Consider the following 72089-nt stretch of genomic DNA (forward strand, 5'->3'; position numbering starts at 1 on the left):
TGAAAATTACGTTTGTTAACAGTTAGTGTGATGGTAAAGTTATTTCAAGTAGTGTTTCTCATTGGAGAAACGTATGGGACACTATTTAATTCAAAGTGAAAAATTTAGTAAAGTACCTTTGCTGGGGTGTGAAAACAGACATATAGTATTGACATACCATTACGTGGAGGAGAACGTGAACCGCGTTGACTGATGCAGGACCTCTGACAAATATCACTATCTCCTCATTTCCGTAACAAGTTTTGTATTGGTTCTTTTCTGTTGAAATATGAAAAGGCTGTCACTTAGCAGTGCTTTCAATAGGTGTTTTGAAGTTGTATATCGATGGCGACAGTATGAACAGGCTTAGACATAGTGTAACCAAACAAAGCTTGTGTTGTGGCATTAGGTTATCATCATCCTGTTATTGGTAAGTCAGACGATACTTACTATCTAGTGGCGTCTTGCTCAGTGTTGCAACTAGATTCTTACAGGTGAGTGTCTGGTCAAAACTGCGGGGGCAGAGTACTTTGCGTCTTCGAGAATCACAATACGAAAATAAAAACTCTCCAAGCCAGCAATGCCAGGAGCACTACTACCTGTTCTTACAACAGCAACAGTAACACTAAACCAACCGCTACCATGACTGAAGGTATCATTATTAACAATACCAAATTTAAAATTACAGTCTAAAAACACACAAGAGCCATAAAGAGCCGGTTTTTCGGTGTGGTCAATAGTGTCCTGTCAGTTGGAATTACTTTCCGTCACGTAGACTCCATGAATTCTGATGAGCATCATTTGTAGCTCTGCATGTTTGTTATAACGGATGTAGGCCACCCTTATTGAAGAAGATTAGGTCTCAACAATATATCAAATTTTACCTCTGTTGAAATGTTGTTGTGTATTGTAAGGCTTGATCAGGTTTCAGAAACGGGGGAGCAGCGTATAAGTGACTGCTTAACTGATAAGGGCAGGTAACGTTAACAGATCGAGTATGTACTCTTCGAGTGTAAGGCGAACAAAGACATGCCTGCATTGTCATCCAGTCATGCACTCCTGTTAGCCTTCCACCTACTTTACAGTTTGTTCTGTCCTACATTGCAACAGAGTTTTCTACTTTTAACGTTCTGTATGGATAAATCGATGTATTCACACACACACACACACACACACACACACACTCTGTCTTCAGTCCACAAGTGGCCCAGCGGCACCATCCGACCACCGTGTCATCCTCAGCTGAGGATGCGGAGAGGAGGGTCGTGTGGTCAGCACACTGTTCTCCCGGTCGTTGTGATGGTTTTCTTTGACCGGAGCCGCTACTGTTCGGTCGAGTAGCTCCTTAGTTGGCATCACGAGGCTGAGTGCGCCCCGAAAAATGGCAACAGCACATTCGGTACAGATGGTCAAGCATCCAAGTGACGGCCAGGTTCCCCAGCGCTTAACTTCAGTGATCTGAGGGGAACCGGTGTATCCACTGCGGCAAGGCCGTTGCCCCAAATCGATGTATTAATGCTATTAAATTCACGAGAGGAAGTTTAAAATGATCCACATTGATGTATCGGTTGGAAAATGGTATGGTATTCAGTGTAACAAGTCAAATTTGAGCCGATTGTACTCGAGCTGAGTGATTCTGTACATGTGAGTTTTTATGAAATGTAGTGACAGGCTCAGCAGAAATGCAGTTGTCTCCAGACGTTCAGCAAAATGTTTTACTGTTATCATTAATCGAGAAGTTAAGTCCCAATAACAAAAGGACAATGACAATGTAAATGCTAATATTGATAAGGTAAATTCTACTGTAAAAAAAGAGACAGTGAAAAGAGAGGCAGATAGTGCGCAATCTCGTATTTCAACAAAAAAAATGGCTCTGAGCACTATGGGACTTAACTGCTGAGGTCATTAGTCCGCTAGAACTTAGAACTAGTGAAACCTAACTAACCTAAGGACATCACAAACATCCATGCCCGAGGCAGGATTCGAACCTGCGACCGTAGCGGTCTTGCGGTTCCAGACTGCAGCGCCTTTAACCGCACGGCCACTTCGGCCGGCGTATTTCAACAGAAACGTCGATGTTGAATCAGGAAGTAAGCATGACATTGAGTACCAGCATGCCCAGTACAGAGTAAAAATGGAGGATTACGTTCATTTGCAACTAAAAAAGATTTTTTTCAAAAATAGAGCACTGAGTACAATTGCTGTGAATCACGTGTGAAGGATTCTGAGCTACTTATCGCGAATATGTTGAAAGTTAATAAAGCCATCTATCGTGTTTTTAAGCAACAAGTAGAGCTAAAGCAATCAGCACTTGAAGTGGGTGCTGGAAAAGAACTGAATAATATAAGTGATAATATTATGTGTGGTCAGCGTGCCAATTTTAGTAATCATATGCTGGAAGCTAAATGAAAAGTGTGCTAGTCGTTTCAAAAAATAGTGGCTTCTTCTTAATCATGTGGTTGATAAGAAAATAGTCAATAAATTCTAAAGCTGTCTAAAATTTTAGTACAGCATTCACATGGTACCTTAGTGGAAGTGGCCTTCATTTGATGTTACAAATTTGATTATTTTGATCTTCAAGGTAATATGCATCCAAAGTTATTCACTCAGGAAATTACGGACGTATTACCAGTATCTTTGTGAGCACAGAGAGAAATTTCTTTCTTCGTAGATCATCTAAAAAGTGATGCAGCTCACTGGGCAAATAATATGGCAAATGCTTGTAATAATCTGAAAGAATTTCATGAAAAATTCCATAAGATATATTGTTCTTAATAAATTCAACGGGTACTAGCAAGATCGATGAAATATGAAAGGTTTCTGTGAATATTATTGGAAACACGTTAAGTATATTGGCACAGAGTTAGCTATATAAGTGTTCGCTGTGGGTATCGAGCTGGTGTTCCCATTCCATATTCTAAGGAAGTTGGTTGGAGTTACACGCATAATTAAGAGAATTACGTCAGGATCCCAGAAATGGTGGAATGATTGCATGGACAAGATGGCAGGAATAAGAACGTGCAGTAAATGACACTGTAGCAAATCAAGATTAAGACCGCTTGCTCTGAATGCTCGGAATATATCTTATTTATATATGAATATATGTAATACTAGATATAATATATTATATATTGTAATATAACATTTTTTTCGTCAATGGAAGTATCGTCATCTTCTCGCAGTCTCTTATAACTACGAGTAGGTAACGTAGCTTTACATTTTGGTTTGGCGTTTCGTAGCTACAGGGAAAATTGTATTCTTCCTGTATAAGGTATGCATACATCTTGCAGGATGTAAGTGAACTTGAAACCAGTTATTAAAAGAAAAATCATTATGTGTACTACACCAATAATGAATAATTATTTTACAGGCATGCCATAGATCCCCTAACACAACCACAGCACAATCACAACCGTGGCCATGAAATAGAAGAATCCTAAGAATAATGTGTAGACGTATAGGAATTGGTCAAAAATATGGAAAAAAACTGCGACAAATGTATGCATGTACATAAATGCAGTTTCTAGACAAGCCTGCAGCTTGCGCGATTGTATTTGACCACGAGCGGCACATGTGTACTGCCCTACAAACATAGCCAGTCGTGCTCAGAAGACTGTGTGTGTAATTGTGAGTGTATTATTCCGGTGGTAACTGAGTTCGAACGTGCACAGGGTGTTGACCCTCGTATGGTGGGTTCAGCCCTAAGCTATGACTCCGAAGTGTTTAGCGTTTCGAAAGGTAGCGTATACGGGGAATGCGGAAAGACATCGTCGGCTAAGTTATAACGGGAACGAAAGTGTGTTGACTGATCGGAAGGACAGTCATTGAAGAGGATTGTGACGAAAAGTAAGAGGACGACACCTGAAAAAGTGTTGCAGTGATGCAAATTTCCATAACAGGAACTCGTAGTGCCGAAACCATAAAACCTGGACTATGGAGCAAAGGAAGAATATCACTTGGTGTGATGAATCTTGTTTCATATTGTTTCCAACTTATGGCCGAGTTTGCCGGCCGCTGTGGCCGAGCAGTTCTAGGCGCTTCAGTCCGGAACCACGCCACTGCTACGGTCGCAGGTTCGAAACCTGCCTCGAACATGGATGTGTGTGATATCTTTAGGTTAGTTAGGTTTAAGTAATTCTGAATTCTAGGAGACTGATGACCTCAGATGTTAAGTCCCATAGTGCTCACAGCCATTTTTATGTCCGATTTTACGTCCCAATAGTGAAACCTGGCGTGTGTTCTGTGATTATTTGAGCCATATCGAGGTACCCCACAGGCCTCCTGGTTACTCTGCAACGAAACAGTAATAGTGTAACGTCCCTTTAGAAAAATTAATGAATTACTGTGCTGGTAAGCCCCTACGTTATTTGATTTTCAAACAGCTGAGCAGAACTAAACGTACTCAGACATTTCGCATTTCGCTCTTTACCTATTCTGATCAACACTAAAATGACACACAATATTTTTAGCGCAACGCTATCTGATTTACAATAATCCCTACAAAAGAATGGCCCTGACTAACATTAACCTACACCATTCACAAATCACTTACCTCACAAAAATCTTCGTTACTCGAACTACTGCAATACAGCGAGCGCCAATACTGCCAGCTAAATAAAAGATTCTAACTACTGAAGGCACTTACTACTGATAGGCATAGTTAGCAAATGAAAGATTTTGATAGAGAAAAAACAATATATTTACCTTAATATTGTTCAAAAGTCATATTATATATATATATATATATATATATATATATATATATATATATATATATATATATATATCAGTTCATCCTATCCATTCTTACAAATTTACTGTCTCTGTCCAGATCATCTGCTCTCGAAACTCAGCCATCTCACTCCCAACATCCACCACTGCTGCCGGCTAACATCCAACTGTGCAACGCTATGCGCTGTACACATTCAGCTGCCCAACACTATAATGGCAGACAACAATGCAAACTAGCCACAGACTGCACACAGCACAGCCAGTGATTTTCATACAGAGTGCTACGTGGCGTTACCAATAAGAAAACCTACATAGCCCCCATGCTCCCCACAAAAAATTTTACAAATTGTTTTGGGCACTGGCCAATACATACTCGTTAAAATTTTTTCACATTTACAATAACAAAGAAATCAAATGCACACACTTATTGATACAATGTTGGTCAAAAGCTAAAATTTTCTCACAGTTCATAAAGACAGTCCTGATCGTTCATCACAGTAAAATAGCAGTTTTTTTCCAAAGTCTGAGCAATAAAAGAAAATTCACACGAAAGTAGTGGATTTCCATGCAGTCTTGAAGATGTAGTGTTGTCCTTCCAAAGGAAAGACAGTGCTGACTCTTGACATGCAGACAGGTAATGGGCCACAACAGAGCAAACCCACCGCAGAGTCAGTCGAAGTTTTAAAGAATATTGGCAGGTAGGTCATGACAGAGTAGACTCACTGTAGTCCTGGTAGAGATTACGGTATTGGTGGGCCACCATAGGTGCAGACCCATTGCAGTCCTTTTAGAAATAATGGTATTGGTGTGCCATCAAAGATGCAGACCCACTGTAGTCCTTGTAGAGACGGCCAGCAGCCATCTGTTGCGACTGTGCAGGTGCACAATCACCATCGAAGAGTCTTACGGAGAATATAGCAAGTCTATAAACCACCACTTGTGCACTCAAAAAGTTTTTGGAATTGTTCTTAGAACCAGCAATGCTGTTACTCAGTCCCTTACTGAATTATTAACACACGTCCAAACACCAACAGTCCTCTTTTTCTTTCACATATTGTGCATATACTATGATCAACAGAAATATGTGCAGTGAAATGAATGCTTACAAGTTACTTAATTTGATGAACTGGTTTCAATTACAATTTTATAACATGAGAATACAATTACAAAGGTACAAAATACAGTATTAAAGAACATAACAATACGGATAACATTTGTAGTAATACAGGCTTTACAAAAGAATCGAAATAAACATACACATGAGTGTTACAGGAATTATGATATAAGTAAATACATAAAAGATGAGAATAACTTTTGAAACATCAACTTCACACATGAGCAACAAAATAGAACAGATAAATAATGTCTAAACATCTTTACAAAGTAAATAACATAGTATTAGAAAAGTTTTACAACATAACTCTCATCAGGTAAACACATAAAGACAGGAAAAACACAAATACACAAGGGAACACAAACACATAGCAGAATAACACAAGAGGAAAGGGCAGGGTTTGTTTTAAGTGTAACATTTGGTACTGCAGTCCAACCCAAAACTTCATTCCATAGATCTTTCGTCTTATTTCAACATTTGTATCCACCAAAAGAATCCAATCCAAGCATGCTTTCTGTATTTATATGTTCACATATTTCCTACCTCATTATTTATTTTCCATTATCTTACCTCATCATTTATTTCCAAAAAAATCCTACCTAAACCTGTTGTCCCTAAACCCTACTTTTTTGTTCATATCCTCTTTCAAAATACTTTCCTGGCCAAACTATTTTCTTATAGCTTCTCAATGCATTTCTTCCAATTCATCACAACTCGTTCTCTCATATAGCCTACCCCATCTTAAGCTAACTTAAATCTACTGAGCTCAGATGCTAAACCAAGGGACGAGGCAATGCAGCAGCACAAAACAATTAACACAAACAGCAATGACAAAAAATTGAAATTGGCAAATCAAGCAGCAATATATATAAGTTAGCAAAGCAAATGCAACATTACCACTAATATGAGCCAATGTGCAGCAAAAAGAAAAATAAATCAGTAGTAAAACTGGCTTAACAGAGTAATACAAAGTGAAATTCAGTAGCACTACGCCTGGCAAACAGCAGCAGTAAATGCAATAACTTATATCTAAACATGACAAAGCTCAAGCAGAAAAAATATTACACTATAGATGGCCCTGTCTAATACCTATGTCACATCTTAACACTAGAGTGATGCATTACCTTGACTTACACTACAAAAAAGTTACCAAATCTTTGAACAAATTATATATGCAATTCCCATGAAGTGGAAATGTCTTCTTGTGCTCCCTCGTTTTTTGGAAGATCATAAAATTATTATTTACTGGATTTGTAGGCATAAAATATCTATATTAGTACATCTATTAAATTTTATTTTAACCAATGCTGCAGTGCAGCTAGAAACTAGATATTAAATGAACTGAGCAAATATATACAAAGCAGTGTGTGAAAAGTCATTTACTAGGCAAATGGTGTTTCCAAAGGCAGTAAAAAATCTTTCAACTAGAAAGACAACAAATGTATGTTTCTCATCATTTCATTAGACAAATAGTAAATATCATAAATTAAGAGCTCCACAGTGTAATCATATGTTTTCAAGTTTGGGCATGTCGTATTTGCGATGCTTTCTACAAAGAAATGTCAATAGCGAGGATACTGGCCCTTTTTTTTTACCTAATGGCTTTTTCTCCAGGCGACTGGCACACCTGGGCGCCACCTGGGTCACTTAGCTTCCTTACCGAAATACTTATGACAGCAGTTTCCTCTACAGTGACCGTTTGATACAAATAAAATTTCACAGGTCGAAATATTTGCGTTACAAATCTGTCGAAACAAAATCCTATAAATATAACAGTGTCCAAAAAATTTTCGCCAGCATTGTGATACATTCACACATATACACACATTTCATAAATCTTAAAGTACGATTGTTGGTTTCCAACATCCTTTTTCACAAGTCAGAGTCCCTAACCACTACTCATTATTCCTTACCTTATTACCCATATACATATTCGTCGACACTTCTTCAATATTTCATCATAATAAATACGTAGCATAATCAAATTCCTCATACAGCATCAGCTCATTGATAATGAACATACCTCAACAGCGTAATACACATGTCATCGTAATAATAACATCATAAAAACTCAGCCAAATCTCAAAAACGTCGTAGCTTTCTGCAATAATTTTAAAAGCTAAAAAAATTCTCTGCTCATTTCAATAGTGTCATCTACCTCAATCGTACTTTAAAAATCGTGATCCCATACCAAATACATCATTCAAAGCTCTCATAGTATCACAATGGTACCAAAAAAAAATGAACAGTTCACAAAGTACTGACAAAATACAATTTCATAAGTGTGAAGTTATCCAACTGTGTAATTGCGTAAACATGTGTCACTGACGTAGTAAAAAGAATGTTTCTTTCTCTGTTAAATAATCAGATAGCTGTGCAATTCTATGTTAGAGAAATATGGTACCGATGTGTAAAGTTGTATAAGCAAATACCATATCAGCTAGGGCTCCTTGTGCTTGCCAAACACATGGTACACAAAGTAAGCGTGTACGCCCCCTGAGGATTAATGTAACTATACCATCAAGTGTTACAAATTACAGCAATGGAATGAAATGTATCACGGAATATTTTTGTATCTTCGTAATTCAAAAATCTCTAAAAATAAATGTTTTAAGTACAAAATTAATCACCAAATACGTGTATTGTAGCGCTAAGCTGTGCGTCTTGTTGTAAGATAATCTCTGTCATTACTTAAGGGTAAAAAATGTGCCAAGTGTCGTAATTATCGTCGTCCGTAAGCAAAGTTCTGTGAAAGTCAATGTACTTACCTCGTAATAAACAAAAGCGAAATGCTATGCGTATAGATATCGTAGTTATTACATACAGTACCGTGATCAAGAAAGTACTACACTGTAATGTATTGTTGTGCTACAAAAAAGGCTGTCTCATTGCAGCTATACCACAAAAGTTTCAAGAAAAATTCAGTAAAACTGTGCAGATATAAAGCAGATACAGCACAAAATCAACAATGCAAATTGTGTCACAGATTAGTAGCGTCGTGATATAATCGTGTAGCTGTCAAAGAAACCAAATACTAAGTCATGTTTAATGTCACAGAAAGTACTTCAAATAAAGAATGTCTTTTCAAGTAAACCAAAATGTTGCATTAAAATCTCATTAGCAGTATATGTTCTAAGTATGTAAGCCTTATAGTCGTTACATAATCGTGCCACTAACAAGCAAGAATGTACACACACAGTAACACTATGACCTCTGTTCACTATCACAATGCAGTGGTAATTACTCTCTAAACATGTTCCCTAGGTTCTAGATTGGATAGTTAGCTTCAAAACATTGTTGAATGATAACAGTTTCTAAGTGTGTCAACGCGTACTAGTAGCGTGAAGCGAAACATTTTATGGCAAAGACTAAGTTAAAAAGCAGATTATCATTCAATAAACGGTTTTACATGGGAAATGTGGTGTAAACCTTTACTCTTCCTAGTACGCAGAGTTACAACTTCAACGGAATTATCATGTTGTATACGTCAGTAAAGAATGCTGGAATTTTTCTCAAGGTTAGCGTCTATGTCATTTTTCCCTGAGCCAGCCAGCGCACGTGGCTGCCTGCGGTGCGAGTCATTCTCTGCCTCTATGTTGGCGCGCGTCGTTATTGGGATTAGGAGACCTAACTTCTACATATTCACCTTGTCGAGAGGGCCCTGCCCAGGGTGAATGCCGCCAGTTCTGATCAAATTCAGGTCTGTCGTTACAATTATATCGTCTGTCGCCATGTCGGTAGATTCCATATTTTCTTTCTTGTCGGTCACGTGGTAGAGAATTTCTCCCTGAATCGTAACTGCGCGCTGAATTGTTGCGTCTGAAGTTATTCTGTCTCCCTTGATAATAACTGTTTTGGTTCCCATATTGTCTGTTTGTATGGTTAACTCTGTCATATTCATTACTACAGAAATGAGATCTTTCTCTGTGATTATTGTTTCTCTCCCAGTGGTTGTCATATGGGTGGTGTCTGTTTTGGTCACGATTTGCGTTGTAGGAATAGCCTTGTCGTGTCCAGTTATTATTTCTTTCATAGCGTAATTGTAACGGATGTGACCTGTAATTGTTGTGTTCCTGTTTTCGAGTTCTGCGATTGTCAGTGTCAATTTCCAATTCTTGTAACAATCCCTGAAAAGCTTGAATGTCGTCTTTGCAACGTCCTGCCAAAACAATGTGTCGTAAATGTTCAGGCAATTTGATTAAGCAAATGCGGATGAGTTCAGAGTGGCTGTATGGGTTTGAAAGATACTGATTCTTATGTAACATGTCTTCGAAATATTTGACAAGACTGGAAAATTCAGATTGTTCGAAATGTTTCATCATTATGACGCTATGTTTTACTCGGTCTTGTGTGGCTTGAGACCAATATGCTGAGAGGAAGGAATGATAAAATTCTCCTTCACGGTGACGATCGTGAATGACCGATCGCATTCTTACAGCTGGTTCATTCTCTAAGTAGCCACACATAAATTCTAACCTGTGATCCAATGATCAGTTGAGAGGAAAACAATGAGAGAATTGATGGAGCCATGCTTGTGGATGAATGTCGTTGCCTGAATTCTTAAATGTTTTGAATTTACGTGTAGTAATGAACATCTTATAACCAAAATCATCGTGTCGGCGAGTCGCATATCGGTCATTGTTACGTCGTATCGGCGGTTCCATCTCAAAATTCGGTGCACCTTTCCAATTTCTTTCATAATTTCCGAAATGCCCTGTGTTATTATTTTGTGGCTTTTCCGTATTTCTAAGTCCCTCTTCCCGTGTTGGAGCGCGAGTGTCCTCTGAAATATGTAATTCTTGTATTACTTGTGCCAACTGATCTTGCACTTCCCGGATTTCTCTTTTTTACTGTGTATTGATTTGATTTTGATGTTGTTTGAATTTTCTAATTTGTTCATACTCTTCTGTGTCAGTGAAGGCTACGGATCTTGTGTCATTCATATCATCATCTACCTTTGTGGTTAAGTTAGTGAACTGATCCGAAAGTTCGGCTACTTTCTCCGATAGAGAACTTATTTCCTCAGTGTGTTTTTCTGAACCAAGTTTCAGAGTGTCCATTTGTGTTGAAATCGTATCTACTGTGTCCTTTAAGTTTTCCTGAGTTTTTGCAAGTTGCGTAACCGAATCGGTAGATGCAACTGAGTCAATTTTAGCTTGCAAGGTGTCGTGATTTTTACGAACAATAGTTTTCAGTTCTTTTATGGCTGCTTCATGATCATGTAATCCATTTTCATGACGCGAAAAAATAGGTTGAAAATGCTCACAAATTTCTATTTTTACGTCATTACAGACTTTTTGAGATTTCGATTCGATGTTATGTAAGTCAGCAGTTAAACCTTCAAGTGTCTGTTCAAGCATGGTGTCTAGATAATCGGTAGATGCAACTGAGTCAATTTTAGCTTGCAAGGTGTCGTGATTTTTACGAACAATAGTTTTCAGTTCTTTTATGGCTGCTTCATGATCATGTAATCCATTTTCATGACGCGAAAAAATAGGTTGAAAATGCTCACAAATTTCTATTTTTACGTCATTACAGACTTTTTGAGATTTCGATTCGATGTTATGTAAGTCAGCAGTTAAACCTTCAAGTGTCTGTTCAAGCATGGTGTCTAACTTTTGAAGCTGTTGTTGTATTTGTCTCTGATTTTGTTTCATTTGTTGCATTAATTGCTATAATAATGTATTAGTGTCTGGAATCTGTTCCTCTACGCTTTTTGGGAGTACATTTGCACCAGCAACATTCACATTTTGACGAGCAAAAAATTTGTCTTGACTTATTTGAGGAAACGGTGAGGACGCAAAACCTGAATCTACAGTATTTGCAAGATTGTGTCCTGTCATTTCGGATTCCTGAGGCGAGCTGTTGCCGACCGATCGATCGATAAAGCTTCCCTGTTCACTAATTGTTTCACTGTCTACACCATTATTTGCAGCCCGCTCCATTTCCCTATGCACAGTTATCAAATTACTACTTTGAATATCTGTAAATTCATTACACAGTGGTGCTGATAAGCTACGCTCGCCGTCACTATTATTTCTCAGTTTACTTTGGAGCTTTGTGTTACGTTTTTCACACGCCATTATTCTCACAATGTTTCACACGATAACACAGAAAAGCACAATTTGAAGAGCAAAATAAGAAAACACATTAACATAGCTCTGAAAATAATATCTCATTAATTCCAAGCGCAGCTGCGTAATACTTGGTGCAAATCTACATGCTTGCCACAACTGTTTTATTGTACGACAGTGAAAAACTAAAACTGTCTATAATTACGCGCTAGCAATAAACAATAGCTGCACTAATTACACAAACTACAAGAAAAAATCAGAAGATTTCACTGAGGTATCCTCGGCTAAGGGTCGGCATATGTAACGTCTCCTTAGAAAAATTAATGAATTACTGTGCTGGTAAGCCCCTACGTTATTTGATTTTGAAACAGCTGAGCAGGACTGAACGTACTCAGACATTTCGCATTTCGCTCTTTACCTATTCTGATCAACACTAAAATGACACACAATATTTTTAGCGCAACGCTATCTGACTTTCAATAATCCCTACAAAAGAATGGCCCTGACTAACATTAACCTACACCATTCACAAATCACTTACCTCACAAAATTCTTCGTTACTCGAACTACTGCAATACAGCGAGCGCCAATACTACCAGCTAAATAAAAGATTCTAACTACTGAAGGCACTAACTACTGATAGGCATAGTTAGCAAATGAAAGATTTTGATAGAGAAAAAACAATATATTTACCTTAATATTGTTCAGAAGTCATATTTTATATATATATATATATATATATATATATATATATATATATATATATCAGTTCATCCTATCCATTCTTACAAATTTACTGTCTCTGTCCAGATCATCTGCTCTCGAAACTCAGCCATCTCACTCCCAACATCCACCACTGCTGGCGGCTAACATCCAACTGTGCAACGCTATGCGCTGTACACATTCAGCTGCCCAACACTATAATGGCAGACAACAATGCAAACTAGCCACAGACTGCACACAGCACAGCCAGTGATTTTCATACAGAGTGCTACGTGGCGTTACCAATAAGAAAACCTACATAGCCCCCATGCTCCCCACAAAAAATTTTACAAATTGTTTTGGGCACTGGCCAATACATACTCGTTAAAATTTTTTCACATTTACAATAACAAAGAAATCAAATGCACACACTTATTGATACAATGTTGGTCAAAAGCATATATATATATAATATGACTTCTGAACAATATTAAGGTAAATATATTGTTTTTTCTCTATCAAAATCTTTCATTTGCTAACTATGCCTATCAGTAGTTAGTGCCTTCAGTAGTTAGAATCTTTTATTTAGCTGGCAGTATTGGCGCTCGCTGTATTGCAGTAGTTCGAGTAACGAAGAATTTTGTGAGGTAAGTGATTTGTGAATGGTGTAGGTTAATGTATATATCAGTTCATGACATCCAGTCTTACAAATTTACTGTCTCTGTCCATATCATCCGCTCTCAAAACTCAGCCATCTCACTCCCCACATCCATTACTGCTGGCAGCTCACATCCAAGTGCGTAACGCTATGCGCTGTTCACATCCAGCTGCCCAACACTACGATGGCAGACAACAATGCAAATTAGCCACAGACGGCACACTTACAATAGGAAGGATTGTGCTACCATTTTGGTTGATCATGTCCATTTTATGGTAAAATACTTGTTTCCCAATGGTGATGTTGGGTCACAAGACAACAACTTCACACAGCTCGCATGAGGACGAATTGTAACATCTCTTCTGGCTTTCACAGTCACCAGATCTCAATTTTAATGAGTCTCCGTATTTTACTTTGGAGAGAAAAGTGTGTAATCGATATCCAGTCCATCATCATTACCTGAACTTGCCACTCTTTTGCAGGGAGAACGGTATAAGATTCCCTCTAAAACCATACAGGATCTGTACTTTCCCATTTGGAGACGACTGGAAACTGTTTTAAATGCCAACTGCTTTCCTACATCGTATTAGGCATATTAATGTGTTCTGTTTGTGGTTTCCTATATCACTGTCCAGCCACACCGTTTCAAACCACCTCATGAAACGTGATATCAATATTTTTATTATGCTAATGGTATATTATGGGAATTAGGCCATTGCATTACTGTTGGAACTACCGTCAAACAAGTTGTCATATGTGTACAAAAAAATTTCAGTGAATTAGATGGACTAAACAAAACCTGAATCACTAACTACAGGAAGGAAACATACCCAAAATTTTAAAAGTTTGTTTCATTATGTTAAAGAAGTCCATGTTAGTAGACGCATCGTACACAGTAGATAAGGAATTTAGCCATAGTCAAGAAAGCGCTTCTAGCAATAAGTGTAATTCACGACTTACAGCAGAAAGGAAACATGTCCTGGCCGTTTTCCCCTTCTGCTGTAAACAGTATTTCGTGACGGCCGCGCTAGTGTGCTGACACAGTCGTCAGGTGGCTCTGGGAACACCTTATTACAACGCAATTTAAACAGCTGACCTGTTTGCAGTCGTTGTAAGGTACAACAAAACGTAATAGTATTTATTGTTGTACTTTGCTAACTTTTTTTAAGTTTTTTGATTTATTAGTCTCATCAGTAAGCTATAACTGTCTATAATGAGTTCAACAGAAAAAGAAGGAACTGAAATCAGAAAAAGGAAAAAGTGAATCACAAATGCTTACAATATTTTTTGTTTGTTTTTGTTCTTTTTTCTTCTTTTTGGGTCATCAGTCTTCTGACAGGTTTGATGCGTCCCGCCACGAATTCCTCTCCTGTGGCAAACTCTAAACATCTAGCACTTACAACCTACGTCCTCGATTATTTGCTGGATGTATTCCCATTTCCGTCCTCCTCTACAGTTCTTGCCCTCTACGGCTCCCTCTAGTACGATAGAAATCAGTCCCTGATGCCTTAACGTAAGTCCTATCATCCTTTCCCTCCTCCTTGCCAGTGTTTGCCACACATTCCTTTTCTCTCCGATTCTGCGCAGAACCTCCTCATTCCTTACCTTATCAGTCCACCTAATTTTCAACATTCGTCTGTAGAACCGAATCTCAAATGCCTCGATTCTCTTCTGTTCCGGTTTTCCCACAGTCCATGCTTCACTACCATACAATGCTGTGCTCCAAACATAAATTCTATCAATTTCTTCCTCAAGTAAATGCCTGTGTTTGATGCTATTAGACTTCCCTTGGCCAGGAATGTCCTTTATGCCAGTGCTAGTCTGCGTTCGATGTCCTCCTTCCTCGATTCATCATTGGTTAATTTGTTGCCTAGGCAGCAGGAGTCCTTCACTTCATCTACTTCGTGACCATCAATCCTGATATTAAGTTTCTCGCTATTCTCATTTCTGCTACTTCTCATTACTTACGTCTTCCTTCGATTTGCTCAGTCCATGTTCTGTACTCATTAGATTGTTCATTCCATTTAGCAGATTATGTAATTCTTCTCATCTTCACTCATGGTAGCAACGTATCGTGTCGTTGATATCCTTTTACCTTGATTTTTTATTCCACTCCTGAACCTTTCTTCTATTTCTATCACTGCTTCTTCGATGCACATATTTAAAAGTAGGGGCGAAGGATTACATTCCAGTCTTACAACCTTTTTAATCCGAGCACTTCGTCCTTGATCGCCCACTCTTACTTTTCCCTCTTGGCTCTTGTACGTATTGAATATTACCCGTCTCTCCCTATAGCTTACTTCTATTTTTCTCAGAATTTCGAACATTTTGCACCATTTTACATTCTCGAATGCTTTTACCAGGTTGACAAATCCTGTGAACCTGTCTTGATTTTTCTTTAGTCTTGCCTCAGTTATCAACCGCTAAGTGCCTTTATCTTTTCTAAAGCCAAACTGATCGTTGTCTACCACAGCCTCAATTTCCTTTTCCATTCTGCTGTATATTATTCTTGTCAGGAACTTGGATGCATGAGATATTAAGGTGGTTGTGCGATAATTCTTTCAACTGTCAGCTCTTGCATGTGGATGATATTTCCCGAAGGTCAGATGGTATATCGCCAGACTCATACATTCTACACACCAACGTGAATAGTCGTTTTGTTGCCACTTCTCCCAATGATTTTGAAAATTCTGTTGGAATGTTATCTATCCCTTCTGCCCTACTTGATCTTAAGTCCTCCAAAGCTCTTTTGAATTCTGATTCTGACATTGGATGCCCTACCTCTTCTAAATCGACTCCTGTTTCTTTCCACTCATATATGCTTTCAGTGTACTCTTTCCACCCATCCGCTATCTCCTTTACTTTTAACACTGGAATTCCCGTTGCCCCTTTATGTTGCCACCCTTGCTTTTAATGTCACCGTAGGTGGTTTTGACTTTCCTGTTTGCTGAGTCTGTCCTTCCGACAATCATTTCTTTCTCGATTTCTTCACATTTTCCATGCGTGCATTTCGTCTTAGTTTCCCTGCCATTCCTATTTATTTCATTCCTCAGTGACTTGTATTTCTGTATTCCTGAGTATCCCAGAAAGTTATTTTACTTCCTCCTTTCACCGATCAACTGAAGTATATCTTCTGTGACCTATGGTTTCTTAGCACTTACCTTCTTTGCTCCTATGTTCTTCTTTGCAACTTCTGTGATTGCCCCTTTTAGGGAAGTCCATTCCTCTTCAACTGTACTGACTACTGAACTATTCCTTATTTCTGTATCTATAGCCTTAGAGAACTTCAAGCGTATCTCGTCATTTCTTAGTACTTTGTTGCGTATTGATCCTTCTTGACTAATGTCTTAAACTTCAGCGTACTCTTCATCACTATTGCATTGTGATCTGACTCTATATCTGCTCCTGGGTACGTCTTACAATCCAGTGTCTGTCTTCGGAATCTCTGTCTGACCATGATGTGATCTAACAGAAATCTTCCCGCATCAACCGGTCTTTTCTAAATATACCTCTTCCTCTTATTCTTGAACAGATTAATTGCTATTACTAGCTGAAATTTATTACAGAGTTCAATTAGTTTTTCTCCTCTCTCATTCCTTGCCCCAAGTTCATATTCTCCTATTATTCTATCTTCTACTCCTTCCCCTACAACTACATTCCTACTTGAACTGTGGTTGTCCTTGTTGGTTTGCTGCCGATTCTGGTAAGAACAACTCTGTCACTGAACTGTTCAAAGTGACACACTCTTTTCCCTACCTTCCTATTCATTGCGAATCCTAGTCGCTGCTAGTTACAAATACAAGAGAAATACGATCAAGAAAGCCCAAGCTTCTGATTGTGAGCACTTGACCTCATATTGGATTGTTCACAGCAGAAAGACAAATTTAGTGTTTTTCTCCTGCAAACATTATACTTCATAGATTCCAGTGCTCGCTGGCCATAATTCTACAGAGAAATACTTCCCTCAGTAATGATTGCTAGTGGAAAGATGTTCCAGATGTACCATAGGTTTACCAAAGATTTCTTCTGTACTATCACAGTATCACGAGTTTAATTTCAGCAAAGATACAACACAGTTACCTCATTCTAAGTTAAACATTAATGGCATGCAAACTGATAGCTTTTATTTAAGGATTATTCAGATGAATGTAGAACTTCCCAAGAAACTGCTCAAAAAGCTTAACTATCCTTCAACATCTTAAACCGGGTGATATTAAACACCGTTTTAATTTACGTTTCGGAAGAAACGATGTAATTTCGATAGGAAATTTTGACGTATCCGACTACAAATATGGATGAAATTGAAGAGAATATTTAATTACATGAACTTATTTTAAAGTAATATTGCTTAAAATGTATTTAGTTCGAGGAACATATTTAAAATAAATGTATACCCTTAGAATATAAGGGGCTTAATTTATATTCCATATTGATTACTGCAGACGAGGAACATGTATAAAAAACTACCGGTAGCAAAAATTTTAATAAAAATTACGTAATCCAATGCACCCTGTAACTATTTAATTTGAGAAAAATATAGGACAAGTTTGCTTTAGAGTTTTTCTGTAAAGCAGTTTTTTCCTGTAATATTTCTGAACGTGGGCTTGTTCCCTTTCTGCAGGTAGCAGTTTAAATAAAAGAGGTAGTATAATTGAGAGAAATGACACTTCTGAGACAAATTGTTCTGGTTTAGGATAGAAAATACGAGATTACAAACATATAAAGACTTGGAGTTGGGGGTTTGGCTGGAGTAGCTGAGGTGTGCGGGCAAGCGGACCAGCGGTTGCTGGCGATGGACGAGGGGATGGGTGTGCCAGACGGGATTACGCCATCTGCAGCGACTCACTCCAACAATAACCGATCGATGATGGATGAGCGTCCCGCCTCGTCCCCAAATTCCTGTGTAATTGGATTTTCCGTCTGCTATTGTTTTGATCCGTTTGCCCCTCCTGACGATCCGCATCCTGTAGGGCGGTCTTCCACTATCTCTTTGCGTTACTGACCTACGTACGTGCTACCCAGCCGTTCCAATACTATCGCACAGCTTGCAAAAGACACGCCTTGCCATGTAACGCTAGGTATCTGCTGCCTTTTACGCTTAAACGACCGATTACAAGTATAACGTCAACAATTGACAGACGCCTGCAGAATGGAATGTCTTTCGATTATAAGCAATATTGTAGTAGCAGTTAAGTGAAATTTATGCTTTACATATTATGTAGTTACTAAAACTACATAATATTCTGAGCTGCTTGATCTTCTTCCACACTTCATGAACTGGCCACAGCCTGTTCTGTTTTCAGAAACCGTCTCTCCATTCTCTTCTTAGGTCTTCCAACATTTCGCTTCTTCCTTCATTTTTTAAAGCTAATCATTTACTGTCCATTCTTTATATTTGTTCGTACTAGGTGCTGTGACATTTGGTTATTTTATTTTCCACTCTCTCTCCATTTAGTTCTTGTCACACCTTCCTTTTTCTGTGTGGTCTGTTCCTGAGTAGCATTTTGCTCTTCTTTCTGTTTTATTTGAGGTTCGTACCGTAGGTACCAAGCTTACACTCCCTTGAAGAAGTACTGGAACAGCCAGTTGTACACTACTTCACTCTAGTTTATTGTCTGGTCTTGTTTTAAGACGTATTATGAATGGTGCTACATATATTGCGTACCATCACGTTTCCGACTTTGATAAAGGTCGGATTGTAGCCTATCGCGATTGCGGTTTATCGTATCGCGACATTGCTGCTCGCGTTGGCCGAGATCCAATGACTGTTAGCAGAATATGGAATTGATAGGTTTAGGAGGGTGATACGAACGCCGTGTTGGAACACAACGGCCTCGTATCACTAGCAGTCGAGAAGACAGGCATCTTATCCGCATGGCTGTAACGGATCGTGCAGCCACGTCTCGATCCCTGAGTCAACAGATGGGGACATTTGCAAGACAACAACCATCTGCACAAACAGTTCAACGACGTTTGCAACAGCATGGACTATTAGCAAGGAGACCACGGCTGCGGTTACCTTGACGCTGCATCACAGAAAGGAGCGCCTGCGATGGTGTACTCAACGACGAACCTGGGTACACGAATGGCAAAACGTCAATTTTTCGGATGAATACAGTTTCTGTTTACAGCATCATGATGGTCGTATCGGCGTTTGGAGACATCGCGGTGAACGCACATTGAAAGCGTGTATTCGTCATCGCCATACTGGCGTGTCACCCGGCGTGACGGTATGGGGTGCCATTGGTTACACGTTATAAAATAAATAAAATAAAATATTAATTATGTATTATTGTATGATAGTGATTGGTTGTAATTAATATTTGCGTATCTGGAACTTGGACGTTTAATTATTCGGTATCAGACGCTTGACAATGGCTTTTTCGTAAATGTAATGTTATTCGTAGTTGACCGTGAAATAAGACTCAAATAATCGGACTTCGTATTTAAATCGTTTCCAAAGACTGCTGCGGTAGGTGCGGACTCAAATCTAAATCTCAATATTAGAATAATTTGCCAGCCATGTCAATACGTCGTACAGAGGTGACTGTCTACTAAACATAAAAGTTTACACAGTTAGTTAAATCAGATATATTCAACGAATAATTTGCCAGCCATGTCAATACGTCGTACAGAGGTGACTGTCTACTAAACATAAAAGTTTACACAGTTAGTTAAATCAGATATATTCAACGAATAAGCCTACAGTTAAATAATTCTACTTACTTTCATAAATATAAATTCTTTACAGATTCGAGTGCCTAGTAAGATTGCAACTCGCAGTGATCTTATATAACATTAAATATGGCGGTGTGCCAGTCAATAAAATATACGTGCTTCCCGCACCACTTATCCAAGACCTCCCTCTCCTTAATCAAACATAAGAGTATCGCAATTGTGTTTTTGTTTTATCAGCGACACAGCGCTGCAGTTCTGTGCCATAGGCTTTATTTATTTGTCAGAGATTAATTATTTAATTAAGATTTCGCGTTTCCGAGGAAACTCACGCACGGCATGCAAATGTGCCTTTATATTGCCCCCTGAATTGCGAGGCGAAAGGACACACCTGCAGGCGAGCAATTCACCTAAAGGCACAAGAAAATCTAAGTTATCTACAACTATTTACATGACTTACATTATACTGTATATTATATACAAAATTTGAATGACGCGCGTGCGCCGAAAAAGTTCTTATGTTGGCAAAACAGAGTTCGCGCATGCGCAGAAGCGTCTATGTAACTCCGGCACTGCCGTTATATCGTAAATTTAGATCACGCGGTACAGTATTGCAGTTCATATTGTTCGTGTGCGCGCGCATTTCTTAGTCGTTGCACAAAGAAAATATTCCACCAAGATTACATATGAAGACTACATTCTATGACAGGTAACTTAGTTTTAAAATTACAATATTTGTTATAATACAATACAACTTTAGATTGTTGAATGTTCTTAGTTACATAGTATTGCAATGAAATGCTTCAACGAAAAATGTCCTGTTGTTTCAGGTGCGTTGACCTATACACATCGTGTCGTTATTACAGTTTATATTCATCTACTGCACAGTACTGTTTCACAGGTTAGTGTCGTCGTGGTAAAGTTTTTTGATCACAGTAACATCGCTGTATAACAACGTGATTGATACATAAGCATGTCCATTTCCTATTTCCATTATAGTCGTTGTGATGCAGTTCGTTGTGACAAAAAGCATTGTTTATTACAGATCAGACGTGACCCGTCGAGTAATTAGTCCATATGCAGTTCGTTTTCGATATTCCGTGGAAGCTTGGTTGCAGAACCTCGGACGGCACATAGCTGGCGTCGATCCTTGGACAGTCCAGGTAAGTGTGTCCGTCACATTTCGAGAACATACCATTCCCTGAAGTTCCAACCAAAATTCTTCCACTCGTCGTGTTGTTTTCTGAACAGGCACGTTGTGACCATTTAGTCCAGTTAACATCTTGAAGTTAGATACTGTAGTAATGTCACTAGACGATGCACCAATTACGCACTTCACATTTTCAGTTTTTTTTGCTAAATATAGCTCACCTAAATGTTCGTAGTTACTCATCAAAGAAATCGTTCATCACGTTTACAAAGGTACGATGCATGATGAATGTCATTAACAGTTTCTTTCACATAAGTTTCTGCATAGTTGCAGACTTAGTAATGTACGTTAATGTCCGTGATCAGTGGTTCACTACGCATTTTTTTTTTAAAAAGTTTTTCACATTTTGCCACTCGTTATCGTTCAAATTTTCACACAGTAACAGTTACATTAATCATCAGTTTAAAAAAAAAAACATAAGTAATCATACATATACACGTCACATATTTTCTTAGCATAAACATAATACAGTTACACATAAACATGTTTACATCATTATTACATAGCTATAAATTATTACATTGTGTCACATTTGATTACATGGATTGCAGATATTTACGTCCTCTTTAACGGTTTTGCTGGGATTTTATCGATGTTTTTTGTGATGCCATCTGAAATTAAGATAGGTTAGACACAACATTCATTACATCAGTAGGCAAGACCAGGCGTTTTCACTACTCAATAAATATTCAAAATAATAAGAGACGGAAAACTGTTCGATTCCTCGCGTTTTGTGCGTGTGTGTATAGTGTCTGTGTGGCCTTGGCTACTGGTAGATGCTTTTCTTGCTGAGAGATGTGCGTCTAATCTATTTCTCGAAGTAAAAGATCGCTTCACAGATGACGTCTGTCGGTTCGTCAGGTGTCATACCAAGTCAGTGGTACCTACAGTCACAAATGTTCCGTGAAAAATTTATATATCATTCACTGCTACGTAATCATAAATTTTACTTTAATATTCAGTCTTCTCGGTGGTGCCGCGGCGTTGAAAGAAAAGTTCTTCTGTCGTCAACTGTGTCACTGGAACTGCTGAAATGAAAATTTCTATACTACTTATAATCTATGTTGTAATTTGTTTTAGTTCTTGCCACACAGCAGGTCGTTGAGATAACGGTACGTTATATGTCTTGTGGTAGAAGATCTTGTGAGGCTTAACTTCAATCTTGTACACATACGTGTTGATAACACCTAATCGTTCGGTAAAAACTTGTAAATATTTGGATAACACTTCCTGTAGTTTTATACGTTCATGTACACTGAGAGCTGTAGCTTCATTTATCTTATGATCAAGCAATGTTTTCAAGTCCATTAGCTCTGTGTCAGATGAGTGTGTGTGCGTGTCTTGAATGTCATTGTCAAGTACTAACTGAACCTTGTACCCTGTACAGTGTTTGTCATGCTTTAGAGTTCTCCTGTCCAAATCAATAATAATTACACTGCCTTTATCATTTAAAATGCATTTACCTTTGGAGAAGTCTATAATGCAGTCCTTCTCGCTCATAATATCTATTCCTAATATGCAATTTGTCACAAGGTTTTGTACAACCAGGAATGGCCATTGTACGGTTCCATTCCCTATTTTAATGTTTACAAAAACTTGCTTCGTAACCCTACATGACTTATTACCTAGAGCGGTAGTTATTTTACAGTTTTGGGCAGGAAACTGAGGCACAGGCTCCAATTCACACATCTTTTTATAGAAATTAAAAAACAAAACGCTCACAGCTGCACCTGTATCTAAGATAATAGTAGTTGGAATCCCACCTACTACACCAGTAGTAGATGCTAAAACAATTTCATTTGTGTTTGAACGACATTGTGTACTGTCTTGCAAAAGTTCATCTGATATATTGTCATTGTGGTTGTGTCTTATAAATAAAACAGGTAGCTTTTGTTTAGAATTATTAGGCATATCAATATTTTGTTGTTCAATTGTGGTGTCAAATAACTGATTAACATTGAAGTCGCCCCCCAAGAATTCTTCAGCCACGACCAGGGGCATAGAAGTGACTGTTTCTAGTTTGTTGGATTAGCATTTGTACTAGGTACTGACACAGATTGAGGTTGTGTATCACGTGTCATTTCTATTATATTCACATTCGGATATTGCCTATTGTGATCTCCAAACTTTTGCGGTTGTTGTTGCTGTTGCGCATTATAACTTACCTGTCGGTCGTAAGGTATGCTCCAATTTTGTCCTGGTGGCTGCTGTGGTAAAGCAGTGTTTGAATGAAAGTATTCATCGCTACGAGTCCAGCCTTGATGCTGTCTTGGCTCGTAGTTATTATTATTTCTATTTCTGTATGTGTTTTTGTTGTTACTTTTGTATCCGTTGTTGCCGTTGTTGTTATTACCGCGGTGCCTTTTGTATGGATTGCCGCATGGAGTGTTATTACTGTTGTAACTATTGTTCGTATTGGAATACGCGTGTTGATTTTGATTCCCGTATTGAGACGGCATGTGAGTTTGCTGTTTTTGCTGTACCGCGTATCCAACTGTGGGCGCGCCAGAATTGAGTTGGCAAGCCTGCATGTTTTGCATACCACTAGTATAAACATTGTGGCTGCTGTTTTGCCGCGCGAAGCGCTGATCTTCTAGTAACATGTCAACCGAATCTAAAGTTGTTAAAAAATAATCTGGATCGTCATCCGGAATATGTAAGAGTTTTTCTTTAATGTTGAATGGCAATTTGGCCTTCAACGCACGGAGTATATCACGTGTTGCGACTGGTTCGTCTAAAAAATGTCCCATGTTCAAGTATTTTTCAAAATATGTGCGTAAGTTACCATTTTTACTGTTAAAAGTTTCAGGTTCTAAAATTTGTCTCCTGAGTCGCTCCTGGACGGATTGCGACCAGAATTTGTTCAGAAAGGCACGCTCAAACTCACTGTACGTGGTACATACGTCAGCTTGACTGTATGCCCAGACAGCTGCATCGCCTTGGATGTAACCGACAATATATGAAATCTTTTTCCGGTCACTCCAAGTGCGTGGAAATGCGTTACTAAAAGATTTAAGAAAAATCACCGGATGAATGGTTCGTTTCTCTGGGATAAAAGCCTGAAATTGCCTGTGTTTTATTAAGCTTTCTTCTTCCTTTGCATTATGATATGGATTTGTTCCACTGCAATTACTGCAATGCTCAGCTGGCGAGTAATTACGATAATGTTGCTGTGGTTTACCATGATAATAGCTTGTGTTTGTGTTTGCACGTTGTGGTATGTGTTGTTGTCGTGGTGTGTTTTGTTCTTGTGTGTATGTTGTGTGCGGTATGTGTGCGTCACACTCGTATGTATATTGGTTTCTGAACTGTACATTTTGACTGATATTTTCGTTACATTCAGACTGTGGTTGATCGGTGAATTGTCTCATGGGTGCAGTGACGGATTGTACTGCGTCACTAATCAGCTGTTTGTTATTAGTGATGTATTCCGCTACGGAGTCGTGCACAATTGTTGGTAAATTTTCACGTATGCATCTATCAAAATGTTTGTCTTTGTTCTCTACCCAATCATGAAATTCTTTATTAATATTTTGAAAATGAGCTGTGGCATCAGATTGTAAGATGTCAGTCAGGTGTTGTTCAACATCGTCAAATTTATTCTGCACGTCAGTAATTCGTTTTTCAAGGTTGTCGTGTACTGAAGGATATGTTTGAATTTGTTCAGTAAGAGCTTCACACGTGACATTAAGGTTTTTTAATTGTGTCTGTAAAAGTGCTACGTCATTTTTAGTCTTTTCTTGTCTCGTATTAAGCTTGGAAAATTTCGTACTGAGTTCAGTCATCTGTTTGGTCAGTGTGGCGTCTATAAGTTCCACACGTTTACACAAAGTGTCATTACATGCCTTGATTGCTATGAGGTCAGATTTAATTTCGTCATTTTGTGTCTTTAAGGTTGCCATGTTTTCCGCGTTCTGTTTCATTAGCATTTGTAACATGTTGGCAATGTTTACTGTTTGCAAGGTCTCTGCCCCCGCCGCGTCATTAGACGTGACGTCATGTATTAACATGGGCTCTGACTGAGACTTTGAAATTTTTGTGGTGGACGGCCTATTGTCAAAATTTCCGTTAACACTTGCGTCAATATTTGATGAATCGTCACTACCGGTTGCTGTCGTAAAGTCATTTTCTAACATTTGTCTCTCGTCCGAGTCGGATTGCGTCTGAATAGTATGTCTTTGCTGTTCCATCTTTGCGTATTGTTTTCTAGTTATGACCATGCCACACGTGATATATGTTTCAAGAAATTAATGTTTGACACTGGTTTTAAAATAAAATGCAGTTGAGCATGAATCGCTCGTAGCAAGAATGGCTGTTTGTTAATTTAAAAATGTAAACTGAATATGGGATTATTGTTAATGGCTGCTGTCCATGTTACAACGTATCGTACAGAAGTCGGCCATATTGTACACTCGTGTATTGGTATTGTTGCAGAAGTTATTGTTTAAGGAAAAGTACTGAGAATGAAATTTATCACTGAAAACTGCTACGCGCGAAAGAAATACTACAGAATCTACTGAAGAGCTAATACACTGAATTATGCGTCTGGTCAAGCCTGCCAATGCAAAGATGCTGCGTCTTACCTTATTTTGCTGGAAGCTTCATTGCGTCTTCCCGCAAAATTTTAGAATTGGAAAATATCTTCAGATCTTTGTTATTTCTCATACATTCACGTCCAGGTCCAGAAAGTTGATTTTTCACATGAAACAAAGAGAACAGTGTAACAAATGACAAAATAACAAGTCCGACACGCAGTCGCCAATATAAAATAAATAAAATAAAATAAAATAAAATATTAATTATGTATTATTGTATGATAGTGATTGGTTGTAATTAATATTTGCGTATCTGGAACTTGGACGTTTAATTATTCGGTATCAGACGCTTGACAATGGCTTTTTCGTAAATGTAATGTTATTCGTAGTTGACCGTGAAATAAGACTCAAATAATCGGACTTCGTATTTAAATCGTTTCCAAAGACTGCTGCGGTAGGTGCGGACTCAAATCTAAATCTCAATATTAGAATAATTTGCCAGCCATGTCAATACGTCGTACAGAGGTGACTGTCTACTAAACATAAAAGTTTACACAGTTAGTTAAATCAGATATATTCAACGAATAAGCCTACAGTTAAATAATTCTACTTACTTTCATAAATATAAATTCTTTACAGATTCGAGTGCCTAGTAAGATTGCAACTCGCAGTGATCTTATATAACATTAAATATGGCGGTGTGCCAGTCAATAAAATATACGTGCTTCCCGCACCACTTATCCAAGACCTCCCTCTCCTTAATCAAACATAAGAGTATCGTAATTGTGTTTTTGTTTTATCAGCGACACAGCGCTGCAGTTCTGTGCCATAGGCTTTATTTATTTGTCAGAGATTAATTATTTAATTAAGATTTCGCGTTTCCGAGTAAACTCACGCACGGCATGCAAATGTGCCTTTATAACGTCTCGGTCACCTCTTGTTCGCATTGACGGCACTTTGTACAGTGGACGTTACATTTCAGATGAGTTACGACCCGTGGTTCTACCCTTCATTCGATCCCTGCGAAACCCTACATTTCAGCAGGATAACGCATGCCCGCTGTTGCAGGTCCTGTACGGGCCTTTCTGGATAAATAAAATGTTCGACTGCTGCCCTGGCCAGCACATTCTTGAGATCTCTCACCAATTGAAAACGTCTGGTCATTGGTGGCCGAGAGACTGGCTCGTCACAATACGCCAGTCACTATTCTTGATGAACTGTGGTATGGTGTTGAAGCTGCATGGGCAGTTGTACTTCTACACGCCATCCAAGCTCTGTCTGACTCAATGCCCAGGCGCATCAAGCCGTTATTACGGCCAGAGGTGGTTCTTCTGCGTACTGATTTCTCAGGATCTATGCACCCAAATTGCATGAAAATGTTTTCACATGTCAGTTCTAGTATAATATAGTTATCCAATAAATACCCGTTTATCATCTGGATTTCTTCTTGGTGTAGCAATTTTAATGGCCAGTAAGGTATTTTATTTACACCGGTGTCTCAAATTAAAGCAACAAACTGCTTTTTCCCCTTCCTGTGTCTAATTCACGATATAATCATACAAATTGTCAACAGATGTCGTTACGATAGCGTTGTGCACAGAAGATGGAATTCCGATCAACGGACAATCAGGCCAGGAATGACAACAGGCACCTATCAAGCGGGGTAGTGTTTGCAGGGTAGTCTCACATCCACAATCGCTATATACACTGTCACAGACGGTGCAATATGGCACAGAGAAGGTATCTACAGACTCTGCTGAAAAAGGTCATAGGAAGAATGGATGAAGGAGTGTTGCAAACTGATGTGGCGTGAGGCTTAATGGGAATGGTTCTGTCATTTCTCGGATGAGGCGACAGTTTACAGAGACTAAAAGTGTATCCCAGAGACCAGGACAGGGCCGACCATGTGCGGCATTAGAAAGAGCTGACCGTTATTTGGCTGTAAGGGCACGACGGTACCGTTTTAGTACCGCTCTGCAACTGGCATCTGACCTCGCAGCATCACCCGGACGTGTTGTATCGAGGCAAAAGGTGTACAAGGTGTACAGAAGGCTTCAGCAGAGTGGCCTTTATTGTTGGAGACGTGCTGTCTGTTTACGTCTAGCGTGTCTTCACAGAAGGGAACTTTTAGAGTGGAGCCGTCAACATGCCACCTGGACGATCGAACGGAGGACCAACGTTCTTTTCACATATGAGTCCCGATTTGGTCTGGAGAGTGATTCTCGACGGATTCGCATCTGGAGGGTACGTGAAACACGATTTCTGGACCCAAATATTGTGGAAAGAGACCGATATCGAAGAAGGTCCATAATGGTGTAGGCAGGGACGACACGAACACCTCTTCATGAAATTGTTGAGGTAAATCAACAAGAGTCAACTGCTGTCAGGTACCGTGAGAAATCTTGGGATCTCATATGCGGCTTTTGCGAGGTGCTATGGGCCCAGACTTCGTAATAACGGAAGACAGTGCTCGATCTCATAGAGCACGGTTGCCCTGAAACGGAAGATATTGCACCTATGGCGTGGCCTGGTCGCTCTCCCGATTTGAATCCCATATAACATGTCTGGGACGCACTAGGGAGACCAACCACTCTCCAAGAGTTGTGAACAGTTCTGCAGGAAGAATGAGCGTTATTGCCTCAACATGTGATTGATGATATCGTTCACAGCACGACCCGTCGTCGTCAGGCCTGTATTGGTGCCAGAGGTGGTCACACCCCGTACTGAGCACATCATCCAGCTGACAGAAAATGTGCGCAAATTCGTTAAGTCGAAAAAAAAAAAAAGGACGCTGACCACTTTTGTCTACCGTTACGCATGTTGCAGGTGATTACGTTCTGTATTCTTTACATTGTTTCTACTTTATTATCATCTGTTTGTACTGTTTTGTGGCAAAATAAACGCAACCTTGCAAAATTTTCGTTTGTTGCTTTAATTTTGGACACCAGTGTGTGAAAACGTCTTCTGTTCTTGATTCACCAGCATTTATTATAATTTTGGCGCTTTATATAGACTTCTTATGGCCTGTACTAATTGTCTTTGATATAAACTACTTTTCATTATAGTCCAAATTTTGTTTTTGTTCACATTGTCTGATGCTGTAACTAAAGCTACAAATGCTATTTGTGTTTTAATCTTATGTTCTCCTCTCTCTATTATTGTTGAAGAATAAATATATTACCTGTGTTCGATCTTCCTTTCCGTGATTCGACCTGTTCTTCACTAATGAGAATGTCAGAAACTGTTTTAAGTCTACTATTTATTATTCTAGTACCTAACTCGTTTATTGAGTTGAGAAGACTTATACCTATAAAAGTTTTAGAATATTTCTATATTTGTCTACCAGCATCTATTGAATACGTGTAACAGTCCCCGATGTAGCATCATGCCTCAAATTTTATTGGCTATGTATTCATGTTATCCGTTCCAGATACATTTGTGTTTTCATTTTCTTTCAAGGACTTCTGAAGCTCCTCCATTATAAAGGGTCAAAATGGTACGCCGTTCTCTTTCTCTTCATTAGAAGGTCTTCGTGCCCTGTGTACTGGCACCACAGGTCTTTGCAATGCTGAACAAATCGATTCTTATTTATCGGATCTAGTCCTCTTGTATCTTTCTCAGCTTCGTACCTGTGTCTTAAAGTTTCATGTGCAACCGTCTTCCTTCTGTGAATGTCATTCTCGGTTTGTCTTATAAATTTACCCCAATCTGCTGGTTGTGCTTCCCTGATTATTTTCTTAGCATAGTTTCTTTTTCCCCTGTGTCTTTCTTTACTATTTTCCGAATTTTGTTACAAAAACTAGATGTATGCACATATCTATTTTTCACAGTTCCTACGAATTCCGCGTTGCATATCCTCATAACTCATTTGCGTCTCAATTTCTTTTTTTTCCCAAGTGCTTTATCGACGCAATAGCGTTCTACTATTGTCCAGACCGTTTTCAGTGGGTGTTTCTAATAGATATTGCATCATTATTTTCTGATAGATCCTTTTTATGCTTTCTTCTTGAAATAAGTACACAATGACGATCTTTCTGTATCTTCCACCTTTTTTATTGTCACACTTCGTTCTTAGTGTATGGAGGCTTGAGCTATCACCGCATCCTCTGAAGACCTGAACATCTTTGAACTGAGGTCTTATTATTTATCAGAAAATAATCTATTACTGAACTATTGAACTACACTGATATGGCAAAACATTATGACCACTGCCCAGCCGGCCGCGGTGGTCTAGCGGTTCTAGGCGTTCAGTCCGGAACCGCGCGACTGCTACGGTCGCAGGTTCGAATCCTGCCTCTGGCATGGATGTGTGTGATGTCCTTAGATTAGTTACGTTTAAGTAGTTCTAAGTTCTAGGGGACTGATGACCACAGATGGTAAGTCCCATAGTGCTCCGAGCCATTTGAACCGTTTTGAACCACTACCCACCGCGACGTTGAATGTCACCTGGGGACGTCGTGGGCACGGACGCGGAATCGCACTGGCGGTGGTATAGGCTGCAAATCCGAAAATCCATTCAGATTAGCGACGTTGACAGAAAGGATATTATTATTACGCAGAGCCTGTAAACGAGCATCTCCAAAACGGTGAAGGTGCTCGAATGTTCACGTACTTCTATCGTCAGCATCTACGGAAAGAGGTGGAACAGTGAAAGTACCACTAGGTACTAAATGGTTGGACGTCCACCACTCTTCACAGAGCGTAGGGCTCTGAGGTTTGTCTGCTCCGTAAAGTAAAATAGATGGCGATCTGTAGCATCTCTGCCGAAAGAGCACACGCTGCTGCGCACACAAGAGTTTCGGAGCACACCATCAATCGTACTTTGTTGAACATGGAGCTCTGCAGCAGACGACCCCTATGTGTTCACATGTTGACCCAACGTCATCGGTTGCAGTAGGCACGGGATCATCGGCATTCGGCAGTCGATGAATGAAAGGTGTTGGCTCTTCTAATGAATCAAAAACTCCGTCATTTAGGTGAACGACGGTTCGAAAAGTGCAGCGTGCGACGGACGCAGGCTTGTGGGAGCAGTACTACTATTCGACACGTTCTTCTGCGTATTCACGGGATCTGTGGCAGTAATCAGACATGCTGACAGCTGCGAACCATTTGCAGCCCTTTATGCTTGGTGCCTTCCCCAACGGCGATGTCATTTTTCAGCAGTATAATTGTCTGTGTCCCGGAGCCAGAACCGTGTTACAGTGGTTTGATGAGCATTGTAGGGATCGCGTGTTGATATCTTGGTGACCAGATTTGTCTGATGTAAATCCTTCGGAGCCCATCTGGGTCACTATCGGGCGTCATCATCGCGTGCGCAAATCAGCGGCCGGTATTTACGCGAGTTGTATGACGTGTGCGTTGATATCTAATGCCGCGTACCTCCACAAACCTACCAACGAACTGTCCGATCCGTGATAAGCAGAATCAGTGATATATAACCTTCCAGAGACGGATAAACAAGCTATGTGGTCATAATCTTGAGGCTTATCAGCGTATATCCTCATGCACACTTCGTATATTTACAAATGTCCTTTCTCTGAATATTTTTTGATTTTAATGGTATACGGAAGCAAATTTTTTGAGTTCGTTTACCATTATTATTGCAATGATTCTCTCCAGTTAATACTACGACTCATGCTATAGCTGCGTCATGCATCGTGCATCATTAGGTGGATTTTTTACTATTTGCATTATTATGTTATCATTTTTGTTAGTTTTTCCAGTCTTCCATTGCAGTTCTCGTTCAGTTTTTCGGTATCTCTTTTTTCATTTTTGTGGAGCACATACGCCTATTTATACCTAGGTAGCTACAAGCATGTCGTTAATGAAGTATTAGTTGTAAAATCTCAAATTCCAGATTTTCCGTAAGAACCTCCTGTGCAAAACTACCTTAAATCGTTATGTAGTTATCAAATTGTTTCGCACCCTTAAGTTTCTTCTGTGTTTCTGTAATGTCTGTAGGTGATACGTTACTTTCATTCAATACATTGTCCACTTCTGTTCCTTGACATTCATGTCCTCCCACATTACAGATGGGAATGCTCAGTCTTTCTTAAGTTCCGGTTCTCTTGTCCTTCCTATGCTTTTCTTGTATTTTCCCGTCTGGTTGTGCTCTGTGAAAATTCTATTTAATATTCCCCAAGAACGGGTAACCATCCCTCTCTAATGATATGCAGACACGGTGGAGCTGCCGCTTGAAGGCCTCCAGACTTGCAAGACTTTTTGTCAGGGTTGTATCGCTAACAAGGGTACAAAATGGAAATGAGACACCTTCGTGGGACAAAAAACTAAAGTTAGCCAAGGGTCAACGATAGGAGAGACTGTAGAATAGAGCTGATAGAAGTAAGATAGTTAAGGTCCACGTGGATGCCACTCACATACTCCCAAGGCGGGAGCCCCTAAAGGGATTACACCCTGGCATTACACCAATTGTCCAGACTGCCATGGATGACGCCACCAGGAGCATAGCTCAGTGGATCATTCATCATCATTACCATCATTCATCATCATCATCATCATCACCATCCACAACATCATCATCTTGAACAGCTTCCAGCCTCTGGCCAGGTCTGTTTGGAACGTAAGCCTCTCCATCGCCTTCTGTCTTGCCACCATCTCTCCGTTTCCACCTTGGTCCAGTCTTCTTCTTTCTTCTGGACGCATTCCTCCACTCCTTCCAGCCATCTGTCTCTCGGTCTTCCTCCTGGTCTCTTTCCTCCATTCGCTTAACATGTGCATACCATCTCAGTCTTGATTTCTCTATCTCCTCCTGTAATGGTTCCACCTTCATGAACTCTCTGATCCTCTCATTTTTTAACCTGTCTATCTCTGTAACTCCAGTAATGTTTCTCAGGAATTTCATCTCACTAACTTGTTCTTTGCTTTTCTCTTTTCCTTTCATAACCTATGTTTCGTATGCATTTCCCAGGATTGGGACATCGTATATAACCATTTTACTGATTTGGGGTACATCGTTGATTCATATCAGGCTTCTGCTTTTCTCCCTCGCTTATTTATTTCACTGTCGTTTTTTCCATCTTCCTGTATCAGGCATCCTAGGTACATGAAACTCTCCACTCTCCTCAGTCGTTCCCCGCCAACTGTTATTCCAGTTGTCCCTCTCTCCTTCATCCTTGTTGTGAAAATCATCTCAATCTTACGTATACTAAATTTTGTACTTTCATCCCCCATACATCCAACTGCTCTTGCACTTCGTCCTCCTTATTCTCCCAAATCATGAGATCATCTGCAAAAACTGTAGATTTCATCTTTCCTTCACCAATTACATGTGCTACTGCACTCATTATATCATCCATCACTGCAATGAAGAGAACTGGTGAAAGTGCACTTCCCTGCCTTAAACCATTCTTCTGTTCAATCCAAGCTGATCTCTCTCCACCCACCTTCACACAGCTCACACTTCTATGGTACATTTCCTTCGAATAATCTGGTTTGCTACACCTCTGTTCTCCAGGGATTTTCACACTTTGCTTCTACATACACTATCATATGCTTTTTCAGTGTCCAGGAAGGTCATTATTAGATCTATTCCATATTCATAATGATGTTCCTGCAGTTGTCTTTCAGCAAAAATTAGACCTACCGTGAACCTTCCCATTCTGAAGCCATGTTGCTCTTTTCTCATCCCTCCTTCTAATTCTGCCCGAATTCGTGCTTCCAAAATTTTTTCAAAATCTTAGCACAATGGCTCATCAATGTTATTCCCCGATAGTTCTGGAACTCTTTTCTATTTCCCTTCTTAAGGATCAGGACAATTATTCCCTTCTTCCAGTCTTCTTGGATTATCTTCTGTCTCCACACAATTTTCATTACTCGATACAGCGATTGTATCCCCACCTCTCCTGCCGCTCTCACCATATCTACACTTAGCTCCTCCAGACGTGGTGACTTCCCTTCCTTCATCCTTCCAATTCTCGTCTTGTAAGGTCTTTTTCTATATGCTGTTCCTGCTCTCCTTTCTCCTCGGCTTGTTCCTCATCAGACTGGTCTCCATTCGGGTTCAGGAGTTCTTTAAAATACTCCTTCCACATATTCTTGAGTCCCTCTTTATTCTTTACATCCTATCTACTTTTGTTCACAATTAAAGCGTAATATGTCGTACGGTTCTTCCTCTTACTTTTAATCATCCCATATAACACCTTTTTTTGAACCTTCACTATCCTCCATCATTCTGGTCCACTGTTCCATCGACTTTCTTCTCTCCTACGCCACCATTCTTTTGCTTCCTTTTTCTTGCTTGATACTCTTCTCTTGTCTATACTGTTCTCTTCTGGAACCACAACCTAAAGGCTCTATTCTTCTTCTGTATTATATCCTTTGTTTTATCGTTCCACCAGGGTGTTTCATTCTATCACTTTTGTTGCTTGTCCTCCCACATATTGTTTCCGCCTCAGTTACTAATGTTCCCTTGAATCTACCCCTCTTCTACCATTTTTGGTTCATCCTTTGGTATGCGTTCCTTTACTACTCGTAGGTACTGTAGCTTGTCTTCTTCCTCCTTCAGCTTCCATACTCTTATACGTCTTTCGTGGGTTTCTGTCTCTTTATTATCTTCAGTCCTTCTCAGGTTCATTACCAGCAAACGGTGGGCGCTGTCCAAGGCCTCTCATAGTGTTACCTTAATGTCAATGATGTTCCTATTCATCTCACTATCGTGCAAGAAGTAGTCAACCATCGACTTTCTCTTTAAATCTTGACTGTACCAGGTAATCTTGTGGCTCTCTCTTTTCTTGAACCCAGAGTTCCGAACCAGCAAGCCATTCCTTTGACAGAACTCCTATAGTCTCTCGTCTTCCTCATTTCGGCAGCCCCAAACTTCCGGTCCAAGCATACTTTCGCAGCCTTGTCTTTCTCTTCCAACGTGTGCGTTTAAATCCACCATTACTCTCACATTCTTTCTTTCCATCCTCTTCTGCATTTTCTGTTCAAACTCATCTTCTCAGAAGTGCTACCCACATGCGGCGCATACACTTAGTGAACCTCCATTATCTGAATCAAAGTATGTGACGTTGCTGTACGAACCAGCACGGCTGAACGAACAGTGCCAGTTATCGTGGACGCTATTCGCGTGGGACTGTTACGATCCTGGTTGCAGTTGAGTACAGCGAACCTGAACTCATCGATTCCATATTCGCAGTACAGCGTGGGATCCTGACCAACGCTAGCGGTCATATCATACAGCGATAAACCGCACTCCGACAGGCCACCATCCGATCATTGGCCCGTACGTTGTGATTGATGTCAATCTCCCCCCCCCCCCCCTCCTTCACGTTGTATAACACGATCTTCTCACAAACAGCCATCACTCAAGTAAGATTTCTGAGTGACAAACCAACCGCATAATCTTTCCTTAGTGTGTTAATGGCGTTATACCCTCTTCCTCTCTGTAATGGTGCTGAGTTCTAATGACTAACCGAACCAAGCATGCAGTACACTTCACTACTACAAGACATTTGGTACACGTCTCCTTCAGTATACTGTAATTTTAATGGTCAGCAGTGAAGACAGCGTTTATCAGGTGACATAGCAGTCTCAAATAATGAACATTTGAAGAACAGTTGTTGATGTCTCTTATATGTGCCCATTGTGTCGCATATTTTATGGGAACTAGCATGAAGTACCTAGCCATTAAATGCCTCGATGACCAAGGTAGCTAACGGAAACTTGAGGTGGGGTATACGAGCCGAGGACGGAGCAAATATTATTCACCGGAATTTGGTTCAAAAATGGCTCTGAGAACTATGGGACTTAACTTCTAAGGTCATCAGTCCCCTATAACTTAGAAGTACTTAAACCTAACTAACCTAAGGACATCACACACATCCATGCCCGAGGCAGGATTCGAACCTGCGACCGCAGCGGCCGCGCAGTTCCAGACTGTAGCGCCTTTAACCGCTTGGCCACCGCGGCCGGAACCGGCATTTGGCCTTTGAAGGTAGTTAACCATCGGCGTACAAAACGTGGGCACCAGACTTTAAGTTCTTATTTGCTGAGATCTATACATATACATATGTATATATTTGCAGGCTACTCTATTGCTAGCAAATTCTTGTAGGCTACGTCTTATGTGTATGTAGCTTAAAGTGTGCCTCTTGGTAATGCTCTCATCTGCGCGGCGAATCATCCTTATTATCATCCGCATAGAAACTGACTACTGTTACGTTTGTGTGGGGGCCCTAGCTGGACTGTCCATTGTCCCACACCGACAGATACGCCGCGTGGGTGTGTCCCGGTGGTTCTACCGACTCTCGCCTACTCGTGTTGGCCGTTGAATGAACGCTTATGGACGTACCGTTAAGCGCACCCGTGTTATGTTACTCACTTGTACTGCTTTCTTATTGTGGTTTTAAGGTTTTGCTTGAGTATTATTGCTGTAGCTACTATAATTTTGTTGTTTTGATGTTCGACGGGTAGCCGAATTTAAAAAATGGTTCAAATGGCTCTGAGCACTATGGGACTCAACATCTGAGGTCATAAGTCCCCTAGAACTTAGAACTACTTAAACCTAACTAACATAAGGAGATCACACACATCCATGCCCGAGGCAGGATTCGAACCTGCGACCTAGCCGATTTTAATTTTTGACTTTGATCTACAGGCTTGTTCTGAAGGTAAGGTGTCTCCGGTCAACAGGAAACGGTTATCTAGTTCCTTGTCCTTGTTCGGATTTGCTTTACTGTTTTAATTCAACTATTGCCCGAATGTCTTGCCATTGTTAATACAATTATTGTACTGCACCTGAATATTCAGTATAGTTGTATCGGTTTACAATAAACGTGTTAATAAAATGTCATGGTAAATGATGTTCAATTAAACCATCTTCGCCAGTTCTTCCATGATTCCTGCTTCTCGGGGACAACCTTTGCTGGTTTCTAGTGAGGTGTTAGTTACTATTGAAGTTTGTGTGTTCTAGTTTGCACGCCTCTCTAGGAAAGCGGTACCATGACGGTACCACTCAGTGCTACTATGGGCGTTCTTCGCAGTACCACAAGCAACGGTCATTATTCTGTAACTTATAAATCTTCTAGTTTTCATTTTTATTTCCCGCTTTCTTACCATATCTTCCTTTGTTTTAGAAGCCCTTGCAGTTCTCGCTCTCGTCTTCTGTATGGTGATAAAAACTTGAAAGTCTGTTATTGCATCACTTTTATTAGACAAATAATAAGAGAAAGTATATTTTTAAAAGATTAAATAGCAACTTATGTAAACGATCTCCTACAGTTTTTAACGATTCGCGGCTCTTTTGTTTGCCTCCTTCGCAATACGATTTCTACTAATTATGGTGGAGCAACTGTGTTAGGGAATTCCCAGTTTAGAAGTGTAAGGACTTCTCAATGTTGTACAACTAGCACCATCCATGTTATACAAGTTAAAAAAGCTTAAACAGTGGGCATCTGAATGGCAGAGGTGATTAGTGTCACTAGAGAAGGCAATAAAGTAGTCTATGTGAGAAAAGACGGCAACTAACTAATAAGCAATACGTTGCAAAATACAGAACGGCAATTTTTCTACGAGTGCTCCTGCAGAGATTAAAAAAACAACGTCGTATGCTCCTTTGGATTAAACTCTAAAATGAGACCCCAGATTTCAGACATAATACGCATGTTTGTGGGTAAGAGGACAGAGATCGCAATACGTTGAGAAAGGAAGATAGTCTCTTTCTGGGGAAGATCTAAAAATGGTTCAAATGACTCTGAGCGCTATGCGACTTACCTTCTGAGGTCATCAGTCGCCAAGAACCTAGAACTAATTAAACCTAACTAACCTAAAGACATCACACACATCCACGCCCGAGACAGGATTCGAACCTGCGACCGTAGCGGTCACCTGGTTCCAGACTGTAGCTCCTGGAACCGCACGGTCACTCCCGCCAGATCTAAACTGCACTTGAAGTAATATGAATATACATGGAAGGAAAACACCCTCACTGAAGAGAACGAAAATCGAGGAAAAAGAGGGAACGTATTATTAAGTCGTTAATAAAAATAATTTCCTTTTATAAATACCGACACATATCTCAATTGGACTATCGAAATTCACAAATAAAAACCAAATATTACCTTTGTCCCTCTGTCCCCAGCAGTGAATTCCTCGATGTATTTTCCTGACCGAACGTATTTGCCTCTGTTTTTCTAAACAAAGATTTTTTTTTCAACGTATATCGATTCGACCTCCTTCAACAACATCCATGGCCAGCTTTTACTATTGAATTTTGGCCAGATTATGTTTGTTTTACATTCCGTAAGATGTTTCATATGTTACATACTTGATTACGTATTAACACTTCTTATGTATTGAGTTCTACCTTTTCTTTCATTTGCTGTAATGCATACAGCGTTTAAGAAATCATCCTTATTTAAAGGCTTATGTGCACATGGAGCCAAACCTACAACTTTTGCCGATAGAAACAAATATTAGCGAGAGCACAAAGTCAAACACCAGCAGTGGGAAAGTAGAGCAGTATTTTCATTTACAATTCACGCCTAAGACGACACATTAAAATTTCTTACAATCGACTTCGGCATATTCCAACTTCAGAAACTACACACAGTTTCAGAAACTTTGATGTACTTAAATTAATTAAAAAATCTTGACAGTAAAAATTCAACAGAGCGATAAGACGTGGCAAGGGCATATAGATGCTGTAGTTACGACACTGAGTGACATTGTTGACTGAAAGATTCTTCCCAAAGTAGCTCTGATTATACTAATTGAGGCCACGCCCACCACGTGTAGTTTTGATTAAATTGTTAGAGTAAAATTTTATTTTTGCATTAGTACATAAATTAACGAGAAAACAAACCACGTGTTCCCAGTTGTGGGAATAAAGTAAAATTGTTGTGAACAGCCTCAAAATACAACGCGGAGCAGATTGGCCCGCGCAGCGACGTCACGGTCTCGCCTAGTCACGTAATCTATTGTCCAGTGGGGAACAGTGCCGTGTCAACCCGTGGGCCGAGCTCAGTTGGGGGGCTGAGGGAGCAACGCCGGTCCACCGCACTCAGGTCACAAACATGGAGCGAAGCCCGGCCAGTGCGGTGACATCATGGACTTGTTCGTCCGAGACTGCTGAAGCTCAGTGCGAAGCGGTGCGGCGACCGCCCGTTAGACGGCCGCTTTTGCTGGACTCTCCTTCGGGCAGTCCCGTGTTGCCCCTCTCGGTCAACCCATCCCAGTAGCCATTTATATATAAATACCGTAAAATAATTTTGTGAACGGAATAAAGTGACGAGTAACGTTCAAGACTTTGGAACTCATTGCAGAAGTGTCAAATAATAGGCAGAAAAGGTAGACTCACGGCTTAAGAAGAGGAAGAGGTGAATCATTAGCCGCTGACAATTCCCGAACGGTTATTGTCTGGGAGAAAATTAGCCAAAGAAGAACAGTTCTATCGAAAGGTGAAAATTTTGTTGTGACACCACTAAAGGTTCACATGATAGGACATGCGGAGGCAGGAATCCTCCTCTTATCACCGCAGTCATCTGATGAAAGGAGGACAGAAACGCCTAGAATATTGCGCAGTGCTAAGCCACCTAACACTAATTCGTCTCAAGCGGGAAGGAAGGCGCTGAGAGAGGGCAGTGCAGATGAGAGCATTATTATACTCACAGCTCACAAAAGTAATGTCACAGTTTCGGCGAAATGAAATTCAGCGGACGAGCGTTTTAGTAAGGTCGTAGCATTATTCATTATTGTGCACGCATGTATAGAGATGCAATAGAGACCCGTAAACACCATAGTAATTTTGATAACAAAGGAAGGTTTGAAGTTAGATAAAATTTCGTTGTTGATTTTGCGCCAACGGAATGACAACCGATTATTTTTATGGAGAATGATGACGCCATCCACAGATAGTCACAGTCGGCATCATGTGACTTATTGGGCTGGCTGCGTTTCATGGAGCTTATTCCGTGTAGTTTTTTGTACTTAATAAACAGCGTCTGCCCTACAAAAATCTAGGTTACTTTTCTGCGAAAGCAATTGAGTCGTTCAGCATACCTTGTCTAGTTGTGCAAGTAATCATTTCATTCATTGGACTTTGCATGAATACCTTTGTAACGTGCCCTTCGGTCTGCCTTAAGAACATGCCATTCTCCATCTCCATCCCTCCCTCTCCCCGTCCCCTCAACCTGGGCGTCTTCTCCGTTACCCTCTCTAGGTTACCCACTGCGAATTATGTTTTAGAAACACTGCATCCTATTCATGCTATACATTATTTTTAATAAAAATTACCAAAAACGCATAAGAATTAGAATAATACACGTGAACGTACAACCAAAGCACGGTTGGACGACCTTAAGGAGAGAGAGCCTGATAATGTACCCAAAAGTCCATTGTTTACAATTATTTCCTGTATATTTGTGTAATTTTCCCCTTGCAAATTCCAACACTGAACCAGTTAAAGAATTCTCAAGTGTAAATACGCGCATTAGTGACGGGTCGCTGTCTCTCTCGGGCATCACTCGCCGACAGTGTCCGCTCGTGAACAGTTCGCTCCCAGAGTAAACGTATTGCCCTGCTTTCGCAATTAATTACTGTCGCGGTGAAAAGGAAGGCCCCACTTTCGGTGCTCGCCATCCGTGAAAGGAAAGCCTTTTAAGCAAGCGTGTGGTTGTTTTTAACGAGGCTTCGCGTCACGATGACGCGCTGTGGGCGCTTTGACCGCAACCACCACCCCCTCCCCCTTCCACCTTCCCCCTGCACCACTCGGCAGTCATTTTTCGCTAATTAGCTGCACCCCACCGCCACCACCGCACTCCCTTAATGAAACGGTCGGCCCGCCGCGGCCACGCTGCCACTGACAGTTTATCGATACACCCCCCCTCCCTCCCCCTGTTTGCCAACAGCGAACGTTTTCGAGGAAGGAAACGGCTCCCCGTCAGAGGTGGACCGAAAATGAAATCGGGATTGTTACTCTTTCCGCACCACTTACAGGTGTTACAAAACCAATTTCGAGAGTTATTACCGTTGAGTAGTGAGCATGTTGTTATACATTTGTCGTCCGTTAACGAATTAGGTGCAAGAGTACTATTTCATCACGTTTTTGATAAATACAGGTAGGACAAATAAATGTGCCCCGGAGAACAAGAACAGAGTTCCAGGATCATAAAGTATCACAGCAAAGGAAAGGAAATACAGTACTAACCTTACTACAGCAGATGTTGAAAGTGACAACCATTCATCTCTTGACACTTTGGTCCCAAATCAGAAAGTTCCTGGACTGTAACCTCAGCCGAAATAATCTCCTGTAGTTCTTGAAGACTATAAGAGTTGTTGTGATACACCTTAGACTTGAGGGCTTCCCACACAAAGTAATCGCACACTGACAGATCAGGAGACCTGGTAGCCAGCTAGGGCAGCGACCAGACTGACCTCGGCAACAACTCGGTCACCCGCAAAGACTGTGTAAATGTGCTCGAAGGTTCGTGTCGGCTGCATGGGTAGTTGCTCCATCGTGTTGGAAGAGACAGTCGTCTTTTCCTCTTCCGTTATTTGCATACATTCACGTCCAATCGTATCTACTCGTGCGGACCACTTTTATTTGCCTCACCAACTACAGTATTGACGAATACTTACCACACTCATTGCTCACAGTGTGGCATTTAGCTGTTGCGTCACTCACTTCTTGTTGTAAATATAGTTCCGATGTCTACCACTGGCAGTTCTTCTAAATTTTCATTCGATCAACAGCATCACATTTCCTTTTCGGCGCTCAGCAAGAATCTAAAGAAAATCCATTTCCCGTACGACACCACTTGCATGGAGAAATTTCTTTAATGTCGAACTGATCGTGAGATTACACCTAACACCTACCACACGATAATTCATCCAGCGAGCTCAATATTATGTCAGGCATATACAGGGTGTGCCAGAAAGAATGGTCAATATACAGCGATATGACAGCTACAATCACTCGAAGTAAAAGTGTATAGTGGACCGACTCTAAAATGCGTACCTTAAGAGCTATGAGTACTTATTCTTCTTCAATGGTGTGAAACAAATATTTTCTACTGTAAGAAATTTGTGTTCCACTTTTTGTGATGAGGTAATGTTAAAAAAAAAAAATAGTCTTGTGAACGTGGAATCTGAACCGCGTACCTTAAAATCTAAGAGCACTTTTACATTAGAAGAGATACGTTTCACAATAACGAAAATGAGCAAGTGCTCGTAGCTCTTAAGGCATGCTCTTAAGAAACCATGTTTACTAGACTAGTTTGCTTCAAATTATGGTTTGTATCATATCCCTGAATACTGGCCATTCCTCCTGGGACACGGTGTGTTTCACGAATATACCTTACGTAAAACCAAAAGATGCAAAAAAAAAAAAAAAAAAAAAAATATGTGGCCAAACCCTCAGAACAAACTGTTCACACATACCTAGGAGACAAAATGTTATTACGGGGCTACTGCTCAGGAAACGTATTTCAATGTTACAAGTGAATCTCTACACCTTTGCATAAAACACCAATTAGGGAGGAAAACACACAAGGAAAGAACATACTGCTGAGTAACACATTTGTATTGGTGGGAAACAACTGCTGAAGATGAATTATTGCACGATACCTCACTTTACAATGGATGTGTCGAACTGTTTGGGCTTCTCTACTGCCGTGCTAAGGTACTGTGGTACACAGGTCTAAATAATATCCCTCGGTCATACACCTGGTGAGCAAGGGTAGCTGAGATTATCTACGAAAGTTAATGGCCCAATGAGTTACTGTTACTGTTAGTTCTATGATACAATTACAATCAAACCACTTAGTTGGGGAGTAAGGTTAAGTACGAAATTTTGGAAAACAATGAGTACATAAAGTTACGTCACATTCAGTACAAAATCTTAGAGGCTTTCCCGAACAATTTTGGAATTTTGCATCTTCTCTGCTTTTCTCTTTTTCCAATAATTTGACCTCTCCCATCCACCCACACAGTGTCAAGAACTTTCTTCTTAGTGGCCTGCAATGGTATTGGTCACCCAGTGCTTCATCTTGTATTCGTACATTCAAGATATGAGGAGGCAATGTATCTTCGAATATTCTTGATGATTTTGGTCTCCTGAGATACATTGTTGTAGAGTTCGTATGTGTTTACCACAGCCATGTCAAGTAACTCTGATAAAAATTGGTCAATACCATTTTTCCCACGAACTGCGAGCTTATGTTTCTCCAGAAGCCAGTATGACGGTCTACGTCGCCCGTATATTTGTTATACTGACTCCCAAGGTAAGGGTGTTTGACGAGCTTTTCTTCATTTTCTCCCTTTTGTCGTCTAGAAACTGAAACCAGAACCTCGGTTGGATCACAATTTCTTGTCAATGGAACACAGGTGCTGTCATTCCGCTTTACCATGGTGATATGTTCGGTTGTGTCGAAAGGGGAATCCTAACTTCCTCTTTCTTTATTTGCTTAGACTTCATCTGCTTCGAAAGGGCAATGAGCGGTCCTGTTTGTCTTATCGTACTTTTGACACTGAGTCCCATCGGTTTTACTTCTACAAACAGATAACATGAACTAAAAGAGTTATTAATATGTATGATATGGCTGTTCGGGTAAGCGACACACTCTAGCATTTTTTCACGTCTCGATTTCCCAAATGTTGTGAATCTTCAGAGACATCCGCCCCACTGTACAGATCAAATTTATAATAACAGCCATTACTTCCACACAAAACCCTAAATCTATACCCAACCTAATGGGCTTCTCTTTTAGAAATTACTTCAGTGAACAACGACTATAGTGCCTGACCATCATTTCATCGATTGATAGATTTTCATTAAAAATTACACACTTCTGGAAGTTTTTATTCAGAGTGACAGTCAAACTCCTGACCATAAACCCTCTATTACTTTTGTTAGTATTCGCTTCATTATTACCTACAAAATGAAGTATTCCTTTCAGTTCGAGATATTTATTACGTGATATGACACATTTTACAAGGGGCACCATCAGATCATCATCTTTAGACCAATAACCTCTCTGGTTGTGCAATGTGTTGTAGCAAGATAAAATTAAACCAATAACAAATTTCAGTTCATTTACTGACGCAGAATACTGTGACTTCTTTTGCCACCGTTTTACATAATTTCCAGTTTCTTCCACAATGCTATTTAGCAACTCCGAGGTAAACAACTTCTCAAAAATGTCTAGCAGCGTATACCCCTGTGCAGCGTTCATAATAGTTTCACCGGCAGTTTATACCAAACTAAATACCTTGCTGAAACTGTAATTAGGAACTGTTTTAGGACATATTGGCGTTGCGTTGCTTCACCGCTTTTTTAGAAGATTCTGCGGTTGTGATTCAAGATCAGTTTCCTCGGTTCCTTGGCACTAGGTGAAGATGCTGAGCAATAGCTTGAAATGGCGTCGCCCTCCGGCACGTTTACTTTTACTCTCCTTGAACCGTAGGACACCCTGTTTCATCATCATCTAAACTCATGTCTTCTGTCAGTTCACCGACATAAGATGGTAATGCAACGACATCTGTCTCTATCTCCTCAGAAAAAAGCATTCTACAGCCTCCTCGGCCGTTTTGAATGTCTTCTGAAGATACATATTATAATTCCCGAAAGAAAATGAAAATGGTCGTCTGTATTATAACGTCCCTATTTATTGCATATCATTCTCAACTCAACTTTCTTTAGTAGAGATAATTTTTTTCATCGGGTATTTTACACAATTACCATAAATATACTTTCAACATTCAAATACTATGTAATCTAATTTACTCATCTCTTAAGACTTACAGAAAAACAGAAAGCAAGTTATATTCACAGGAGAAATTCACCAACGTTGACATAGAGACATATAAACACGGAATAAGAAACTTGCTCTCCAAATGGACTGCAGTTGTAGCTGAAAGTGTGGAGGCGACAGTGAATGCAGACAGAAACTACCCTGCTTTCATTGTTGCATGATTCAACTATGGAAAGGAACTGTCCTATAACTAGGATACTGGGTGCTAGTGGGTTAAATGTTTACCAGGACTGCAGACAAACACCTGCAAACAAACAACACCATAAGTATGTAACACAATTTATTCTGGTATTATGCATGTTGATTATTCTGAGAGATACTAAATACTAGCTATATCAGAACATCGATGTAGCATAAACTGAGATTGAACCACAAGAAGATGAAAAAAAATATTGTTCACAAAACTGGTGATAAGGATGTACTGACCTACCCTCTCCTTGGAAAGAAGAGGCCTCGTAAGATCGTACAAACTCCCGGCAGAAATAAAACTGGAACAAGCAGAGATACGAACTAAGTATTGATGAAACTTGATAAAAAAGGTGGTAGTATCTGAATGAAATGAAACAGCAGTGGGAAACTTAAGGCAAACGTAAAATATGTGAATAATTTGCTCAAAGATAATGGCTGATCAGAGGGTATATTATAGACAGAATTACACTGAACAGTGACAAAATGTATGTGTGCTTTGTGGTTTTAACAAGATTCAAAAAATTTTGTGATCTTTTCCGCACTGTAGAGCTGCATAACAGACAAACAGACATGAGCACGTTGAGTTTGGCCACTACGAAAAAAGTGTCTCCCAGGACTAAGCAGTCTACAGTAGCATACGTCGTCCTCTCAGGTGAAATGAAGTGCAGAGAAGCTAAAGCGAAGTGGCTGCACGAAAAGTGTGAAGGACTGGGAAAGGGTAAGAGTGGAAGGAAAGTTCGGTATGGGAAAGTCAAATCAGCTTGAGTGAAATTGAAAGTAAATGAGTTAATGTGCAAAATGGGTTCCACTGCTAAACGAAGAGGAGAGATGGCAGATAGGTGGAAAGAGTATGTTGAAGGCCTCCTCGAAGGGGAGGAGCTGTACGCTGATGGGCTTATGTTTGGAAAATATCAGGTATTTAGTGCTATAGTTTCACAGAGGTCTAGAAGACTTGCGATCATACAGGCAGAACGGATATATTACATTCTGTCGGAATATCTAAAGTCACTGGAGAAGATGTTGATCAAATGACTATTTAGGTTCTATGAGGCTGCAGATATACAATCAGGCCTTCTCAAGAACATCATTCACACAGTTTCAAAGATATGAAGAGAATATAGTTAGGATAACTACCCGCACCTCATCTTTATAGCTTATTCAGTCAATTTGCTGACAATAGTAATATACATAAGGATGGAAACGAATACTTGATATATGTTAGACTACCATCTTGACTTTATAAACTGCATAGGCACCAGAAAGGCGATTCTGACGTTCTGCTTAATAATGGAAACAAGAGGCTACAAGTCATTGTCATCAGATTTTCCAACAGAGAAAAACCGTTACAACGTGAAATAAAGCAAGATGTTTTAAATTCTCAGAAAATGTTACATTCGCTATAGGGAATGGTGGTTAGCATACAACAAGTACAAGGAACAACTGGAGAAATATGCAGTGCATAGCAAGACATAAGTGCTGGAATTGTAAAGGGCGTGAGTTAGAAATGTAGTTGTTCTCCCCGTCTGTTCAACTCACACACCGATGAAGTATTCATAGAAATAAAAGGCACTTTAGGATTGCTGTAGAAGTTCATGGTGAAAGAATATCACTAAGTTTCGTTGCTGCTATTTCTGTGTTTCAGATGACACTCACCTTACAGTATGAATGAAATAAACGAAATAGTTAATAATGTACAAAAATGAAAATTTGTGTTATTCTGAATACCTAAATTAAAAATAATGCTTGTTTCTGGGATGCATTCTTCTCATCATTTTACTTTTTATTACGGTTATGACTGTGATACATAAACTAAAATCCAAGCCAGCTTTAGTGTAAATTTGTGTGTTTTTTTTACATAACTGCTTATTTTAAGGGTACATTATTGGTATTTATGACACACACCACCTATTTATCTATGCGTGATTATTTAAAAATGTCAGTACCATCCATCTGCAGCGCACATAATTTGTGATGTGTACATGCTGTACAAAACGAAACATATGACAACATACATTTTCTAAAGGGCTTTGGGGAGAATTGGTATATTTCAAGAAGTGCTTGACAATTTCGCTATACTGAATTTCATAAATTTATGAAATTGAGCGAAGCACGTTTTCTTGCATTCCTTGAAATATATACAAGCTGTTGATTATCTCTTACAGAAAATGTTTCAGGAATTGGTACGTTTGCACAGCGTACCTATATTACTCCTGGAAGCTACATATGTGCACACACAATCAATAAATAAAAATAATTGTAGTGACGGAAGTTAGTGTGTTATACATCAGTACTTGACACAGTATTCCTTATGTGTGTGGTAGAGGTTGAAAAGTAGTCAACGACCTACAAAAATAATGAAAAAAAGAATACAACAAATATACTCAAATGAGAATCGGTTGACTAATCAATTTGGTAACAAGAACCTGCATATTAAAAGATAGGAGTATATGAAATGGCGTAATGGACCCTGTGTTTCGCTGGGAAATGGTAGTGGCGAAATACTAAACTACATAAACAATTTACTACATTAGCATAGTTGCTTGTCAGAATAGTTTCAGCTGACAAATATCTGACTACGTGCCTGGTATCCAGATCCTACGACTATTTTGCCACAGGTAGTAGTTCTGTAAGATTTGTCTATTCGCTTAATAGACACTATAGATGCTGGCTGGAATCGGTAAAAACATATGAATGTACATTTCAGGTGTCCCTTCCATCGTTGGTTCTTGTTACAGCAGCACCTCGTTACCTTTCCCCTGTCAACAGTACCTTGACATCATTGATGGGAACACTATAAAAGGTCCTCATTAGTGTCGCAATAGTTGCAAAGAAAGACGCTGATGAGCTTGGTGCTTTTGAAAAATTAGTGGGAAAGACGTCAGCGACAATAATAACCTTTGGGTAGGTGGAAAAGGTGGTAGACACAAATAGGGCTATTAAATTTGGGTATTTACATTTACATCTACATTTTTACTCTGCGAATCACTGCAAGTGCGTGGTAGACAGTATTTTTCCCTCTAACCAGATATTAAGTTTTATTTCCGTCCTAGTCATAGATGGAGTGTGGGACGGGTGCCTGGCTGTATGCTTCCATTCAGAAGGTTACAAGCTTGATTTTATATATTCAATCTTAATGTGATAGAAACATTTCGAAATTTCTTGATTAAGGACAAGTTCTGAAATTACGGATGCAAGTTGTCTCGAAATGTACGTCGCCTTTATTCGGCTATTAGTCAGTTAAGTTAAAGTTGCAGACCCCCGCCAGTTAAACTAGTCTGTGTCTATTTACAGCGCCGTTTCTTGCATTTTCTAGATTTCTTCTGTCGGTGTAGTTTGATACGAATCACATAGCCTCGATCAATATTTAGATATTTCCCGTTGTTCGATCTTACGTATGCCAGTCTGACTTGATACGAATCCCATACCATCGATCAATATTTATATATTGACCAAGTTCAATCTTATAAGCAGGGCTGATATAAATGACTCAGTTCCTTTAAGTGTTTTATGTCTTCCAATATATCGTTAATGCATAAAGGGAACAGTAAACTCAGCGTGTTTGCATTGTGCCAAGCAGTTGACGTTAAGAGTGCAGTGCCTGACAAAATGGCCACCAAGCGAGAAAGGCAGCGGTACATTCAGAAGGAATCATTGAAAATACCATGTAAACAGATGGCTACTCATTGGTAATGACAATCTAAGGAGCTGTTTGTCTCTGTAAACTGAAAAGCACAGCTTGACCAAATGTTCCAGATGCAATCGTGAAGAGGATGAGGAAAAGATTCGAACAAAGGCCAAAACAATTTAATATCTTCCGCAAGCCACAAATTTGGAACACCGCAGCAGACTGGTTCGAAGATTTTGCGATGGCGTCTACATTTCGACCCGTACAACCTGCAGCTCGTGCAACACCCAAAATTGGAGGGTTATGGGCGCCACCTTCAGTTTTGCATCACAATACAGGAAGTACTTGAGGATGAACATTCACCTCCAGCTTGATGTGCAGCAACGAAACAACCTTCTATTTAGACAAAAGCGCCAAACAAACTGGTGTAGGCATGCATATTCAAATACAGATATATGTAAACAATCACAAATCGGCGATGTGGTCGGCAACACCTATATAAGACAAAAAGTGTCTGGCGAAGCTGTTATATCGGTTACTGCAGCTACAATGACAGGATATCGAGATTTAAGTGAGTTTGTATGTGGCGTTGTAGTCGGTGCACGAACGCTGGGACACAACAAATCCGAGGTAGCGATGAAGTGGGAATTTTCCATACGATCATTTCATGAGCAAACCGTGAATCTCACGAATCCAGTAAAACGTCAAATCTCCGACATCCCTGCGGCCGGGAAAGATCCTGCAAGAACAGGACGAACAACGACTAAAGAGAATCGTTCAATGTGACAGAAGCGCAGCCCTTTCGCAAGTTGCTGCAGATTGCAGTGCTGCGTCATCAATAAGTGTTAGCTTCGGAACCATTCAATAAAACATCATCGATATGGGCTTTCGGAGCCGAAGGTCCACTCGTGTACCCTCGATGACTGGACGACACAACGCTTTACGCCTCCGCTTGGCCCGTCAACACCGACATTGGACTGTCGATGACTGGAAACATGTTGCCTGGTCGGACAAGTCTCGTTTCAGTTGTATTGACCGGACGGACGTGTACTGTTATTGAGACAACCTCAGAAATCCATGGAACCTGCTTTTCAGGAGGAGACGTCTCAAGCTGGTGGTATCTCTGTAATGATGTGGGGAGTGTGCAGTTGGAGTGATATGGGACCTCTGATACGTCTAGACACGACTCTGATAGGTGACACATGCATAAGCATCCTGTTTGATCTGCACCCATTCATGTCCTTTGTGCATTCCGGCGTACTTGGGCAATTCCAGCAGGACAATACGACACCCCACACGTACAGAAGTGCTACAGGCGATTCTAGGAACAATCTTCTGAGTTTAAACACTTCTGCTGGCCACCAAACTCCCCAGACATGAACATTGTTGAGCATATTTGGGATGCCTTGCAACATGCTGTTCAGAAGTCATCTCCACTCCCTCGTACTGTTACGGATTCATGGACAGCCCTGTAGGATTCATGACGTCCATGCCACGTCGTTTTGCGGTACTTCTGCGTGCTCGCGGGACTCTAAACGATATTAGACAGAAATACCAGTTTCTCTGGCTCTTCAGTATATCTGGAAATGCTAAGCGCCATAAATGTAAGAGTGTGGAACACTACAGAATCTCGTGAAACTGTACCGCATGAACGAGATTTGCCAAAGATTAATCTTTCCTGTGCCATGCCATGCATAGATAGATTTTCTTCTGTGAGAAAACTGTGGCGAGTACCTCTTACTCGATATCTCGGAGTTGTGCCTGTTTCCTTGACTGCTTATGCCGAGAATTTCATTGGGGCATCTCACTGGAGCATCGTCGTTCGTCTCTACTTGAACGACGAACTTCCTCTCGCTGGGTTGGGCTAAATGGGGAAGATGATGTGACTGTGTTCTGTTAGCCTCCCTGGCCGAAACGCATCGTGATTTTTACGCCTTGTGAGTACATTAAGGACCATGAGTACGTACTTCCACTGGCAAGAACAGTGGAATAGCGCAGGGAATGCATCTGTGCTGCAGTGATGACCATTGCTGGGATGTTGGTACATAGCCTATGGAACGAACTTGGCTATCGCTTGGACATGTGTCGTGTGACTAGAGGGGCAACATAGAAATTTTGAACAGAAGAAACTACAACGTTGGTGAGTTTTCGATTCTATTCATGCGTCAGTCATCTGTCTGAATGTTATACTTTGGAAAATGTAGAGTTTTGTAACGCAGCGCTAATACTGCAGTTCCGCAAAACCGAACTCGTCTGTCTGGCTCATTGTCTTTCCACTGACGCCACTGCAGCCGTATTCTGTTGTCGTTACATTTGTTAGTGATCATTCAAAATGTTTAAGACAATGTAAATACAGGAAACTGCAACCAGTCACTTTTTTTTAAATATTTATTTATTGCATGAAATGGTTTTCGAACCTTTTCAGTCTCATCTTCAGAATGTCTACAGCAGGTTGCAGAGCGTAACTCTGGGTGCTGGCTCTGTGACAAGAACACAGAACATACTTTAATGCACCGACTTGAGTATTATTTATATATTGATTTGGGTTATGATGTACCATTTGCATTTCTTGCCTTTATGTTTTCGTTTTCTATAAAGGCAAAGAGAAATTGTGAAGCGGTAGCCCAGCGTAGAGCCTGCGCCTACCCTCATGTATTTTCGATTTTCAAATGTTTATAAACATAAGATGTTTTTCTTGTACCTCGGTAAGAGGAAGGACTCCCTCTCTGTTAATGAACGGAGGTAGAAGCGCGATATTTTAGAGCGAAATAGGGGGCAGTCATTTTGGTTTTGAGAATAATTAGAAAGTCTGTATTTTTGATGTATGCAGAAGAAATAATACAGTAGACGGCATACATAAAATTCTATCGAAGTTTCTAAAATCAGTGGAGGGAGTGGCAATCAAGCGACTGTTCGTATGGGTGTATATAATCTATGAGACTGGTGACGTATCATCAGACTTCCGGAAAAATATCAACCACACAATGCGGAAAATAGAAAGGGCAGATAAGTACGAGAACTACTGCACAGTGGGAACGATACTTTCACTCTGCAGATCCCGAGAGTTCGAGTTTCGGTCGACCACACATTTTTAATCTGTCAGGAAGTTTCATATTGCACAATCGACTTAACGGTTCAAGTCCAAGTTTCTGACAAAAATACTACACACAAGAATTGAAAAGGCAACTGAGAATCTGTTACATGACGACGAGTTTGGCTTTAGGAAAGGGAAATGCACCAGAGAAGCGGGTCTAGAGTTACACTTGATAATGGAAGTAAGACGAAGAAAAAGCAATTCACATTCGTAGGATTTGTCGAACTAGAAAAAGCGTCCGTGAGTGTAAGGTTGTGCATTATGTTCGAAATTATAACAAGAAGAGCAGCAGGCTATAGGGAAAGACAAATAATGTGCGATGTGTATAACAACCAAGAGGGATCAATAAGATTAACAGACCAAGAACGAAGAGCTAGGATTAAAAAGCATCTATACGTCGACGGAGCAGTGACGGAAATAAAGGAAAGCTTCGAAAACTGGATTAAATTTCACGCGGAAAAGATGATAAGGTTCGTTGAAGGTATCCCTATCTTCCGTGTAAGTAAGGAAGAATTATACACACATCAAAAAAAGTTTTGCACCACCTCGGTTCCGAGAGTCGAAACCTGTCTATTTGGAACCTGTAATTGGAACAGAGATTAACATAAACATCATTTCCACCCTTTTTATTGCTCATGAAAGCCCCACATTGCATGCTGTACAACGATACAGTGAGACCTTCAGAGGGGGAGGTCCAGATTGCTGAATACAACGGCACCTCTATTATGCAGTAGCACGTCCTCTTGCATTGATGCATGCCTGTATTCGTCATGGCACACTATCCACAAGTTTATCAAGGCACTGTTGGTCCAGATTGTCTCACTCCTCAACGGTGATTCGGCGTACATCCCTCAGAGTGGTTGGTGGGTCACGTCGTCCATAAACAGCCCTTTACAATCCATTCCAGGCTTGTTCGATAGGGTTCATGTCTGGAGAACATTCTGGCCACTCTAGTCGAGTGATGTCGTTATCCTGAAGGAAGTCATTCACAAGATGTGCACGAGGGGGTCGCGATCTGTCCATGAAGACTAATGCCTTGGCAGTATGCTGCCGATATGGTTGCACTATCCGTCGGAGCATGGCATTCACATATCGTACAGCAGTTACAGAGCCTTCTATGACCAACAGCGGCGTACGTCGGGCTCACACAATGCCACCCCAAAACGACTGGGAACCTCCACCTTGCTGCACTCGCTGGACAATGTGTCTAAGGCGTTTAACCTGACCAGGTTGCCTCCATACAAGTCTCGGACGATTGTCTGGTTCAAGGCATATGTCACAATCATCGGTGAGGAGAACGTGATGCCAATCCCGAGTGGTCCATTCGGCATGTTGTTGGGCCCGCTCTCTACAGCGCTGCATGGTGTCGTGGTTGCAAAGATGGACATTTCCACAGACGTCGTGAGTGAAGTTGCTTATCATGCGGCCTATTGCGCACAGTTTGAGTCGTAACACGACGTCCTGTGGCTGCACGAAAAGTATTATTCAACATGGTGGCTTTGCTGTCAGGGTTTCTCCTAGCCATAATCCGTAGGTAGCGATCATCCACTGCAGTAGTTGCCCTGAGCGAGGCATGTCATCGACAATTCCTGTCTCCCTTTACCTCCTCCATGTCCGAAAAACAGCGCTTTGTTTCACTCCCAGACGCCTGGACACTTCCTTTGTTGAGAGCCCTTCCTGGAACAAAGTAACAATGCGGACGCAATCGAACCGCAGTATTGACCGTCTAGGCATTGTTGAACTACAGACAACACAAGCCGTGTACCTCCTTCCTGGTGGAATGACTAGAACTGATGGGCTGTCGGACTTCCTTCGTCTAATAGGCGCTGCTCATGCTTGGTTGTTTACATCTTAGGGTGGGTTTAGTGACATCTCTGAATAGTCAAAGGGACTGTTTCTGTGATACAATACCCACAGTCAACGTCTATCTTCAGGTCTTCAGGAGTTCTGGGAACCGGTGTGATGCAAATCTTTCTTGATCTGTGTATATAAAAGCATTGATTTATTTTAAGAATAGAGGGTCCAGACATTTAGACATTTAGTACAGAATTTGTTCTGTGGTAGGGTATTTACGTTGCCAACAATGCAGATGGTATGTAATGACAGGGATCAACAAGCGGGGAGCATTGGGAAAGGGGACAGTGTTGGGTGGGGGCAGCATTGGTCGGCTGATTACGTGTTCTGAACTAATATCTTGGATGCACTCCACCTTAAGAACCTGAACAAATCCAGCTTTGTTTCACATCTTGCCCCACACAATAATTCCGCAGACAACATAGACAAGAAGTTCCAAATACTTCATCTAACCTACAAATGAATGATACTTGACCTTATTTAAGAAATAGAAACCTTTACCAAGACATATACAGCACTTTACTGCCTACTCAGTCAACAGACTGAACTGAGAAATAAATTTTTCCTTCAGAATTTCGATGACTTATTGGTTCAAAATTGGTAGTCCGTCAATCATTCCTGCCCCCCCCCCCCCCATGAAACACTGTCCCCTCCCCCAATGCCCCCTCCTCATCCATATCCGTTATGGATAAACTTAATCTGTATAAACAATCTCTGACTCGACCGACTGTGAAGTGCGTTTGTAATAAGGTTTCCGAAGGCAAAGAATGTTAACTCAGCTGAAATTCATCGTCAGCTTGTAGAAATTTATGGTGTAATTGTAATGACTGATCGAATGGTGAGAAAGTACGTGTGTCATTTCAGTAATGGATGAACCATTATTCATGACAAAACAACAGAATGGGGAATCTCTTGTTGACGTTTCACAAAATGAATGCTTTTTGATGAGTTTCCACAAATTTGGAAAACTGTTTTAGACGAGATTCTCACAAATCATGTAAATTTCCGCAGATTTCTTTCCGTTGGGTTCCAAAAATGCTTACAGATGTTCATAAAACTAAGGGACTTGGTAGTGCTTTGATATTTCCTATCCGATACAGTGATGAGGGACATGAATTCTTTTTTTTTTTTTTTTGTGACCTAAGAAGAACCTTGGTTTTTCATGTCAATCCTTAATAACAATAACAGTCCATGGAGTGGAGGCACTCACGATACCACACAGCGTTGTTAGCACAAGAAGCTATTTGCACTGTGTTTTGGCACAAACAAGGCATTCCGTTTGTTGAGTTCCCTCCCAGAGGTGAAACCGTGAATGTGGTACGCTACTCTCAAGCACTGAGAAAACATCGGTGTGGAATTCAAAACAAAAGGAATTGAGAGCAAAAGGCATTGTGTTGCTTCATGACAAGGCACTCCCGCATTGTGACAATGTCACTCAAAATCTTATTCAGCAACTTAGTTGGGCGTAATTTGACTGTCTACCATATACCACCGCTCTAGTACGTTCTGACTACCACTTGTTCTTGAACTTGAATCGTGATTTTGGAAAAAGGAGCTTTGACAGTGATGGCGACCAAAAGATTGAACTTCAGAGGTGGACTGTCTTCACTGGCAACAACTTTCTATGAAGAAGGTATAGAAAGGTTTCCCTGAGAAAAATGTTTGAACATTGGTGACAACTGTGTAGAAATATAGTGTAGGAAACAGTCTTTCTTGTAAAAATAAGTTTTGGTTTGAAAAGAAAAGAAAAGGAGGAAAATTCTTCATGAGACTATTTTTTCCGCAAGACGGTATTTTCCGGGGATGCATCGTAGTAGCGCTGTATTTAGCGAGTACCTATCGCATTGTTCTGTGATCTCGCAGCACAAAGTCCCATCCCGCTCAGCATGTGGCTGCAAGTGCACGAAGGACCAAAGCAGCCGCCAACGACACCAATGGTGTCGACGAGCGACAAATGCAGCGGACGAGTCAGAACTATGAGGCAGGGCAAGGTAGGGCGTTGGGTGGTTACTGGCTGACTACCTGCAGAGAACGGTGTGCATTGCATGGAGGGCACAAGGTCAGATTCTGTGTGAGTTCTCGAGTCATCTGTTTCGGGGCTCTGGTGCAGAGCAGCGGACTGATCGGGGCTTTGAGTCAGTGCCTGTGAATACGATGAGGGGCTGCTGGCTGACAATACACGATAGCGGTGTATGTTCAGACAAACCTGTCCTGCAGTCCGTCGGCTAGCAGCGGAACAACCTGGACATGGTGCGCGCCTTTGGAGACGAGTGGCGACAGGCGGCTGACGGGCCGAGATAGCGGTCCCGAATCCGTGTAGGATCGGGCGGTGTTGCCTTAGTATGACGGACAGTGTAAGAATCTCTTACTGTGTATCCTTCCTACAGGGATCCCCAGAGGTCAGTAAGAGTTGATAAGTACGAGTTTGTTTCATTGCATACTGTACGGCCAATTGTGTAAATGGATCGGATAGGTCTAATACTACATTGCTTACATGGGCACGGTTTCTGCACATATTTGACGAAGTTTGTTGCCTCCTAAACAATCACTGTGTGTATATCTGGTTACTGCTGATTGTGAGCCTCCTGGCTAGCATTATTTCGTGAAGTCCTTTTAACAGCATTGCGTGCAGAAGATTCTCAACATGTGATTTAAGTATGCACTCGCATCTGAAACATGAATTTGTTTTAGGTAAATTAGTCTGATAGCGATGTCTATGTTATTGAGTGAAGTCATAATTTCATTGATTCATTTTTGTCTCTGCGGAGCTTCTGAGCACGACAGTCTAATGATCAGTTACTCTGTGTACTGTATGGTCCACGTTCTAAATGTAATTTTATTTTGTAGTTTTTTACTATAATTAATACTGACCTTTCCTTTTTTGTGCCCATTGAGGATTCGCTAAGATAAATTAAATAGCTTAATTTTATCCATTGTTTTCCAGTGTTTCGTCCGCGACTGTTTTACTTTCGTAAAATGAAGAACAAACCGCCTTCAGTCACAAGTTGTGTTTATTTACTGCACTATGCATTTCCAGCCCTGGAGGTTGCATCTTCGGGTGCTTTTTAGTGATTTACATCAGTTTCTTTTTAGTTGTTTGCCTGTTGATATTACGTTTTTGTATTACAACATGATATATTGTAGATATAAGTTTAACACACCGTCCACAGCTCGTGTTCTCGCGGTAGCGTTCTCGCTTCCCGAGCCTGGGGTCCCGGGTTCGATTCCCGGCGGGGACAGGGATTTTTCCTGCCTCGAGATGACTGGGTGTTGTTGTGTCGTCATCATCATCATCATTCATCCCCATTACGGTCGGAGGAAGGCAATGGCAAACCCCCTCCACTAGGACCTTGCCTAGTAAGGCGGCGCGGGTCTCCCGCGTTGCTCCCCTACGCTCTGTAAAGAAGTATGGGACTGATCGTCATCATAAGTTTAACAGCGTTAATAATATGAAACTAACTTACAGTTTAACATTGTATGATGTCTGCTTCTGTTGTGCAGTTGGTATACACAATACACATCTTAAATCTGTTGTACATACACAGTCACACACTTTCTCGCACATTGTAGTAGCAGAATGTAAACATTCCAAAGATTCTCGTTCATACAGATGTTCTACTTGTAAATATAATCGATTTTCTTGTTTCACAGAAGATAATATGATGTAGTATTACTAGTACACATGTATTATTGAAATAATTATTTGGCACCATGTTGTAGGTTGTCATCTGTTTGTACTATTATAGATTTGATTTCTCAGGGAAAAAAAAACTTTTGAATGTGTAGAAAAATTGTGGCTGTTAAACTCTGTTTGTTCATTCAGCAAGTTTTCGGAATATTTTTCTTTGTGAAGCATTACTTCTAACTGTTCTAGTAGATTAGGTTTTTTACTGTTGGGTTCTGTGTGAAGTACAGTTGGGCTGTTGTGGATGTCATCAAGTCTGTGTTTATTAATATACATGTGGTTAGCTACTGTAGATTTTTCAAAATGATTTAGTCGGAAGGCGTCGGTTTGATCTCTATACCGTGTGTGGAATATTCTTCCAGTTTTTCCTATGTAAAATGCAGGGCAACTGTTACATTGTAATTTAAATACACTACTGCGGGAAAAATTCTTATGAGTGAATAGCTCACTGCCTATGTTTCACAGCCGACTGGGTTGACCGCGCGTTCTAGGTGCTTCAGTCTGGAACCGCGCGACCGCTACGATCGCAGGTTCAAATCCTGCCTCGGGAATTCTCTCACACTTATTTTCGATTGTGGGTTCATAACCAAGCTTTTAGTTACTATTATGTGAATCATAAAAATGGTTCAAATGACTCTGAGCACTATGGGACTTAACATCGGAGGTCATCAGTCCCGTAGAACTTAGAACTACTTAAACCGAACTAACCTAAGGACATTACACACACCCATCCCCGAGGCAGGATTTTAACCTGCGACCGTAGCAGTCGCGCGGTTCCAGACCGAAGCGCCTAGAACGCTCGGTCAACCCGGCCGGCTGTGAATCATAGGCAGAGACCTATTCACTCATAAGAATTTGCTCAATTTGTTGTGCATCCATTATCGAAGCTAAAAGCTTGCTAATTGCTGCTGCCGGCCGATGTGGCCGAGCTGTTCTAGGCTCTTCAGTCCGGAACCACTTGGCTGCTACGATCACAGGTTTGAATCCTGCCTCAGGCATGGATGTGTGTGATATCCTTAGGTTAGTTAGGTTTCAGTAGTTCTAAGTCCAGGGGACTGATGACCTCATATGTTATCCCATACTGCTTAGAGCCACTTGAACCTTTTTTTTTAATTGCTGCCCTTGTGGCGTTCACAAAATTTCAACAACCAGCTTTCACCTTCGAATGTGAAAATATTCTCTTTGCGCCCACCTACCTAGGAGAAAATGTTCATCGCACTAAAATAAGAGAAATCAGAGTTCACATGGAAAAAAAATATGCTGTTCGTTTCTTCCTCGAGCTGTTAGAGAGTGGAACGGAAGGGAAATTGCGTTAAAGTTGTTCGATCAACCATCTGCCAGATGCTCAACTGTGAATTACTGCGTAGTCATGTGCATGCAGATGTAAAAGAATTGCTTTTTGGGAACTGTTGTTGGTAATTGTGCTGTCGATAAATTGTGTAATCTGCTAAAAAATCAGCGACCCCCAGTCGCTCCCACCACTCAACCTATTCAGCTGCTTACTTTGCCGTTCCAGTACGCCCTCTCTTTGGATGGTAGTTTGCTGTTTACCAGTATCCTACCAATTACTCGTAGCCAGCAATCTGATTCAGCAGTTATGCGATCGTCGTTTCATATCTGGAGAGACGATTGCTTCCGCATGTTCTGTTTGTGGCCCATTAGCACTGTGGTCAAAGCATAAAAAGCTTTCACATACCGTGCGAAGGTCTATTACGCAATTCTCAACTCTGTCGACGTTGCCAGACTTTTGAACAGGCTGATAATTTGTGAAGACCTAACAGGCCGAGGCTGTCTATTTTACCTGATAGAATTTACACATAGGGAAATGTGTAATGAGCAAAAGATCCTGCAACTTCAAATAGTACTACCACGAAAAGAGCAACGGCACTGTTACACTTCCCCTGGGCTCTTCAGACATCACTTCAATATCAGTAGAAGGTAATCCACGCAAGACATTGTGCTACGTCATTAGTGTAAGCAAATTTCGGTCCATTATTAAATATGGGTTGATATTCGTTAGACATTTTCCTCTGAAGGGGTAAATAAGGAACGGAATTACTAGCTTGTTCATAGTCTGGAAACACAGAATCAGCTTAGTTTCCTCTATCCTAGGCACTAAGGACGTCATGTGAGAAAACAGCGAGCTTAGTTTCACTTGGGCGACGTTTTCCCAACTTCGAAGACAGTTATTCGTTGCACATAATTCGTAATATTTAAACTTAGAATATGTTATCTTATTCAGATACATATATGTGGCGGTATAGGGCAGTGCCTTAGTGTACGAGCTCTTCTTTGATAGACTCGTATGACCTATGTCCTTTTGAAATCATGACCTCTACCCGAGAGACCTTTGGTGGATTTTGGCAAAGAGTGAAGATTTACTTGTGCATTCTGTGTGAACTCGACGGTTGCTTCTTCGGCCTTATTGAGTTTTAGCAAATTAAACCATTTTCCAGTGCCACTGATGCTGATTGCTCTGTAACATAGCAGCATTCAGGATATTTCATGATGTTGGCAGCCCTTTATCTTACCTGCTGAAGCAGCATTCAGTAATTATGCTTTCATTTTGGACACTATTTTGAAGTGGTATTATTGAAATCTTGACGTATTCATCTTCAGGTTGCCGAGCGACTTAAAATTAATAACCTCACTTATGCGGAATTGTGCTTCATTTAGTAACTATTCTGTAACAATTTATTTCTTTAGACGTTTCCTAGTATTGTTTGTACAGCGTTGGAGAGATCTAACATCTTTATTTTCCTACAGTTGTATTTTCTAGAGGCTGCTTGGCTATTAGTTTTAGCTTGGGCCATGGTTCATACAGTTTGTAACAAATGATTCTAGCTGCAGTCTGAGAAATTGATAACCGTCTCTTTAAATGTACAGGCTGCCTGCTTAATGTTCTAGCCACCAAATTTGTTACCGCGTGTTACAGAAGCACAAGCTCTTCAATACATAAAATTAACAGTTATTACAGTTGACTGAAAAAATAGATAGACTTTGGTGTAAATGTGTGGCGTATGATCGTCAGTAAATCTCAAAAGCCACATTTATAATTTGGTCAAATAATGAACTAAATTTCTCTTGATCGTCGGGGAAAGTAGTGGGGTAAGAAGAGCGTTGTACCTGGAGAATAGTGTACCTTTGAACGAATGGTGTTTCCTGGTTATTTTTTTAATGGTTTCAGAACCACACGATGAACCCGCACTGAAGACCGCCCGAGGTAGTTACTGACATTTTCTACTGTTTTCTGTTGTGAAAGATAAGATTGTGTTTTGTACAGCGCTTGTAAATAATGCAAGTTCAATATTTTTAAGAGCTGTATAATACATCCAAGCTATTTGGAGGGTATTATTAATTCTTCAGTGACAGAGTCTACGATAAGCAAAATTCCGCATATTTTTAAAACCAGCTACATTACATGCGGACTGTTAAGTCGTACTTCATCAGTAGTGCACCATCTAGAACTTTGAAACGGAAGGTCTCCTACCATGGAACACTTGATAGTAGCAAATAAAATGAGTCTTTAATGTCTGTGTTGGAAATAAAAATTTTTGTTTCAATAGCTTCTATTTCAAAACGTTTATAACTTTAAACAGGTTTTTGATAACACTTCTTCCTGGTTCGGCCTCACTTGTTGATTATGGCGTAGTAATGTAACACCCACGCCATTAAATACAGTATTGTAAATTGTTTCTCGATTGCAGCAATTTTAAAATTCGAATAGAATATTTGTTTCTAGATACATGAGCATGCTGTACCCTGCAACAGTTTTTCACATTTAGATCATCTTATTTCCTGGAGAAATTTTTTAATTTTAGGAAAGACTGCAGCACACACGTAACTGAATGCCATTATTTCAAAACGAAATTATAAGGCTGGCTACGGGAGAAATTCTTAAAAGTGCTGCATTTTGCAACACTGAAAGGGTCTTGTAGCCACCTTTCGTTAGTCCGGTAGCCCACTTTTACTAGCATTTCTCTTTCTTTTCCTTGTTTCTCTTTTTTCATAAATGAGTGAATGAATGCGGTTGTGTGTCACGTTGCTAGACTTTGGCGTAATCTGCTGCAGAAAGTCTGCGATAGTCATACAGATTCAGCAGCAGTTGTAGAGAGTAGCCAACTCTCATAGTGGTCAAGTAGGCAAAGAGGTTTGCACTACTTGTGAGAAATCTCCCTGCTCTAGGTTGGTGGCGTAAATGGCATCTTTGGGTTTTCCGGGCAACGCGGAGCGTGGAAGAGGCTGGAGGAGAAAAAGCGAGGCAGTCTGCCGCTGGTAAGGGAAGCATCAACAGCTGTGCTCCAGCCGAAGAAGGGTGGCCAGCCGGTGTGGCCCAGCGGTTCTGCGCACTTCACTGGAACCGCGTTACCGCTATGGTCGCACGTTCGAATCCTGCCTCGGGCATGGATGTGTGTGATGTCCTTAGGTTAGTTCGGTTTAAGTAGTTCTAAGTTCTAGGGGACTGATGACCTCAGGAGTTAAGTCCCATTGTGCTCAGAGCCATTTGAACCATTTGAAGAAGGGTGAGTTAGACTGACCGCGTGGCGCGTTGTTACTTGGCGAGAGGAGAGCTGTTAACTTTTGGTCTCGCTTTTCTCCTCTGAAAGATTGCTTTACCTTGTCGCAGCAAGGAATGTAAAACATCGGCAGATTTTTCTTTTAGTAAATTTCTATAGCAGACTTGGATCCGCCGGAAGAGCGCCACACAAAGGTTTCGCATCAATAAAAATGAGCCCGCGCTTCTGTATGAATGTGTGATTGCCTTCAGCTGTTCCTGTATACGCTTTTATTTTTCTAAATATTGATAGCTTTGCCTTCTCGTAAATTTTCCTTGCTTTATGTATCTTTTGCACGTAGGGAGACAACCACGTGGTTGAACATTAGAGTTTGTTGGAGAACCGTCATCACTAACTGTCTGATCTCATGTGTGTTTTAAAGAATGTTAACTTTTCATGATTGCGTGATGTGATATTGTTGCAACTTGGCCATGATACCTAGAAATTGCGTCTCCACAAACCACATGGGCACGCGGGTGTGCTGCGAAACGTGTACCGATTCACGAGCCATTGCAGTCAGTCATCAGGCAACCGCAGTTGTATGAATGATTCACACCAATGATTCTAGGTTTAGATCATAACGATGAAAGTATCAATGCTTTTCTTTAACGTTTTAGGACTTAATGTTATCAGGAATTGTATACATGCTTCACATCCATGTCTTAGGAATAAATGATTTTATCCACAATTTTCTCTTGTATTCCGAGGTTACGTTTTTGCACCTAGGCCACTCACCTCATAGCTTTCCCGTTACCACATCCAACGAGTTTCCTTACGCACAGGTCCAGTGATTAGTTTCCCCTTTTATTTTATAACAAATGATTTAGATTAAGACTTTCAGGTGAGTTGCTTGGCGCTGATCTTATGCACAGTGTTATGCACCTTTCATTTTATTTTAAATGTTTGATTCTCGTGAACAGTGCACGGGCAATGCTATTAATTACATCGCATCCCCTATGAGCAGTATCACAATGTGTGCACTGTCATGAGATTTTGGTCAGTGATCTAATTAATTTATTTCCCGACTCGGTCAAACCTTTGATTCGTTGTATCGTTAAAGTCATTGGCGACCCTAATCTTCTCAAGTTAATTTCGTAATCAATAAGCATTTCCATTCCCAATAATAACCTAATAACCCGTAGAAACAGGTTAGTTACAACACTCCCCCTTAATGGCCCCATCAAACATGAGATAAATTTCCAACACACTACATACACTCGTCGAGAATGGCATGTACAAAGAAAGATTCAGTAAGCAAATAAAAGATTCAATGAAGGTGTGGCGACATGAAAAATAAACGTCACATTTTCAATTTCGCACACTCACCCGAAAATCGGACTGAACGCAATTTTGCAATACGTGTAGTGCTACCGAAAATTTTGTTAGGAAAATACAATACATGCTTTAAATGTATTTTCAGTTGCGAATATGGACAGCCATCAGCTGTATAGTGGAAAGACAACAATGAAAATTTGTGCTCGTACCGGGACTTGAACTCAGATTTGACGCTTATCGCGAGAGGTCGCCTTATCATTAGGTTATCCGAGCACGAATTACTCTTTAATTGACTTTTCAGGACCAACAAGTATCTCATTTTCATGAAATTTTGGATCAATCCGATTGTTTCATATGTCGTCAACCATGTGTCTACAACGTGCGCTCGTAGATTCATTATCCATATTCCCGTGCAGAGGAAACATTTTCAATTAATGTGACTTGCCCGGTATCAGTGGATAAATACGATATAGCATTGACTGTGTGGTTAAGGAGAACAATGGAATGTTCCTTCGATTATGAATACATGTCCGAAGGAAAAATGCAACGTGCGTATCCAGTATACGGGACGCAGCCGTCAGCACCAAGTTCCCACACAACGAGACGAGGCGACCTTCCGTCCACAGACAAGGTGGATATGTCTCTCTCATTCACAAAGTGAGAATAGGTCAGCATAAGCTGACGTCATGTCAGAAACTGGCGCAACCCACACTCAGAGACCTTCTTGCTCGAAGAGGAGGGATCCTGTACTGTAAGAAATTAATGTGTGTACTAATTTCATCGAGCTATTCATTCTGTGGTTCCACATACCTCATACATTTAGTATATAACACTGAATTTCAATAAACATTTCTTTTAATAAATGGAAGGGATATAGCCTTCTTCTAGACAATCTGTTGAGTCACATCTTGTAGGACGTACGGAAGTCATTTACTTGCTCTCTTTAATACTGTAATTAGTATAGAAGTAATGAACATAAGCTACGTTTTTACTGATTAGAAAACTCACCACCATCCTTTACTAGTAATACGAGACTCATTCTGAAAATAAGGTCCGATTAGGGGCAAAATGGAAACCACTGTGAAAATCCGATGGAACTTTGCACAGATGTGTTGGGCAGTGTCTTTTCAGTTCAGAGCGCAAAGCGATCACGTAGAAATGCCTAAAACAACAGTGTCTCCCGCCAAGATGTGGATCTGGTGAGAGATTTCGCCTCAAGCTATGCAGCCCACATAACATAAATTCTTCATTCAGCTGTATTCTGCAATGAAGACGCTCCTGCATCGTTTTCGACGGGAGATGCTTAATCACCCACAATACACAATTGGCTCCCTCCGTTGTTGGTCTCTGCTCACATGAACCGCTGACTATGAAGACAACATCTTGGCACAAACAACGAAAGGCACAGCAGTATACAGAGTTGACGGAAAACACAGACGGCTGATTCCTGTGATGAAGGTACTGGAAAGTTTGTACAACGCCACGACAAATGTCTAAGTCGGATCGGTGGCTATTTAGAGAGGTATCTAGAAGGTGCGGCTACCTGTTTCGAATACAAAATTTTTTATTTTCAGTGTGGTTTTCATTTTGCGATCGATTAATTCACTGAGGTGACAAAAGTCGTAGGACATCTCCTAATATCGTATGGCATAGACTCAGCAAGACGGTGGAAATCTGCAGAAATTCTGAGACACGGTGCCACTATAGCTGTCTATAATTGCGGAAATGTTGTCGGTGCAGGATTTCGTGCACGAACTGACCTCTCGATTATATTCCATAAATGTTCGAAGAGATTCAAACTGAACGATCTGGGTGGTCAAATCATTCGTTCGAGTTGTCCAGAATGTTGTTCAAACCAGGTGCGAGGAATTGTGGCCCTTGACATGGCGCTTTGATATCCATTAAAATTCCATCGTTGTATGGGAACATGAAGACCATGAATGGCTGCAAAATGTCTCCAAGTAGCATGACCATAACCAGTTGGACCAGAGGACCCAGTCCATTCCAAGTAAATACAACCCATACCATTACGGCGCCAACACCAGCTTGAACAGTATCTTGTTGACAACTTGGATCCATTGGTGCGTTGGGTCTGCGCCACAGTCGAACACTACCTTCATCTCTTACCAATTGAAATCGGGATAGATCTAACCATTCCACAACTTTCCATCCGTCTAGGGTGCAACCGATTTAGTGGCGAGCCCAGGATCGGCGCTGCAGGCGATGTCGCGTTGCTAGGGAAGGCACTGGCGTGGTCGTCTGCTGCCATAGTCCATTCAAGCTAAATTTCGACGCACTGCACTAACAGATACGTTCGTGGTACGTCCGACTTTAATTTCTGCGGTTATTTCACGCAGTGTTCATTGTCTGTTAGTGCTGACAGTTCTTCGTAAACGCCGCTGCTCTCAGTCGTTAAGTAGAGGCCGTCGGCTACTGCATTATCCGTGGTGAGAAGTAATGCCTGAAATTGGGGTTCACGGCACACTCTTGACACTGTGGATCTCGGAATCCCTAGCGATTTCCGAAATGGAATGTCCCATGCGCGTAGTTCCAACTACCACTCCGCATTAAAAGTCTGCTAATAACTGTCGTCTGCCGTAATCTCTTCGGAAACCTCTTCAGATGAATCACTTGAGTACAAATAACAGCTTTGCCAATACACAACTCTTTTATACATTGTGTACGCTATACTACTACAGTGTGCAGATAACTGTCCCATGACTTTGCACACCTCAATGTAAGTCGAACCTTTCAACACAGATTTCCCATTACAAAGTCCGATTACTGCTTTTCTTCGGTTGGTGAAAATTATGCTGGTGCACTATACATCATATTATCACGGGCCGCCACCACCAACCTTTTCTATTCCATACTAACTAGCTGGAAATGAAAGAATGACAACGCCAGAAAACAGTAGACTTTTGGCCAAGTAGAAAAGTTACATTTCAATGGAAACTGAAATTCTAATGACATATATTTCTGTGTTATACTCTGCTGCGGAAATTGCGATGTATCGCACTTCCGAACAGTCAGCTTTCGGAAGAATTCAGTTCAAGCTTTTCGTTTTCATTTCATCCACTTCTATTTCTGTTATATATACATTGAAGTGCCAAAGAAACTGATATAGGCATGCGTATTCAAATACAGAGATATCCAGACGGGCAGAATACGACCCTGCGGTTGTAAACGCCTATATAAGGCAACAAGTGTCTGGCGCAGTTTTTAGATCAGTTTATATTGCTACAGTCGCAGGTTATCAAGATTTAAGTGAGTTTGAAAGTGGTGTTTTAGTCGGTGCATGAGCGATGGGACACAGCATCTTCGAGGTAGTGATGAAGTGGGGATGTTCCCGTACGATCATTTCACGAGTGTATCGTGAATATCAGGAATCCCGTAAAACACCAAATCTCCGACATGGCTGCGGCCGGAAAAATATCCTACAAGAACAGAACCAATGATGACTGAAGAGAATCGTTCAACGTGACAACTGTGCAACCCTTTCGTAAACTGCTGGCCCATCAACAAGTGTTAGCGTGCGAACCATTCATAGAAACATTATCAAAACACCATCAATGTGCTGCTTCGGAGCCGAATGCCCGCTCGTGTATGTGTAATAATAATAATAATAATGTCGTGTGACTAGGGCCTCCCGTCGGGTAGACCGTTCGCCTGGTGGCAAGTCTTTCGATTTGACGCCACTCCGGCGACTTGCGCGTCGATGGGGAGGAAATGATGATTAGGCCTACACAACACCCAGTGCCTGAGCGGAGAAAATCTCCGACCCAGCTGGGAATCGAACCCGGGCCCTTAGGATTGACATTCTGTCGCGCTCACCACTCAGCTGCCATGGGCTGTAATGACTGAACGACAGAAAGGTTTACGCCACGCCTGGACCCGTCGACACCGACATTGGTCTGTTGAATGGAAACATGTTGCCTGGTCGGACGAGTCTCGTTTCAAGATGTATCGAGAGGATGGACGTGCTGTTTAGAAGAGAACTTCGGCCCCTCGTTATCTTACATATTTATGGACATACCTGCAGGATTCATTGTGTCTATCCCCTCCAACACTACTTCAGACATTAGTCGAATCCATGCCACGTCGAGTTGCGCTACTTCTGCGTGCTCGTGGGGGCCCTACACGATTTTAGGCAGGTGTAACAGTTTCTTTGGCTCTTCAATGTATAAGGGATACATTGCCGTTCTTCTCCCTTTGGTCCGAAGATATTGTTCGGCAAAGTAACTCGAGCAGCTATTTATCTTTGTATCTATTGCCTGTATTTTATTTTAAGGTAAATCAGAGTCAGGGAAGATGACTGTAAATGCTCTCATGTTCTTCATCAGTTTCTTGACCATCTACTAAAAACGAAAGAAGTCCATATTAGGCCCTTCAAATAACATTTAGAAAGTAACTATGTCGTCACTTTAAATCTATTTGTTTTGTATAGAAGTTTCTAATGCCGAGCCAAGACACCCTCGCTCCTTACCATGCTGGAGTGCCACTATTATCTTAACATTCTCTAAATGTATCTCCCACTTCTGTGGTTTTTGAACAGTGTATGTACCATTAGTAGTTGAAATTTATTTGATTACTCAAAGCATCATGATCCGTTATCTTTTTGCTGAGTTAGTACTTCCCTATTACTCTACCTTCTGCTCATCCCATAAGTCGAATTACGTACACAAGGCATATAGGTAGATTGCTGTCTTTTAGTTTCACTTTCTACATTGTCCTACAGTACACTTCCCGGTTTAGCACCGACGTTAAGACTACCGCGTTAAGTAGCCTAGACAGTTGTAGCAGTTGGGAGGCTGCTAGTCTACTCCGGCCGTACCATAGCGCCGGACAGCGCCGCTAAGCCTGCCGTCTGCAGATGTCGCTAAGTCCGGCCCTCAACTCCAAATAAACACGGCCGACGCTGCGCCGTAATAGAAATCAAGGCCCCGGATCCGCCTACGCAAACAGCGGCGGCGCGGGCGGCCCGCCATCTGCAGCCGGTGGCGGGACTCGCAGCCGATTGGCGTGCCTCTTTTGTTTTCTCACAAATAACAAGTATCTGCCGCAGTCGCGTCTCTTGGCTTCCCCTGTAATTTTATTGTCTTCCCAGGCATCTTGCACTTGAAAGGCAACACGAAAGGCCCCAAGAATAATACCGAGCGCTGCCTCCGATATCGACGCAGGGGAGGCAGAATTCGGTTGCGATACCTGTGTGTCAGAAAGATCTGAAGCGACGACGTTTTGTGCGACTGATGCATAAAAAATGAGGGTAGCGTCCTTTCAGTTTGAAGCGTCTCGTTAGTGGAAATTTCTCTGTAAGTGATGCATAATCGCAGATACGGACAATAACCTAAACAGGAAGACATTTAAACTAAATCGTGCAGAAATGGAGCAAATGTTGCATTTCATTATTCGTAACTGTTCATTAGACACACTTATTTCTTCTCATGGTCAAGGAGCATTGTTCTCGATTGTTCATTCTAGATGCTCAGAAATTCTGTCGACGGAAGCCCCTCAGAATGATGTAGATAGCATATAGAGGAACGTGCCATGTGTGAACGAGCACTGTCTTGTAGAAAAATTACAGGACGTGAAACTTACTAATTTAATTTTTTCTTGAGCTGAATTAACTCGGGAGGTGAAATTCCTTAATTCGGTTCTGAAACTACTGAGCGAAACTGAAGTACTGTATCTTTGCTTGACTTTATCATTACATTTCTGACCTACAGAATTGTTCCTGACAAATATAACTCAAACTTTTCCTGTACATTTACTGTCCACAATATAGAAGCGCAACGAAATTTGACTGAAAATAATTAACACAAAAGAATGGCCCTGAATCAGAAGAGATCCTAACAATAACCTATACATTTCATAAGACACTTACCTCACCAAAAAATCTTCATTACACGAACTAAAGCAATACAGCAAGCACCAATACAGCAGGAAAATATAAGATTCTAACTACTGTAGGCTCTGACTACTAATAGGCATGTGGTTAGCAAAGGGAAGACTCTGTTGCAGAACAAACAATGTATTTAGCAAATTTTACCTTAATAATGTGACATACAGTTCACTAAATTATATAATCGTCCGTAACTTCCAGTTCCAAAAAAAATTGTATAATCATCAACAACCTTGTATTTCCAGACCGTCCAGTCGCGCTAACACTTCAAACCTCTAACCTTCATCACTGCTTACTATAAAATTCCAACTTTCGTCACTGTTTGCTATTCACCTCCATCTGTGAGTCCGACCAGCCACAGAGTCTCCTACAGAGGGCGCACAGCGCTGTCAGTGTTATTAATGCAGTCTATAGCGCTGCCAACATATAAACAGGCTACTTACAGGCGGTAGCAGGCGGTTACGCTTGAAGACACATGACATCCATGGTTTATCGTAGTGCTGTCAGATTTCCCTCATCACTATTCTCCGTGATCTGAAGCCATATCCGACGGTCCCGCGCAACAGGACGCCATTCCAAAATACTACAAGAATGTGACTTCTCCTAGGTTACCATCTTTCTCCAGAATGATGGTCATCCGGGGTAGTGTGATTTATCTATGAAAAAAATGACATCCAGACTTCATCAGCAATCCATTCGCTCCCAGACATGTTACCAACCCAATCGCAGGCGTTTCCTTCGTCCGGTTAAGCGGCATCTCCATGTACTTCATAGTGATCACTTGACACCAGACGCTGTTGACACCCACGTGCGCTATCAGGCCTGTAAATAAGGGTAAACACGAACAAAACCAATTCACTCTGGTGGCCGATCCGCCTGTCACGGAGAATTGCAACTCCAATCATTTATATATCCACCGATGATGTGTATGTGTCTGAAGTTAGATTCACATCTGATCGTGCCTTCTGGGTGCTTCACTTCCTTGTCAGTCATTCTACACGATGACAATGAACAGCTAATAAGGCTAGAAAAGGAGATAATGACCTTCTACCTTGGGGAGTTAGAACACTCTAATCGGAGGCGGTAGAGAGAGTTACGATGGATGTAGGTATTAGAGAGCAGAAAAACTGAGTTCTGCAATAAATCTCAACTAGTAACAGTGAATATATTTCAGAATTCACAAAAGGAGAAGATATATATTATGGAAAATCCCAGGAAATGCGGGAAGATTCCCGCTGGATTACTTCAGGGTCACGCAGAGATTCCCAAGTCAGATCAGTATCTGATTTTAAGGTGCATCGAAGAGGAGACAGAGATTCGGATAAAAACTTAGTACTGTTGAAAACTGTAGAAGAAGAAAATGTTGAAATACATCCAATATATAAAACATGACGTAAGGAGCAACTGCTACTCTGAGATGAAAAGGTTGGTTCAAGAGGAAGGTTCGTGGCGTGTCGCGTCAAAGCTGTCACAGGAATGGTGATGAAAAAAAAAATTCTGTATTTCCTAAATAAAAGCTGGTCGATCTGTGCTAAGAAATGGGCGCATCAAAGGGACGTATTGCTAGCAAATTTTAGAAAAAGTTATTGAAACTTGTAAAATGTAATGCTTCTAGACACTACGCAAGTGTATATTTTCGCGTGGAAAAAATAGGGCCTTACAGATCAATGAGAAATAGTTACCAAATATTCAGCTATTGATCCAAAAACCTGAGGTGGTGAATTAGATGCTTGCCCATAGAAAAATTTGGATAGCACTAGGAGAGATATCCTCCCAGGTATGACAACTTTACGCTAGAGTTCATGATGAACGGTTACCTGGTAGTCCTCGGTAAGGTACTTGAAGTACTGCTCTGTGGTCACTCAATACAGCAGCTCCATAAAACAGGAGCGAACGTTTGTTTTGCGAAAGAGGATTTTTTTCTGAAGGATTATATTAATAAACTAATCATATTTTAAAAGAGAACATTTTTTAAGACAATAAATTACTTACTTTCTCGTAGCTGACGCACTTCATTCTTTTAATTACTAAACTGATCAGAACTGCGGTACTCAGAGAATATAATGTCAATATGCAACGATTACAGAAACCAAAAAACACTTGAAAGGTACTAAATACTTATAGAATTCTCTTATGCTGTACAGTGAGTAGCAGCTGAGCAAAGAGCAAATGGTAGAGTGGCCATATTAATAGACAGAAAAGGAGATGACAAGATGTGGTACTGGCTGGCTCTGAGCACTATGGGACTTAACATCTTAGGTCATCAGTCCCCTAGAACTTATAACTAATTAAACCTAACTAACCTAAGGACATCACACACATCCATGCCCGAGGCAGGATTCGAACCTGCGACCGTAGCAGTCACGCGGTTCCGGACTGCAGCGCCTAGAACCGCAAGACCAGATGCGGTACTATACGCAAGTAAACAAAACGATGGTGACATTGAGATTGAAATTTGACAGACGACATACAAGAGTTATGGGAGTCTACCCACTGAAGGAAGGAAAGAAGAAAGCTACATTTCTGTATTACTGTAAATTACAAAAACATCCGAGTAAAATAAACAGCACTGACCATGCTATCTTGGCAGGAAAAGTAGAATGCAAGAATAAGTAAAGAAAGCATTCACTACTTTGTCGGCAACAATGGAGAGAATGTCATTAATAACAACGGAATAAAACTGAGAGTGTTTGCCACCTTTAAGGAACTGAAACTAACCAATATATATTTTTAAATGAAGACATGTATGAGTAAAGCTACAGGATTACATGGAATTAACTCAGAATTGATAAAATATCATCGGATGTTTCGAGAATTCCGAATGATCCGTCTCTATATTATGTGTAGAGTTACAAGTGAAATACCAGAAGAATGAAGATCCACTAACGTGATTTCCTTGTTTATAAAGAAAGGCATGCACTGATAAGCCAAAACATTATGACCACTGCCCACTGTGACGTTGGATGCCGTCTGGTGGCGTTGCGGGTACGGACGGGGGATCACCCTAGCGAAGATATGGCTGCAGATGGGGAATGCGGCTTTGGAAAAGGTCAGATTATTATTAAACAGAGGCTGTGAACGAGTATCTCGGAAACGGTGAAGACAGTTGAATATTTATGTGCCACTGACGTGAGCATCTACGGAAAATGGTGGAAGGACTGTGATACTACCACTAGGAGATAATGGTTGGACATTGGACATCCACGACTCTTCACAGAACGTGGGGTTCGGAGGCTTGTCTGCTCTCTAAAATAGGGTAGATGGTGATCTGTGACATCTCTGCCGTAAAAGAACAATACTGGTGCACACAAAAGTGTTTAGGAGCACATAGTTCATTGTTGAACATGGAGCTCCGCAACAGACCACCTATACGTGTTCACATTTTGACCCAACTACATCGTCAATTACGATTGCAGTGGGCACGAGACCATATGGATTCGACCTTTGATCAATGTAAACGT

The sequence above is a fragment of the Schistocerca serialis genome, chromosome 1 (assembly GCF_023864345.2).
Source record: "Schistocerca serialis cubense isolate TAMUIC-IGC-003099 chromosome 1, iqSchSeri2.2, whole genome shotgun sequence".
NCBI classification, from domain to species: Eukaryota; Metazoa; Arthropoda; class Insecta; order Orthoptera; family Acrididae; genus Schistocerca; species Schistocerca serialis.